Source organism: Ochotona curzoniae, unplaced genomic scaffold (assembly GCF_017591425.1).
Source record: "Ochotona curzoniae isolate NIBS_2020 unplaced genomic scaffold, NIBS_Ocur_1.0 contig_50, whole genome shotgun sequence".
NCBI classification, from domain to species: Eukaryota; Metazoa; Chordata; class Mammalia; order Lagomorpha; family Ochotonidae; genus Ochotona; species Ochotona curzoniae.
The window spans coordinates 50419-122507 of NW_024466446.1; the positions used below are offsets into that span (position 1 = coordinate 50419).

General features: G+C 41.0%; 1 protein-coding gene across 1 annotated transcript; it reads right to left on the reverse strand.

The window, feature by feature from the left end:
* Positions 1-15449: 15449 nt before the first annotated feature.
* ALDH1A1 (aldehyde dehydrogenase 1 family member A1) lies at positions 15450-56921 on the reverse strand. The gene is made up of 13 exons (XM_040988762.1): positions 56806-56921; positions 45508-45612; positions 37229-37369; positions 35552-35681; positions 33639-33700; positions 31988-32116; positions 30889-31002; positions 26213-26315; positions 24641-24825; positions 21859-22023; positions 19105-19262; positions 18392-18466; positions 15450-16034 (listed from the first exon to the last, which is right to left on the reverse strand). Exons 1-13 carry the CDS (start codon positions 56854-56856, stop codon positions 15962-15964), a joined length of 1491 nt encoding a protein of 496 aa, XP_040844696.1. The 5' UTR covers positions 56857-56921; the 3' UTR covers positions 15450-15961.
* Between the last annotated feature and the right edge of the window lie 15168 nt (positions 56922-72089).

Consider the following 72089-nt stretch of genomic DNA (forward strand, 5'->3'; position numbering starts at 1 on the left):
AAACACATCTTCAGAGAACCCAGAAAAAAAAAATCCCAGAGTAAACTGCTAAGTGGGAGTCTGATGGGCAGTTTGTGTTTCATGTGAAACTGTAGCCTGGGTAATTCCGTGCACACTGAGAAAGTCGCCAGGAGGTACAGCTTTTGTTGATGTGCCACTTGCACATGGCAATTCCAAAAGTCAAGTGACATTAGACACTTAAAAACCAGCGCTCTGCCCAAGGAAGGGACGTTGGAGTCCATCGTTCCCTTCTGAATAACGTGAAGAAAGGGCTGAACCTGCTGCGAACCTTAGAATTGGCTTTGGGATTATCACACAAGCTTTATTTTTTTTTTTTTATCAGCTATTCGTGTTTAGCTATTTCAAAATCAAGTCAGAAGCAGAGCTCTGCCAATTTGTATTTCTGCATGATGGATTTTGAGACAAAACTGCATTTGTGCCTCTAAAATGGATTTCTTCATGATAGAATTCCTTATGGAATTTCCTGTAGCATGTGGAGGAAGAAAATGCCTTTTAACTTTTCAAGGTTTTAAGAATTATTGCAAGCATGGCTTTCATACAAATAATGGAATACAAATAATGTCTAAAAGTTCAGGACAAGCCAATATAAAACAGATATTTTCTGTTTAATCCTGTAATGTCTTATTTATACAGTGAAGATTTAATTTTTAAATCTTTAAGCTTGCTTCTGGCTTTCGTCTTCTTTTGTGTCCGGTCCTCTTCCTTATACATTAAAAACTGTTCTGCTGGGTTGGTGCAAAGCTATTAAAACATTAACTTGTCTACCTATTAATTTATTTACACATGGCTTTATATACATCTTTTAGAAATGTGGACACCGTCTGGTTTTAGGAAAAGGCAATCTTCTATATTGAGATAATTTTTCCCTTCTTAGTATCAAAAAAAGTTTTTAGTACTTCTCAACACTTTGGCCATTGCAATTTTCTAAATAATAATTATTCCTCCAATCTCACAAGCTACTCCAAATTATATATCTTATAGGCCCACACAAGTCGGAGAAACCTTGCTTTCACGTCTAAGAAGCTCATGGGATTCACTCGCATGGTCGCAATTGTCTGTGGCAGTTATGGTGTCCTAACAACAGTGTTGCTGAGATATCTGGTAATGTAACTTAGAAAAAAATCTGAATCTGAGGTTACTGTTACTATTTTAGGTAGCTGCCCCGAGGACATTCTGGGACCTGCACATCTACTTGATTTTACTTGAGTCGAAGTCAGCTCAACAGGAGTGCATGATAGCAGGCAGCATCGCCAGTGATGCCCTTGTGAGGATGTGAGTGTGACAGTGTGAACACGGGGACTGTTCCCCGGCGGTTCCCTTCTCGGCCACAGACCTCTCCTCCAAGGAACAGGAAGTTCTCCCTTGCTGCATCAAGCAGCAGCAAGTTTTAAAAAATGTGATTTGACAATTAGATGAGGCTAGGGAAAAGGCCAGGACTCTGCTGAAATGAATGTAAAGTATAATAAAGATGTTTTAAAACTAAATGGGGTACAGGATTTTTAAACCCTTAAAATATTCAGCTGATGTGCAATTTGGAACTCAGAGAATAATATATAGAGTATTTCCTGAGAGATTGTTGTAAAATCTTTGTCCTTTGTTTCAGATCAGATTAATTGATCTGGTCAACGCCCCATGTGGGATCACTCTCAGCAGCTGTCATATTCCATCTTTCTATCTTGGACACGTCTCTGCACGTACAAGGTTTCTAGAATCTTCATTTCTGTCTTACCTTGCTCCAATGTATTTTTCTAGTTTTCTAGTTCTTTTTTTTTTTTTGATGGGGGTGGTGATTTAGTGAGGCATCTTTATTCTCCCCTAAATTATAGTTTCCTTGACATAACAGAACATATGTTCATCTGTCTTCTAGCAGTGTCTGGGATTTAGTAGAAATTGAATGCTTATGGAAGAACTGATGTCATTTATCTCAAATGTGTGCTGTTGATTTCAAGATTAAGAAAATGCTTTGTAACCCTTTGAAAATTAATAGTGATACTTTTATTTGCATGACAGAGAGAACACCCACATATTGTTGCACTCCCTGAATGACCCCGACGCTGGAGGCTGGATCAACACTGGACCCAGGAGCTGGAATGCACAGGAACAGGTCTCCCACATGTGTACCAGGAACTAAACCACTTGAGTCATTACTACCACGTTAGCAGGTAAGTCAGAAAATACACTCTAGAACACCAGTGTGGAACAGGGGTACCTTTTATTTTGTATTGGAAGGGTAGAGCAATAGAGATAGGGAGGTACAATCTGCTTCTTTATCCCACATGCTCACAAAAGCCACAGGTCAGCTTGGTCATCGCAGGAGCCATGGCCTCCATCTTGGGGCCTCCTGTGTGCGTGCACAGACCCAGCTCTTGAGATTACCTGCTGGTTCCCAAGGTCTGATTTAGTGGGAGTCTGGATTGGAAATGGAAGTGAAACTCAATCTCAGACACTTGGGTAAGGATTGTGGGCATCTCAAGGGAAGGTTAACCTTTCAGACCACATGTCCACTTATCCCCCCGATGCCTGAGAGAGAGACACACACTGAGAGAAGGTGAGAGAGAGAGGAGAAAAAGAAAGACACACACATAGAGTCAGAGAGAGTGACAGGGAGAAAGAGGAGACAGAAAAAGAGAAAGAAAGAGACACAGGGAAAAAGAAAAATAGAGACAGACAGACAAAGAGAGCCGGAAAGAGACACAGAGAAAGGGACAGAGTGAGAGAAAGAAGACAGGAGAAATAGAAAGACAAAGATACAGAGAAAGAGACTGACAGAAAGAGAAATAGACACAGAGTGACACACACACACATTGAAGGTGAGAGAGGAGAGACAGAGAAAAGGAGACAAAGACAGAGATGAAATAGAGACAGTGACATCCAGAGAGACACACAGAGAGAAAGATGGAAAGACAGAGAAGAAAAAGAGACACAAGGGTGGATGAATACAGAGAAAGACACAAAGAGACACTGAGACAAATAGATACACACACAGAGAGAACTAATGTGACAGAAAGAGAAAAAGAGAATGAGAGAAAAAAGATAGGAGAAATGAGACAGAGAAATAGTAACAGAGATAGAACAAGAGAGACCAGAGAGAAAAAAGGAAAGAGACAGAGACAGAGAGAGATATAAAGAGAAAGAAAGATATAGAAATAGAAAGACACAGAGAAAGAAAAATAGAGTGACAGATACCCAGAGAGACAAAGAGAAAGAGAGAAATAGGCACAAAGAGAGAGAGACATAGAGAAGTGGGGAGAGAGGAGAGACAGAGAGACCATCAGAGACAGGGAGAAAGAGACAAAAAAAAGAGATGGAGAGAGACACAATGAAACAGAGACACAGAGAAAGAGAAGGAAAGAGAATCAGAAAGAGATAGGAGGAGAAAGAAAGGAGAGATGGATACATAGAGACAGATGAATACAGAGAAAGACAGAGAGAAAGAGAAATAGAGACAGTGACACCCACAGAGACACACAGAGATAGAGAAAGAAAAAGATGGAATGAGACAGAAAGAGAGCAAGAGAGTCAGAGGCAGTCTGAGACAGAGTGACAAAGGAAGAGAGACACAGAGATAAAAACAGAGACACACAGAGAAAGAGAGTGACAGAGTGACGCAGAAAGACACAATGAAATAAAGACAGATACAGAAAGAAAGGGGGGGGGGGAGAGACAGAGGCAGAGAAAGGAGACAGATGGATACAGAGAGAGAAACACAGACATGGAGACAAAGAGAAACAGATTGTGAAAGAGAATTGAGGAGAGAGAGAATGACAAAGATAGCAGACATGAGACAGAGAAAGAGAACTAGAGAGTCAGAGATACCCAGAGATACAGAGAAACAGACAGAGGAAGAGATAGACACAGAAACTGAGAAAGAGACAAAGAGGTAAAAATAGAAAGACACGGAGAGTGACAGACACAGAGAGCCAGGGAGCAACAAAGAAGGAAAGAGATAGAGACTCAGAGATAGTCAGAGACAGAGAAAGATACACAGAGATAAAAATAGAGAAGGAAAGAGATAGAGTGACAGAGCCAGAGAAAAATAGACAGAGACACAGAGACAGAGAAAGACAGAAACTGAATCAGAAAAGGAGAGGAGAAAGACAGAAAGAGACACGGAGAAAGAGAGACACACAGAGGAAGAGACATACAGAAAGAAGGAAAGAGGAGAGAGAAGGAGGGAGAGAGACAGAGCAAGAAAGGGTCAGAGTCTTAGAGTGAAAGTGACAGAGAAAGCAAGGGAAAATAGAGACAGAGGGAGAAAGGGAGAAAAACAGACACAGAAAAAGAAAAAGAGAATGACGCAGTGATCCAGAGAGACACACTGAGAAAGAGAGAGACACACACACACACAGAGTCAGACAGTCCGAGATAGCAGGAGAGTGAAAGAAGGAAAAGACACAGAGATGCAAAGAGACACACAGAGAGAAAGGAAAAGGGAGATACAGAGAAAGAGACAGAAAAATAGAGTGACAGAGAGATAAAAAAAGAGAAAGAGGGAGAGAGACACACACACAGAAGGTGAGAGTGAGGAGAGAGAAAAAGAGATGGAAAGAGGAGATAGATACACAGAGTGACAGAAAGGAAGGAAGACAGACACAGAAAGAGAATAAGAGTGAGACAAAAAGAGAAAAGAGAAACAGAGGCACAGTGAAAGAGACCGAAAAATAGAGAAACCAAGAGACAGAGACAGAAAGGAGACAGATGAAGACAAAAAGAAAGAGTGTCAGAGAAAGAAAAATAGAGTGACAGAGACACCCAGATTCCCAGAAAGATTGAGAAAGGAGGGAGAAAAATAGAGAAAGAGACACACAGAGAGACACACACATTGAACGTGAGAGAGGGAAGGTGGAAGAAAGGAGAGACAGCGAGAGAGACAGATGCAGAGAGAGAGAAAGTGAGACAGAAAGAAACAGAAAAAAATGTAGACAGACACAAAGAGAAACACAGAGAAAGAGACAGAAACAGAGAAGAAAGGAGAAACAGAGACACAGGAGACAAAATACAGATAAAGAGTTAGAGGCACCCAGAAAGAGGAGAGAAACCGAGAAACAGAGTGACAGAGACACCCAGGGAAACAAAGACAGAGAAATAGTGACAGAGAGCAATAGAGACATAGAGAAAAACAGAAACAGAGAAAAAGAGGTAGAGAAAGAACAGAGACAGATGAATACAGAGACAGAGCAAGTGACAGAAAGAGAATGAGAGAGATAGTGAAAATGAGACAGAGCCAGAGAGAGAAGGAGATATAGACACAGAGAGAACAAAAAAGAAAGAAAGAAAGGCAGAGAGACAGAAGAAAGAGACCACAGAGAAAGAGAACTAGAGACACAGAGAAATAGAGTGATAGAGAGGAGAGAGACAACACAGAAAAAATAGTGACAGAAAGATAGAATGAAAAAGAGACAGAGATAAAAATAGACACAGAGAAAGTGACAGAAGCAGAGAAAGAGACAAAGATAGAGACAGAGAAAGATACATTGACACAGAGAAAGAAACACACACAGAGAGAGACAGAGAGAAGGAACTAGAGACCCAGAAAGAGAGAGAGAGATAAAAGTAGACAGAGAAAGAAAGAGTGACAGAGACCCAGAGAATGAGACAGAGAGAGACACAGAGGGAAAGAGAGACACAGAGAGACAGACAAAGATAAAGAGAAAAGAGAGATACAAAGAGATAAAAATGGAAAGATAGAGACAGGTAGAAAGAAATAGTGACAGAGAGACCTAGAGAGAGACAAAGAGTGAGCCAGAGAAGGAAGAAAAGAGACAGAAGGAGAAAGAGACAGAGAGAAAGAGTAAAAGAGAAAGAAAGAGAGACAGAGATACCAGACACCCAGAGAAAGATAGAGACAACACACACATTGAAGATGAGAGAGAGGAGCGACAGACAGAGATGCAAAGAGACACAGAAAAAGCAAAATAGAGTGACAGAGTGTCCCAGAGAGACACAGAGAGAGGCAGAGACAAAGACACAGATACACACAGAGAGAAACAGATGGCGTGGAAGAGAAGGAAAGAGAAAAAAGGAAAGAGAAAGAGGAGAAAGACACACAGAGAAAGAGAAAGGCAGAGAGACAGATACTGAGAGAAAAGAGACAGGAGAAAGATAGATAGCGACAGAGAGACCCAGAGAGATGCAAAGAGACAGAAACAGAGATGCAGAGAAAGACAGAAAGAGAGAAACTCAGAGAATGAGACAGGAGAGAGAGAGACAAAGACAGAAAAATAGTGAGAGACCCAAAGAGACAGAGAGAAGAGACAGAGAAAGAAAGAGTGACAGAGAGACCCAGAGAAATAGAGAAACACAGAGGAAGAGATATACAGAAAGAAGGAAAGAGAAGGAGGGAGAGAGACAGAGATACAGAGAGACAGAGCAAGAAAGGATCAGAGTCTTAGAGTGAGAGTGACAGAGAAAGCAAAGGAAAATAGAGACAGAAAGAGGGAGAGACACAAAGAAAAATAGAGAGACACAGAGAAAAATACAGAATGACACAGTGATCCAGAGAGACACACTGAGAGAGAGCTAGAGAAAGAGACACACAGAGAGAAGGTGAGAGATGGAGACAGAAAGAAAAAGACAGAGATGCAGAGATGCAAAGAGACACACAGAGAAAGAAAGAGAAAGGAAGAGGGAGATACAGAGAAAGAGAAAAATAGAGTGACAGAAACACAAAGAGCTAGAGAGAGAGAGAAAGAAGGAAAGAGACACAGAGACAAAGTCAGACAAAGAGAGAGGGAGATAGACACACACAGAGAGAAGGTGAGAGAGAGAAAGAGAAAAGGAGAAAGATTCAAAGAGACAGAGTCACAAAGATACAGATAAATGCAGAGAGACAGATAGAAAAAGGAGAGAAGGTGAGAGAAAGAGATGGAGAAAGAGATAAAGAGAAGGGATAGAGAGAGACAGAGACACACACACAGAGAGAAAAAAGAGAAATAGAGTGACAGAGATCCAGAGACAGAAAAAGAGATGGAAAAAGGAGAGATACAAAGAGTGACAGAAAGGAAGAAAGACAGAGAGACAGAAAGAGAAAAGAGAAACAAAGGCACAGTGAAAGAGACAGGAAAATAGAAAGAGAAACTAAGAGACAGAGACATGACAAATAGAAAGTAACAGAGACAGAGAGTCAGAGATAAAAAGAGAGAGTGACAGATTGAGAGAAGACAGAATTAGACAAAGAAAGAGACACACACAGGGAAAGAGAAATAGATCCAGAGACAGAGGCACAGAGAGACAGAAAAACAGAAGAGAAAGAGAGTGAGACAGAAAAAAGTCAAAGAGAGAAAGAGACACGGAAACGGAGAAAGAGAACGAGTGAGACAGAAAAAAGTGAGACAGACTGAGTGTGAGAGGAAGAGACACAGAGTGAGAGATGGTAAGAGAGAGAACGAGAGAGAAATAGTGAGAGAGATGGAGAGAGACAGAGACACAGAGGTGAGAAATAGACACAGAAAGAGTGACACAAAGAAAAGAGAAAGACAAAGAGTGACAGAGACAGAGACTCACAGAGAGATCCAGAGACCCAGAAAGACTGAGAAAGGAGAGAGAGAGAGAAAGACACACACAGACACACATTGAAGGTGAAAGAGAGAAGGTGGGAGAAAGGAGAGACAAGGAGAGAGACAGAGAAAAGGAGAAAGAGAAAGACATGGAGAAAGAGAAGGAGAGCCAGAAAGAGACAGTTGTAGACAAAGAGAAAGAGACAGTCTCAGAGACAGAGAAAAGAGACACAGAAAGAGGAGACAGAGAAAAACAGACAAAGATAAAAATAGTGACAGAGTGACACAATGAAACACAGAGAAAGATGAAGAAAAAGATAAGAGATAGAGACACAGGAAAGAGAATACAGAGAAAGAGAAGAAAGAGTGAGAGAAAGAAAGAGGAGAAATGTGAGACAGAGACAGAGAGACACAGAGTGGCAGAGAGCAATAGAGAGTGACAGAGACAGAGACACACAGAGATAGATGAATACAGAGAGAAAGACATAAAAATAGATACAGAGAAATAGAGTGACAGAGACATGCAGAGACACACACGTTCACAGTGAAGCTGGGAGAGAGGAGAGAGCGACACAGAGAAAGAGTCAAAGAGGGAGAAAGAGAGAGCCAGAGAGACAGAAGCAGAGAGATGGTCAGAGACACAGAGAAAGAAAAAGAATCAGACAGAAAAGAGATGGAGAAAGAGAAACACAGAGACAGAGAAAGAGACAACCACAGTGAATGAGGGAGATACAAAGAGACACAGAGAAAATTACACAGAAAAAGGGTGACAGAGTGATCCAGAGAGAGAGAATGAACAGACACACAGAGAAAGAGAAGGAAAGAGAAAGAGAATCAGAGAGAAAGAGAAGAGACAGACACAAAGAGAAAGAGACACTCAAAGACAGAAAAAGTGATAGAGACAGGGAAAGAAAAAGAGTGACAGAGCCAGAGACAGATTGAGACACAGAGATAGAGACAGAGATGAGAGAAAAAAGAAACAGAGAAATGAGAGAGACTGAGTGAGAAAGAGGAGAAAGAGAAGAGATAGACACAGAAAAACAGAGTAAAAGAGACACAGAAAGAAAAGGAGACAGAGAAAGAGACACACAGAGAGAAATAGTGACAGAGACACCCAGAGAGACAGAGAAACAGATACAGCGATGCAGAGACAGAGTGAACAAGACAGAGAAACCCAGAGAGATGCAAAGAGACAGAGAGACAAAGACAGAAAAAGGGAAAGAAACAGAGACAGACACACAGAGACATAGAAAGAGACTCACAGAGACAGTGGCAGAGAAAGACATTGACACAGAGAAAGAAACACACACAGAGAAAGATGGAGAAATAGAGTGGCAGAGACAGAACGAGAGAGACAGAGACAAGGAACTAGAGACCCAGAAAGAGAGAGAGGGGGATAAAAGTAGACAGAAAAAAAAAAAAGAGTGACAGAGACCCAGAGAATGAGACAGAGACACAGAGAAAGAGTGACAGAGAGACCTAGAGAGACACAGAGAAAGAGAGACAGAGTGAGCCAGAGAGAGACACAGAGAAAGAAAGGAGAGAAAGAAAGACACACACACACATTGAAGGTGAGAGAGAGAAAAGGTGGGAGACAGATTCAGAGACAAAGAGAGACACAGAGATAAAAATAGACACACAGAGAAAGAAAAATAGAGTGACACAGTGTTCCAGAGAGACACAGAGACAGACACACAGAGAGTAACAGAGATGGAGTGAAACAGAAGGAGAAATGAGACAGAGATAGAGAGAGGAGAAAGATAGACACAGACAAAGATGTTGAGACACAAACGCAGAGAGAGAAAGAAAAAGACAGAATGAGACAGAAGAGAGGGAGAGAGATAAACTACAGAGAAAGAGAGAAGAGCCATAGAGAGAGAGACAGAGAGACACAGAGTAAGAGAAAGAAAAAGTGAGAGACCCAGAGACACCCAGAGAGAAAGAGATAGAGAGACACACACACAGAGAAATAGAGACACACAGAGGAAGAGACATACAGAAAGAAGGAAAGAGGAGAGAGAGGAGGGAGAGAGATACAGTGTGACAGAGACAGAGACACAGAGATGCAGAGAGAGAGAAAGCAAGAAAGGGTCAGAGTCTTAGAGTGAGAATGACAGAGAAAGCAAGGGAAAATAGAGACAGAGAGAGAAAAATAGACACAGAGAAAGAAAAATAGAGAATGACACAGTGATGCAGAGAGACACTGAGAAAGAGACACACACACACACAGAAGGTGAGATGGAGACAGTCTGAGATAGCTGGAGAGTGACAGGAAGAAAAAGAGATGCAGAGAGACAGAGCAAGAGAGTCAGACACAATCTGAGAGAGAAAGAGGGAGATACAGAGAAAGAGACAGAGAAAAATAGAGTAACAGACACACAGAGACAAAGAGAGCTAGAGATAGAGAAAGAGAGGGAGATAGACACACAGGGAAAGAGACGCACACAAAGAGAAGGTGAGAGAAAGAGAAAAGGAGAAAGAGTCAGAGAGTCACAAAGATAAAGACAGATAAACGCAGAAAGAGATGCAGAGAAATAGAAAAAGGGGAAAGAGAAAGAAAGAGAAAAAACCTCAGAGAACGAGAGAGGGAGAAAGACAGAATACAGACACACACACACAGAGAAAAAAAGAGAAATAGAGTGACTGAGATCCAGAGACAGAGAAAGAGACACAAGAACAGAGAGAAAAAGAGATGGAAAGAGGAGATAGTCAGATACAGAGAATGACAGGAAGGAAGGGAGACAGACGGAGATAGACACAGAGAGAAAGAGAATAAGAGTGAGACAGAAAGCAAAAAGGAAAAGAGTCAGAAAGGAGGTGGCAGAAAGAGACAGACACAAACACACAGAGAAATAGAGTGACAGTGACAGACAGAAAGACAAAGAGAAGAGAATGAGAGTGAGACAGACAGAAAAAAGAGAAAGAATGAGAGATGGACAGAGAAAGAGAGAGACAAAGAGAACAAGAGTGAGACAGAAAAAAGTGAGACTGTGAGAGGAAGAGACACAGAGTGAGGGATGGTAAGAGAGAGAGCAAGAGAGAAATAGTGACAGAGACCCAGAGAGAAAGAGAGACCCAGAGACAGAGATGAGAAATAAAGAGAAACAAAGAAAAATAGAGTAAGGGAGACACCCAGAGAGACCCAGAAAGACTGAGAGAAAGAGAGAGAGACACACACACATTGAAGGTGAGAGAGAAAAGAAGAGAGAGATGCAGAGAGAGAGAGACAGAAACAGAAAGAGACAGTCTTAGACAAAGAGCGATACAGAGAAACAGAGACTCAGAGACAGAGAAACAAAAACAAAGATAAAAATAGAGGAAAAAAATAGTGACAGAGTGACACAATGAAACACAGAGAGATAGGAGACAGAGAGAGAGGAGAGATAGAGAGAATACAGAGAAAGAGACAGAGACTGAGTCAGAGACCAAGAGAGAATGAGAGAAAAAAGAGATAGAGACAGAGTGAGGAAGGAGAGACAGACACACAGAGATAGATGAATATGGAGAAAGAGATAGAAAGACAGAGAAATAGAGTGACAGAGATATCCAGACACAAATGTTCACAGAGAAGGTGGGAGAGAGGAGAGAGAGACAGAGAAAGAGAACTAGAGAGTGACAGAGATCCAGAGAAACAGACAAAGAAATAGTGACAATGAGACCCAAAGAGACAGAGACAGAAGAGAGGGAGAGAGATACAGAGAGAGACAAAGACAGAGATAAAATACAGATAAAAATACAGAGAAAGAGAAGCGCCATAGAGAGAGACACACAAACAGAGAAATAGAGAAACACAGAGGAAGAGACATACAGAAAGAAGGAAAGAGGAGAGAGAAGGAGGGAGAGACACAGTGTGACAGAGACAGAGATAGAGATGCAGAGAGAGAGAAAGCAAGAAAGGGTCAGAGTCTTAGAGTGAGAATGATAGAGAAAGCAAGGGAAAATAGAGACATAGAAAAATAGAGAATGACACAGTGAGAAAGAGCGACACACACAGAGAGAGAAGATGAGAGATGCAGAGATGCAGAGACACACAGAGACAGAGCAAGAGAGAGTCAGACACAGTCTGAGACAGAATGAGAGAGAAAGAGGGAGATACTCTATTTTTCTCTGTCTCTTTCTCTGTAACAGAGACAAAGAGACACAGACAGAGCTAGAGATAGAAAGAGAAAGAGAGAGGGAGATAGACACACAGGGAAAGAGAAATAGTGACAGAGACCCAGAGACAGAGAGTGAGACACAGAGAAAGGGAAAGAGTCAGAAAGGGGGTGACAGAAAGAGACAGACACAAACACAGAGAAATAAAGAGTGACAGACAGTAAGAGACAGAGAGACAGAAAGATAAAGAGAAGAGAATGAGAGTGAGAGAGAAAAAAGAGAATCAGAGACGGACAGAGAGAGACAAAGAGAACAAGAGTGAGACAGACTGAGTGTGAGAGGAAGAGACACAGAGTGAGAGATGGTAAGAGAGCAAGAGAGAAATAGTGACAGAGACCCAGAAGAGAGAAAGAGAGATCCAGAGACAGAGATGAGAGAGAAATAGTGAGACAGAGAAAGAGAAACAAATAGAGTAAGGGAGACATCCAGAGAGAGACACACACAGAGACACACACACATTGAAGGTGAGAGAGAAAAGGAGAAAAAGAGAGAGATGCAGAGAGAGAGACAGAAACAGAAAAGATGGAGAAAGAGACAGTCATAGACAAAGAGACAGAGAGACAGAGACTCAGACAGAGAAAGAGACACAGAAAGAGAAACACAAAGAGGAGACAGAGAAACAAAATCAAAGAAAAATAGACACATAGAGGAAAAAAAAGTGACAGAGTGACACAATGAGACACAGAGAGAAAGATGATAAGAAAGAGAAGAAAAAGATAACAGACAGAGAGAGGAGAGATAGAGACACTGGAGAGAGAATACAGAGAAAGAGACAGAGACTGAGTCAGAGACCAAGAGAGAATGAGAGAAAAGAGATAGGAGAAATGTGAGAGACAGAGATAGACACAGAGTGACAGAGACACAGACAGTGAGAAAGAGACAGATTGAGAAAGGAGAGACAGACACATAGAGATAGATGAATATGGAGAAAGAGATAGAAAGACAGAGAAATAGAGTGACAGAGATATCCAGAGACACACATGTTCACAGAGAAGGTGGGAGAGAGGAGAGAGAGACAGGGAGAGACAGAGAAAGTGGGCCGAGACAGAGAGACAGAAGCAGAGAGATAAAGAGACACAGAGACAACCACAGAGAAACATACACAGAGAAAGATGGAGAAATAGAGTGGGAGAGACAGAATGAGAGAGAGAGATAAAAGTAGACAGAGAAAGACACAGAGGGAAAGAGGAGAGACTGACAAAGACAGAGAAAGAGAAAAAAAGAGACACAAAGAGATAAAAATGGAAAGATAGAGACATGGAGAAAGAAATAGTGAGAGAGACCTAGAGAGAGACAGAGAAAGAGACAGAAGGAGAAAGAGTGAGCCAGAGAAAGAAGAAGAGACAGAAGGAAAAAGAGACAGAAATAGAGACAGGGAGAAAGAGTAAAAGAGAAAGAAAGAGAAATAGAGAGTGACAGAGATACCCAGACACCCAGAGAAAGATAGAAAGAGAGACAACACACACATTGAAGATGAGAGAGAGAAAAGGTGGGAGAGAGGAGAGACAGAGTCAGACAAAGAGACAGACAGAGATGCAAAGAGACACAGAGAAAGAGACAGGGAGAGGGACAGATTCAGAGACAGAAAGAAAAAGAGAGACACAGAGAAAGCAAAATAGAGTGACAGAGTGTCCCAGAGAGACACAGAGACAGGCAGAGACAAAGACACAGATACACACAGAGAGAAACAGATGGTGTGAAAGAGAAGGAAAGAGAAAGAGGAGAAAAAGAAGGAGAAAGACACAGAGAAAGAGAAAGGCAGAGAAACAGACTGAGTCAGAAGAAGAGAATGAGAGAAAAGAGATAGGAGAAAGATAAAGAGATAGACACAGAGAAACAGAGAATGAGACAGAAGAGAGGGAGAGAGATAGACACAAAGACAGAGAAATAGTGACAGAGACCCAAAGAGACAGAGATAGAAACAAAGAGAGGCACACAAAGAGTAAGAGACACACACACAGACAGAAATAGAGAAACACAGAGAAAGGGGGAGAGAGGAGAGTGAGAGACAGACAGACAGACAGACACACAGATGCAGGGAGAGTCAGCAAGAGAGGGTCAGAGAGTCTGAGACAGTGACAGAGAGAAAGCAAGAGAAATAGAGACAAACAGAGACAGAGGGAGAAAGAGATAAAAATAGAGAAAGAGAATGACAGAGTGACACACAGAGAAAGAGATAGGCAAAGAAACACAGAGAAAGAGAGAAGCAGAGAGTCAGACAGTCAGAGATAGTGACAGAAATAGACAGATGCAGAGATGCAAAAAGACACAGAGAAAGAACGAGAGAGACAAAGAGACAGAGAAAAATAGAGAGTGACAAAGAAACACCCAGCCAGAGAGAGTGAAAAAGAAGGAAAGGGACAGAGAGACAGATGAAGTCAGATAAAGAGAAAGGGAGAAAGAGAGAGACACACGCAGAGAAGGGGAGAGAAAGAAACAGAGACAGATAAATACATAGAGAGATGCAGAGAGAGAGAGACAGAGACAGAATAGAGAGACACACAGAGAAGGTGAGAGAAGGTGAGAGAAAGAAAAGGAGAGAGAAAGAGACAGTCATAAACAGAGACAGATAAATACATAGAGAGATGCAGAGAGAGAGACAGAAAAAGAGAGATGGGGAGAGAAAGAGATGGAGAGAGACAAAGGAAAAAGAAACTCAGAATGAGACAGAAGAGAGAGAGGGAAAGAATAGGGAGACACACAGACAGACACACAAAGAATAGAGACACAGAGAAAGAAATAGAGTGACAGTTACCCAGAAATACAATGAGACAGAGACACACAAATAGTGTGACAGAGATCCAGAAAGAGACACAGAGAGAAAGACAGAAAAAGAGATAGTGGAAGAGACAGAGATGTAAAGAGGAGATAGAATGACACAGAGAAAGGAAGACGGAGACAAAGAGATAAAGAAACAGACAGTGAGACAAACACAGAGGAGACAGAAAGAAAAAAAGAATGACAGAAAGACACAAAGAGACAAACGGAGACAAATAGAAAGAGGCAGAGACAGAGAAACAGACATAAAAATAGAGAAATAGTGACAGAAAGAGAAAGGAGGAGACAGAGATAGTGAGACAGAGACACAGAGAAAGGGAGAGAAAGAGTGACAGAAAGAGAGACAGACACACAGAGAAAGAGAAATAGTGACAGAAAGTAGAAAGAGGCACAGAGAGAAAGACATACAGTGACAAAGACAGAGAATGAGACAGAGATAGGGAGACAAGACAGAAAGATGTGAGAAAGAAAAGAAACAGAGAAAGACAAACACAAAGACAAAAAGAACGAGAGACAAAGACACACAGAGTGTGTGAGAGGACGAGACCGTGACAGAGTGAGAGACACAGAGAAATAGAAAGAGGCAGACGTGGTAAGAGACAGAACGAGAGAAACAGTGACAGAGACCTAGAGAGAGATCGAGAAGGAGACAGAGAAAGACAGAGACACAGAAGAGAGAAAAAGAGACCCAAAGACAGAGATAAGAGAGAGAAAGAGTGAGAATGGGAGACACAGAGAGAGACAGACAGACAAAAGAGAAAGAGATAGAAAGAAAAATAGAGACAGAGACAGAGACAAAGAGAACAAGACAAAAGAGAGAGAGCGGAAGTTTCACGATGGTCATTTGCTGTTTTTACTGCTAGGCCAAATGACCACCGCGAAACGCCCAATTTGCATGTCTACATGTATGTGTATGCGCAGTTTAATGCTATTTTTGAGTGTTGAGTGTATCAATCTAATCCAAAATTTCTGTTTCAACAAATTCACACTGAGTAACAGTCATGCTAGGTTGTTTTTATTAAAATTTCTACTCAGATTATAGCCACGTAATGCAAGCATAACTTCATTTGCCAAGCAAGCAAGCATTCTAGCAGCTATGGGGACGCACTGAGGACTTGGCAGCTGTTGGAAGGAGTACCTGGCTTACAGTTATGTTCTGTACCTCAAGAGGCCATTACAGGAAGGACACTAAATGTCTACTGGTGTCTCTGCACAGCCACTTTCCTGGACAAGCAGCTACAAAGAAACGCACATGGCTAGCACAGCTACAGAAAACTTGTGTCTAAACTTGCGCTATTACCGTCAATGGGGCGGAGCAGGTTCACATGGCACAAGGCAAATGATTCTTCCAGGATAAGCCACTTCTAATGCTTTTAATGTGTAGCACTAATCCTAATACAACTACCTTACATTAAAGAAAATCAGTAACAGAGGAATTGAATGCCTAGAACACAGAGTGCAGCAGACGCATAGCCAAGGCCGAGTCTTCGCTTTCCTTTTGGAAGGTTCCTTTACGAATTCTTCTGGGAGATCTTCACCATGACGGTCTTGACCTCTGTGTATTGCTGGAGACCGTATTCTCCGCTAGGGAGAGATCAGAGACACCAGTTAGCACAGCAGCGCAAGTGTACTGTTTCATGATTTGACACAACTTTGGTCTTGCTTATCCGGCTAAGGATGATGAGAACCTTTCACATGCATGGAACCCCTCGTTACAGATGTCCTCTTAAAAGGAAATTTTAAAAAATATATTATTTTAAAAAGTCATGTAATTTCAGTTGAATTTCATAGCAACTGGCCATTTTGGATAGTATTCTATGTGACTCTTAAAATTCTAAACTACTCACAAAATGAAGGTGGAGAAGGGTCATTCTTGCATTTCAGATACTCCTGTATTTTTCTGTTACGGCTTTCTAGTTCTTGACAAAACAAAAACATAAGCTTACTGCCAGTTTTGTTTTGTTTTATTTTTAGGGGAGTAGGCCATTGATTGGTTTCTTTTTTACAAGATTTGCTTCTCTGTAGTTGCCTCAACACATCCTTATTTATAATTTTTAAGTTCACCCCCAAATAACCAGAAATTACCCTCACATCAAGTAGTGGGGATCTTAGTACCTTGTCAAGTTGATGGAAACCTTTCATTGGTTTTGGAAATTGACAGATTTTTTTTTTTTCCTTTTTGGTGAGGAAACTGAAAGAGGTTATTCTTGTATGGAAGAGTACTCATGAAGTTGTAACACCATGCACATGGGCACTTATGCAGAGAAACACGACCTGGCTCCTTTTTCTCTCCTCCCTTCTTGGGAGGGGGGCAGGTAAGTGGTTGACATTTTTTTTCTCCTGGGTAACCCTAATCCCCTTACACTGATTATTTTCTTGGGCAATCAAGCTTCTGCAAATACCTCTTAAAAGCTTCAGTGAGCATGTTCTTCGAAGTAATTAAAGGGTTTAAGTTGTCCTGAAGTCCATTAGAAGCTAATATTTTAATAAGCATTTTGTCTCACACAGGATAAATTAACCCATGATTTTCACCAAAGGGCTTCCCATTGTGTTTTGAGTTACACAGGCACTTGACACTCCCAGGAGAGAAGTTAAGTGGGGTGATTGTCACACGCAGGCTGAAAATGGCTCTATCCTCCCTGTTTCTGGGGCTTGTACTAATAATACACGAAAATTAAGGATGGTTGATTACTGTCTTCAATCCTTCTATTTCCTTATACCTCAACTTGAACGTTCAACCAAATGGACATATTTGGTCGACTTGGTTTATCCTTTCTGATTCTCTCATCTTAACTGCTCTTCACAGTAGTCCAACCTTTAATTTATGTATATAAAATCTCTGCCACGTGGCTATCTGGTAAATTGAATTATAAACTTTTCCACTCACCTGGTCTATTCCCTTTATAAGTGAGTAGAGGCTGAACATGCAATGTGTTGAATTCTTACAAACATCTTTAGAATGGAGAGAAAGATAGCCATGTCCGTTCTAAAGATGAGGATGGATCCCTCAAAGTTTGACATCTTGAACTAGGAGTAGTCTTTAGCAAGCAATTGTGTTAACACTAAAATAAAGTTCTAAAGATCTAGTATTTTTTTAAAAAATATTTTTATTGGAAAGTCTTATACAGAGAAAAAGGTCTTTCATCTGTTGATTCACTCCCCAAGTGGGTGCAATGGCCAGAACTGAGCCGATCTGAGGTCAGGAGCCCAGAGCCTCTTCTAGGTCTTCCATGTGGGTTTAGGGTCCCAAGGCTTCGGGCCATCCTCGATGGCTTTCCCAGGCTACAAGCAGGGAGCTGGATGGGTAGTGGGGCTGCTGGGATTAGAACCAGTGCCCATATGGGATTCTGGTGCATGCAAAGCAAGGACTTTCCCATCCAGCTCCCTGCTTGTGGCCTGGGAAAGCAGTGAGGGATGGCCAAAAGCCTTGGGGACCTGCACCTGAGTGGGAGAACTGGAAGAGCTCCTGGCTTCTGGCTTCGGATCAGCTTAGCACCTGTCGTTGCTGCTACTTGGGGAGTGAACCATCGGATGGAAGATCTTCCTGTCTCTTCTCTCTGTAATTCTGACTTTCCAATCAAAATAAAGAAGTATATCCAAGTAACTAGAATGTTTTGTTTTCATACTTCTTACAATCACCAATTTAGAATTCTCACCTTACCTGTGGCAACAAGCCCCAAATCTATTATAGTCACGTGCAAGGCAAACAACTTTGAGAGCTTAATACAATCCCTTGTTGACAGTAGGAGCCTAATAAGGATTTTTTTTTTTTTACTATCACCTTGTTATACCTATGAGAGACATCTAACACTCAATCTGTTTGCTTTTGTTCTTTCCTGGAGATTTGTAAAACCAGATTTTTGTTTAAGGTGGTGACTGTGGACTCATTCCTCAGTAGTGACAACCATTTGCAGCAAGATGAATATCTATAAAATTCTTACAGTTCTCGTCCATTCCCAGACATCTTGAATCCACCAAAGGGACACTGGGCAGATACCACACCATAGCAATTCACCCTGGAAAGAGAACAGTACATTAGACATAATAATAGTCTCTGCAATAACTAAAGTTTGGAATTACATAAATTCACACTGTGTTTTAGGACTTCCACCTCCATTAATTCCAACATACTGTACTCGCTGAGAGTTTGAAAAAGCAGCCCTAAGGTAAGAATGAAGAAGCTACTGGATACAGATGCAGGCACTTCAAACAGGAAATGGAAACTTAGAATTAGCGTTTATATGTCAACTTCTTACTCCAAGGCTCAGAGATGACTGAAGAATTAAATAATTGCATACTTAGGGAACCAGATAAATATGGCATTTTCTGATAAACTTGATGAAAAAATTTTGTCTCCTTTGTATGTATCGTGTCACATGCCTAGACATTACTTAGCGAAAACTATTGTATTAAACAAATACCAACTCAATTTTCTGGGCAACTGATTTCAGGAAGCTAGACAGAATTAAAGAAAACATCCTTTTAAAGTTCTTTCAAAATGCCAATCACTTTTTTTTTTTTTTTTTTTTAAGGCTGCACCTGCTTTTCCAGCAAGACATGTGATTTCAAATGAGAAATTCCGGTCTGGACAGGCTCGAGGTAGCCGATCCATTGGCCTACTGTCGAAGATGTGGCATTGTTTGGTTTCACTCACCACACAGTGCCAGCCTGCAGCGCTGCTGACACCGTGACAGCTTTGTCCAAGTCCCTGGTGAAGATGCCCGCTGACAGCCCATATGTAGTATTGTTGGCTCTCTTGATGACGTCATCCAGAGATTTAAACTTCATGATTTGCTGTACCGGTCCAAATATCTGTGTCACAAGAAGTGGAAGACATAAACCCACAGCATAAATATTAATATTGTACATTATTTTCCTATAAACTGTCTTACATCTCAAACCTGTGTGTAAGTCCAGGTAGCTACAAAATGAAAGGTGGAAACAAACTGGTCATGGTCATAGGCAACATAGGCTCTAAGTAAATTTCTAGACTATAACATTGAAGAATTTATAATTGTACAAATGATTCACTTTAGACTTTTTGAAAACATTTTAAATTCCACAATTTTCATTTTTCAAGTAACAATGCTTGATTTCCTGCTCAGTGAAAAGATAATGATTAAAAATTATGTTTTAAATGCTAGTGTACCATTTGCTGAAGTACAACCTGTTTTACTGTTCCTGCTTTTTACAGAGCTGTTCAAGTCAGGAGAAACAACCCAAATTTCTATTTGCAGTGTACTCTGTAGTCAAGTCTTTTGAAACTCACATAGACCAAGAAAATGTTTTTTTACTGTGTGGCTGTGACTCCCCAACCACCCTGTCCTAAGGAAGCAGAGGTTCACCTGCAGTAGCTATGGAATCACAGGACAGGAAACAAAAGCCACAGTGTGCTTACTCCAGCGTAGACTCTAGAGAGTGCAACCCGCATGCAATGCTTCCCATGTTTCAGCTGGAGCTCCTAAACACCAAGCTCTCCTTTTCAATAATAATTAAAAACAAAACAAACATTAAAATGAAGTAAAAGAGGGCACTTGGGTGTCACTAGATCTTTCTGGGAAACGTGAAGAAGGGAAACAAATCAGAAGTGGCAAATGGTTTTCTGATGTTCAGCATTGATTTAAATGTTTGTAAGCTGGAGGTTACCATGCAATAGAGTCTGAGTGGAAGACTATAAATTGGCTCCTGGTACTGTAGCTGAGGAGCCAGAAAACAGCTACTGCAATAAATGTGTCTGGAGTTGACATAGTTTTAGTTGTCATAGTTTTAGTTGACCGTAGTTGATGGCTCGGGCTTGCACTTGCCTTTGAAGTTTTGCATTTGACATGTAATAACAAGCTACCTACTTACCACAGGTACTGCAGGGACACCGTAAATGCTTTAACTGAAGAACTCTCTCCCCTATCTTTTCCACGTGGTTTAAACCAAGCTACACCACAGCAGCAGTGTTGGCAAACATGGGCCAAGTGTTTGCCAACTCATGCCAGAATCGTCATTCACATGCATGAATCAACGTAGAGAAACTGCGTCTGGTAGTGTTGGTGCATTTTGTAAAAATTACTGTTTGCAATTCTGATTATATACTTTTCCTGTTGCATGATATTTTTTGGCATAAAGAAAATAATGCATTTTGTCATATCACATGGATGTGCAATGCAAATTTGTTTAATAAAGGATTTTGTTTTCATAACTTCATTGCCAATGCTTTTTCATAGTATGCCACATTATCTAACATTTTTGTAGTCCAAAGCCACTTATCTCTACACTTAAACATTATAATGTTCATGAGCTAGATTATTTACAATATATACATGGAAACTTTTCCTCATTTTATGTCAGATTGCTAGATAACCTTCCTCTGGATGTTAGTCTTGCTCACCAAAGTTTTAATATACAACGTTCTGTAATTATGTGTTTTCTGTTAAATACAGGTTATAAATATATTGTGTGAATATTTTAAGTAATCATTTTCTTACATTTTTCAGCTGTTAGACTTTCTAATTTTGTATATTACTGTTAAATATAAGCATATGCATTTCTATATGCACACATGTTTAAAATGGTAACTTTTAAATGTTTAGTAAGCATATCCATTTTGCAAAAATATATTCAAAATATGTATATACATATATATGCAACATGCTAACCAAATATAGACACACAAGCTTAACAGCTGAAAAGTCTAGGGTCATGGATGCACAAAGGGTTGGCAAAGAAAGAAGGGAGAATACGGATTTCAAACCTATAAGTGACTCTTGGCGAGAAATATCACAGATCAAACATAGGACCAGCAAGTAGAGCTCCAGAACTTATTCTTCTGTGTATGTAGATAAAAACACTTAAAATCTATTTCCCAGTAACTTTCAAGAATACAGTATGCTATTAAGAATTTGTAACTTACTGTCCAATTAGTCTCTAATGTACATTCTCCTCCCTTCTATTGAAATTTTGGATCCTTAGACTAATGTCTTCCCAATCCCACTGCCCATCACACACATCACTAATCAAGACCTTGGCAACGACCAAATGCCCTCTGCCTTTCGTATTTCCGAAGTTTTGAATTTTGCGTGTAGATGAAATTGCTGTCTTTCTGAACCAGGCAAATGTAACTGAATGCAGTAGCCTCAGGGTCTATATGTTGTTGGAAATGATGGGACCTTTTTTCCACAAATTGAGACTTACAAAGGAAGCTTCTAAGCATTACTGTGCATCTTGTTTTGTGTTTGTCTTGGCCAACCCAGTGGATTCCTGGCAATTTTTAGTTTGGATTACAAATAAACCTTTATCAGTAGTACAAAGGAATCCTAACATTTAAGGAGAAATGTTCAGATAGCGGAAGGAACACTTTGTGCTTGCATAGGCTGACAAGACACAGCAAGGTTACAAAAGGGAGAAGGGAGCCATTTACCTCCTCTTTGGCAATGCGCATGTCATCTGTCACGTTGGAGAAGACTGTGGGCTGCACAAAGTAGCCTTTCTTCCCCCATGGGCCGCCTCCACATTCCAGCTTGGCGCCTTCCTTCTTCCCACTTTCAATGAGATCCAGTATTTTTGTGTATTGCTCCTTGTCAATCTGTTTTTTAAAAAAACAGTGCATGAGAAGATACAAAGTCACCACCAAGTAAAGATAACACATCCTAAGCCTCCGGAGTGAGTCTTTACAATGCTAGGTAGATGTTGCTGCTAAAGGATCAACCAAGGCAGCAGAGTCAGTCTTGGACATACTTAATTCTCATGAAGTTTTAGGAAAGAAACCTTGGTGACAAAAATGTGTACAATATTTGTATGGGAAAAGATGTACATTTTGCATTGCAAACACATGGAAACCTTTCAAACAACGTTTCCCCCCAAGATTGGTCTATTTTTATTTGAAAGATAGAAATCATTCATTCACAGGCAGAGAATTAGCTTGCTAGACCACTGCCCCTGCCCTGACCCCAAAATAGCTGAAGAACTGTCTGTAAACAACACATTTCCCAGGAATCCATCATCTTAGCTGAAGAAAGGAGAGAGAAGTGGAAGGACGAGCTCTGATGCAGCGTCCACCTGCAGGCCCGGCAGCTGAGACGCCGACACTCTTGGACTGGGTGTACTCACACCTGTGTCTATCACATTTTCTCTGGCCTGATGCGCTGACTCCACCCTCAGGTTATAGCACTTTGGGAAGGTCAGAGAAACACTCAGATTCCAATTTCTGGCCTGCACCAAATATCACCAACTTGTTTCATTAAATGGGCAACACTGTACATGACAAGTGTAACATTACAAAATAAACAATAGGTTTACAAGGGGAAAAAAATGGAGTACAGAATTCTGGCTGGAAAAGGCAAGAACATACACGTCGTCCTATTCCCTGGAATCATGTGGGAGCAGACAGGTTTGACTGATGATAATTTCTGCTTTGGGACATGGAGGGAGTAGTTTTTCTAGATTTGATATTACTGTTGAACACTGCCAGTTGTAACTGGATTAGAGATTAACTCACAAATCAGAGGTCCAGGAGATAAGATATGCACGGCTTATCTCCATCTGATAAAGAGGTAAGGTGAGATACAGCAGCTAAGATGGCACTACAACATCTTGGGGCCTGGCTGCAGTCCCAGTTCTGACACTTTACTTGTTTTTAAAGATTTATTTTTATTGGAAAGGCAGATTAACAGAGAGGAGGCGAGACAGAAAGATCTTCCATCCTCTGTTTCATGCTCCAAATGGCTACATTAGCTGGAGCTGAGCTGATCCACAGGCTAGGTGCTTCTTCTGGGTCTCCCATGCATGTATAAGATCCCAAGGCTTTGGGCCTTCCTTGCCCACTTTCCCAGGACATTCCCAGGGAGCTGGATGGGAGGTGGAGTAGCTGGGACATGAACTGGCATCCATATGGGCTGCCAGGTGCATGCAGGGCAAGGATTTAGCTACTAGGCTACTGTGTCCATCCCTGCTCTTCCATTTCGAATCCAGTTTCCTGCTAAAGTGCTCCCTGGGAGGCAGCCAGTGGCAAAACTGAGCTGTAGACTTCCCACTCCTGTGTGAAATCCAGACCTAGCCCTGCACCAGCTCTGGCCAAGTCAAGCTCTCGTTGTTGTGGGCGTTTGGAGAGCAAATAGACTGACGGAGATCTTAATTTGTCTCTGCCTTTCTAAGAAAATCAAGTTAAGCTAAAACAAAACAAAACAAAACAAAACAAAACCAAATAGTTTTTCTAGAGTTAGCCTCACAGTCATTTTAGAGCTTTTATGCTTCAATATTTGGTATTATTTAAATCCTAAGTTTTTTTTTTCCCCCCACTGGAATACTTTGGGACAAGCAGCCTTCAAATTCACTTAGATTGTAAATTCCACAAGGTTAGGATCCCTTTGTCCTATCTGGAGTTAGTTGAGACCATGTTCACTACATTTGGATTAACTGAATTTATTTTTTACTTAGTCAAGACTAATGCTTGATTTCAAAACAGCTGCATGAAGCAATATTGAATCTTCAGTGTGGGAGAGTGAAGCTCAGAATTTCACTTCAACAGTACAGAGCAGGAATTCTCAGCAGTGGCTCTATGAGCATTGAGGGTCCCCCAGTCCTTCATGGTGGGCCTCCCCACTGCATTGTATTGAGTGTTTAGCTGTATCTTGGCCTCTATTAGATGTCAGTGTACTCAGCCCTTCTTCCCAGGAAACAACAGATGTTTCTGTTCAGTGCACATAGACAGGAAGTGGAGGGAGGAAGACTTGCCCTGGGACCACTGCTCCAGGGTAAGGCTTCCAGAGAACAGGAGCAAATTCAGGACCCAAGTTCGAAGGATCAACAATCACCCAACCATCCCAGGAAGGAGAGAGAGGATCAGAGACATTCTGATTGAAAATGGTTTTACGTACATGGAACACTTGGGGGATTTTAAGAACTTAAAAAAAAAAAATAGCCTCATTTAGAAATAAGTGGCATACAGATCGAGTAAAGCAACAAGCCTATAGAATTTGTCAGTTCTCTTATTATTAATTCCTAGCATAAGTTTTAAACTGTCTTTTGGCATAAGAAATGAGTAATACAAAAACAGATTTGTACTGGAAGTTTGATTTTAAGTCACCAAATTGGTGTAATAATTTCCCCTAAGAAGATATACGGATGGAAAGTATAGTAGTTTGTCCTGAAAAGACACATTATTCTTGACTTCTGCAACTGTTACCCCCTCTGCTGAAACTCACCTGTGGGCCTTGATTCACTTCTGGGGCCAGAGGATTCCCAAGAACATACTTCTTAGCCCGCTCAACACTCCTTCGAACAAACTCATCGTAAATGGATTCTTCCACAAAAAGCCTGGAGGCGGCGATGCAGCACTGGCCTTGATGGTAGAACAAGCCTTGGTGTGCGAACTCCACAGCCATGTCCACTGCGACGAAGAGAGTCACGTTAGAAAGAGCCATTGTCTACGGAGTTCATGGTAACGGCAATGCAGTGAGACAGAAAAGCGCAAACATGAACATCTTTTCAATCCTTTACCATGAAAATAAAAGCACCAGATAGTACAGTCAATAAAATAACTATGATAATTTTACTACAGACATTTCCAAGAAAGTTGTATGCTTTTGTAAACAAGTTCCATAACCATCTTCATTTCCAAGTATTTTATGGCTGTGGATATTTCTTTCAGACTTCAGGTTTTAATGAGATAACAGGGAAAATCTGAAATGTCCAGGGCATAAAACACTTTCCAAAACATTCTTAGGTCCCCTTTCTCCAGGGAACAGGGATATTTCTGTGAACAAAACATGGCAACAAAACTAACAGCCATGCTCCCGCCTCATATGCCCTTGTTTGAAAATAGATTTTCATAATCAATCTAACATATGCTGTATCATTTCATATATCTCCATAAACTTATCCATTTTTTGTTTGGCATAGAATTCTTTAAAATGGGGACATAAACGATTTGCTTAGTAGCTAATGAACAATCAAGTTTGCATTTTCGTTTTCCAAAGCCTGAAAATGTAGTTCAACATGAAAATAACCTGGCTGATACTTTTACTTATCACACTCAATGAAGTGGCAGCAAAAGCGATTTTACCCAGGCTTGTCACATCATCATGTCTACAAATTGTTTAATAAGGTAAGATGTTGTAAAACACTGCACATAACCACAGCAACATAGGTTTCTTCCAAGGAAATTTCTGTTTATACACTCATACCAAAAATCCAGCAGTTAAAATGTTACAGGAATGCTTGACTGTGTGTTTCTGCAAATCGATGTCTATTAACTTAGGTTTTCATTTGGTAATATAACCAGAATGAGCCTGTAATACTATATAGTGGAGCCGCATCATAATTGTAAAGTTAGGACATGTAAGCTCAATCACACCTCCTAGGAAACAAAGATGTCTAAACATGTTTAATTTTCTTCTGGCTTTTTCACTTAATTAAGGTATGTTGGAGAGCTATAGGAATTGGAGGACAAGCAACCAACTCTCCCTCCGTTGGTCTGTGTGTCTGGGGTATTTCATTACACTAAAGACAACACTAAGAATGAAATGTAAAAAGTGCATCGCAGATCCTAAAGACAACGTGTTATGCTGGAGACGACACAGCCATCTCTTTCTAACCAGGATGAAATTGTGCGTCTGTCAACTTATCCGTGTGTTAGGGTTTCAGGGCAAGGGAAGGGATTTTCAAGAGTAATTGTGGGCCCGGATATGAACAGCAAACCCTTTTGTGAAGTTCACGTTCACACTCTGGCACTAAGGAGGACGAGTGGGGAGAGCTGGCCAAGAGCCGCCACTCACAGTCAGCGTCAGCAAACACAATGCAGGGGCTCTTCCCGCCCAGCTCCAGGGTCACCCTCTTGAGGTTGCTTTTCCCGGCAGCTTCTTTGATCAACTTGCCAACCTGAAACGGGGTGTGACAAAGGAGCTGGTTTATGCTGCTCTCGTGAGGTTCTAAGATGCTGGGGCCCCTCATCAAGTTTCATTTCATAGAAACATTCAGCAGTCATGAAGAGCAGGCATCTTCAGATACGAAAATGTCCTCCCCATCCAAGCACACAGAGACAAGCAGCCTTGGCAGCCAGAGAGGAAGATACCTCAAGTTTATGGGACAAAATCAAATGAAAGGATGTTGTTTTAACGTAAAAACTTCTAGAATCCAGGCCAAGCTTTCCAACAATGTTCTTTTCACGAGCTTTCTTGAAGTATTGTTATAGAACATGATAGCTGATCTGGCCGCGCATGGCTAGGTAAGATGTCATTTTTTTCACTTTAATCAGTATTTCATCTCATGATCCAGTTACAACTTAACTACTTAATGTTTACTCCTCTGTTGACATCCAGAAAACCATGGAGCCATGCTGACACACAGCCTTCCGAGTTTCATCTCTCTCCACTGTGCGCCTGCGCCAACCTGGGGTCTAAGCATCTCCTTCTTGGGGACCTCCCCCGCACTCAGTTCTCCCTTGCATCCTTTTCTGAGGGCTCTACGTATGCATAGCCCTTGCTTTTCCTCGCTTCTGAAATAAACTTCATGAAACCTTCTTAACCTTGCCTCATATTGTTTTCTTCCATCCACTCCCTTAGTAACCATGACTTTTATACCTAGCCCCCAATGGGTTATGTCATCGTGGGCTAAACCCATTTCTCCTCCCTTCCGATGCAAGCATTTTCTGAACAATGAAATTGGAAAGATTGCACCTGTGTCCTGTACTATGACTTCAGTATGTCGGAATCCTTCAGTCCTGGCTTCAATGTCCTCTGCCCATTTTCAGAGAAAGACACAGCTTACGGTTCTCTCTCTGGGGTCACTTCCAATCAAGATTATTTCCTATAGCTGTTTTTATTTCTCCATCTCTGAAAACTGACCTATCTTTTTCATCTCTTTAATTTTGAATATTTATTTTTTATATTTTATTGCATATTATGTACATATTTATAGGTTTTTATTATTTAACTATTTCATATATCTTAAAATTCAAAAATTTATTTAAAATTTTTGTTTCTTAATTCTTTATGATTTTTAATGGTGTTGTAATCCACAAAATTCATCTTCACTTATCTTTCTAGATTTATTTATTTACTTGCAAAGTCAGATATACAGACAAGAGGAGAGACAGAGAGAGGAAGGCATTTTGTCTACTGATTCATTCCTTAAGCGCCTGCAATGGCCAGAGTAGTGCCACTCTGAAGCCAGGAGCCCAGAGCTTCTTCTGGGTCTCCAGTGCATGTGCAGGGTCCCAAGGCTTTGGGCCATCCTCCACTGCTTTCCCAGGACACAAGCAGAGAGCTGGATGGGAAGCGGGGCTGCCAGGATTAGAACTGGCGCTCATATGGTGCATGTAAGGTGAGAACTTTAGCTGCTAGGCTACTGCCCCAGGCCCTGCTTTTTATCTTTTTACAAAACATTTTGCTTTTGATTCTTTGGTTTTCCTAATCTATCAAGTTTTCATGGAGTATTTGCATCAAGCCAACCGAAAGCAGATGCTTTCTGAGTACGCACCTCACCCTGTGGTCGTCGAACTGCTACTGCGCAGCATGGATTTGAACGTCAAGTTATCTCTTAATTTTTTCATTTTGTATAAACATTTCACAGATTAAAGCAATTTCATAAAATTTAACTAAAAGTGCTTGCATTAGGGAAACACAGTATGGAATTTCTTCTGTTTCTTAATTTCTTCACATAGCCTATTTGTGACGACCACTTCAAAAACTGAATTTTCATTTAAAATGATTACAAGTTATTATTTTCTGAATAATGTTCTTTGCCTTCCTCAACTAGTCACCCAAATTCTCTCTTCACCATTTTCTCCTCCATTAAAAAAAAATAGATTTATTGAAGGAACTCAAAGTAGAAAACTTTTGTCTCGGGGAAAGGAGAGGAGAGTATGGCAGAAGAACAAGCATAAAGAATGGTTGGACATGTGGGTCAGGAGGAACGGTCACAGCCTTGCCAACTTCAGATAATAGCTAATAAAAAGCTCATTCGAGTCTTCCCAACCCCAGCTAAAACCAGAGCAAGAACACATATATGTTTGTCTCTATTTTATCATTGGATTCCCTTACTTGGAAAAAAGTTAACGTTCATCATTTTTTCTCAAAGTAATCTGCAAAAAAGAAAAGACAGGGTCTATGAAGTTATTGGTAGATAGGGTTTTCCATGAAATCTGGACGTTCCTATGTGGGAATGAATTAACAAAAGGCCAGAGAAATGTTTTACCATACCTCCTCTTACACATTGGAGATAGGGTTCTGTCTCAAACAAGTCTAAGTGGGGACATAAAATTTCTCACTTTATCAGAAGTTTTATTAGGATAGGTCTCCTGGCTCTCATGGCTATAAAGGATGCAATGTGTGGTTTGCCTCTTTGGTGGCACTGCCAAGTTCCTTCACAGAAGCCAGGCAACATACCTGAAGAGAACTGAACAAGAGGTTCCTAGGAACTAATTGCACGCATGTACACATGCATCTTTTCAAACTGTGTTATTCAAAGTTAATGCCTTAGTTCTTACTCAGAAGTAGCGTACTGGCCCATAGAGATAGCAATGAACAAGGCATTCTCTGAGCATAGTCGAGCAAGTGAGATATGCACCAAGGCCAAGGGTGTGTGCCCTCGTGCCTACGTATCATGGACAATACAGATGGGAGGGCTTCACATTCAAGATGCTTCTAGGGCTCTGGAGATAAGCTGGAAGCCAGAGGAAGAGCAATAGTAGAGCAGGTTATGGCCACACATGAACATCATATGGGAGGGAAACTTTTCTCATCTACTTTTAATACTCATGTGAGAAATTCATGGGTGGGGAAGAGAAACCCACAACGAGTCCAGAACCTGCGTGCCAGCCAGGCCACTGCCTGATTGCTCCTTAGGGTCCAAAATGTGTCACTGCTCTGGCTCATGCCATTGTGCCCACACACAGCTTAGTAAGATAGATACTCATCTCCCTGTTTCACAAAGGAAGAAGCCCAAATTAAGTAAGGATGCATAAGTTTTCGAGGAAACACAACAGGGAAATGTAGTTAGTGTCTGAACTCGGAGGTTGCCTGGGCTTTGGCAGAGTGTGTCCCAGTTCACTGCCGAGCTAAGATGCTGGGATCAAGAACTGCCAGCCCCGGCTGCCAACAAACTGGAGAAATGAGCAGGGATGGGATCCAACTGGAGGATGGACGTAGTGTCCCTACAGGGCAAGGCCAGAATGCAGGCCAAAGAGTGTGTAGGCTGCTTCATTTACATCCTCTGCAAGGATTTTAACTTGTGGTCATTTTTTAATTCCTTCCCATATGTGAGACAATCCTAGTCATTTTGTCTGTAGTAAATTCTAAATGTAAGGCGGATTTTCCCTCCCTATTAACTCCCTACAGATTAGTAAAATGCAAACTTTTTCTACTGTGTGTCTATGAAAAATGAAGAGAACATACATATTCGTATATTTAGTTTTATTAAAACCTGATAAACTTTGATTTTTTTTGACCATTTTAATTGTTTACTATAAATGTTTCTTTACATTGCAGTGGTTTACTAGGATTTTAAAGTAATCCTAAAATTGACTCACTCTCTCTCACTTTCACTCGCTTCTCAGTCCCTCAGGAGTTAGGAAAGCAACCAATTTTCAAAATTCAGAGAGAATTCTAGCACCCAGACAGTACCATCCCTTTCTATGAACCCCCTGGCAACCCTCCACACTCATCTTGGTAACTTTTCACATTCTGCTGTATTTCCTCCTTGACAGCAGCTTTTAAGGGGGGCTTAGCTTATTCACTCTATCCCACACAACAATAGGATCACATTTTTTTTACAAGGTATCTAATAAATTCACATAATAGAATAGAATGACACAACAGTTATGTTTGCCTGATACAGTATGAGCTCACTTCCTTTGCTTAGGACAAAAAGTTCTCTCAAGAAAACAGGACTCCATTCTTGCAAATTCTATCTTCCACCTTCTGTCTTGTTTCTGCTTACAGTGCTAAGACCCTGTTCTCCAGGCCTTGGAATGACCACTCAGTATCCAGACAAGCAGAAAAGTTAGGCCAGTTCAAAGGACACAGCGAGGAAAGCCTAAACTCTGGCTCCCTTCCAGAAGGCCCTGAGAGAGTGGCCCACATAAGGAGCTAAGGCTGAGGTTCTGTAATTGGATTTTCATCATCTGCAGGATGAAATTACAGGAATTCATACAGATCACTATGGTTTGATATATATTTTCTATCAGAAACCTTACTAATCTACAGCAAGGTCAACATGACCCTATTTCTCATCAGTAAAGATAATGAACACCTTAGCATTCACTCCTGTCCCTCTGAGTTTGTAGTAAGTATTTCACCCAAAATACGTCTGCTTACGTGCTGAAAACATACTTGAAGAATTGAAGAAGGACCCAACCCTTTAAAAGAAGGCTCCTAAATAGTTACATCAGACATGCTTCTGATGCCTGGAGACTCACACAATCCGGACTAGCGGCTCAAGCCATTGGCATTACCTCTGTGGATCCGGTGAAGGCAACCTTGTCGACATCCATGTGGTTGGAGATGGCGGCTCCTGCAGTTGGCCCATACCCAGGGACAATGTTTACCACGCCGGGAGGAAACCCTGCCTAAGAGGTCAAAAGCAAAATCAGTTACATTAGAGGAATTTAAAATGAAGAGGATATGGGATTAACGCTGCTGCTTTTAGCTAATCCTGGAGCTCTTCTACTAAGAAATACCCACGTATATTTATTAACCCTGTTAGTACAGTAAGAGAGGAGACAATCTTCCATGTTTAGTTCTCTATTGGCCAGAGCATAACAGGTCAGTTGCAAATTCCCATTAGCCTATTTAGTCAATAAAACGATCGATAAATGTCATCATTGCATCAATGGTTATACACAGTGGAAGGATTTAGGGGGAAAGCCCTTTGGTCCCTGAATTAGGCAAACAAATCAAGTTATTGGCACCGAAAGACCTCATTTTGACATCTCTTTTGCCTTTTTAAAATTTGAAGCAAAGACTATTTTTAAGCCATGGGTTTAAATTTCCTAATTTCAGTTTTCTAGAAACTAATGTTTCTTATTAAAGTTTTGTTAAGATAGGAATGCCAGAGGACAATGAATGGTTTGTAGGAAATCTGTATTAACAGGATCTAGATAGTTGAAAGTTTCATATATTCTCCCACTGTTTTAGGAAGATAAACGCAGAGGAAGCCAAAATAAAAAAGCAAATGCACTCATTAGAAATGCTTAGACAGCATGAAGCACAGTGTTAAAACCCATCACATTGGCAAACAATGGCCTTAGCTTCAGGTGGGCTTAAGCTTAAAAAAAAAAAGTTTAAGGCTAAATTAATCTGCAGAAGCCACCAGGCTATTCATAGCACTCATGAAGTAACACAGCATTTTAACATTTGGTTGTGGCTGGCTTCCTCTCTGTATTTGGGCAGAAACACATGAGTTGGTGGCTGGAATCTCCGCCAGTGGTTTGTACTATGTCTCCACCGCTGGACGAGGAGTTGTGAATAACCCTAAGGGCAGGGCATGGCAGACCTGCCTGTTGGAATCTGGGCTCCCGAGTGGAGGTACGCCTCTTCATTCAGGAGACCCACCTCTTTCACTAGAGACGCCACGTGCAGGGCCGTGAGGGGCGTCTGCTCCGCAGGCTTCACCACCACTGTGTTCCCACAGCTCAGCGCAGGCCCGATCTTCCAGATGAGCATGACCAGAGGGAAGTTCCACTGAACGGCAAGAACAACAATCAGCCTTTTGTTTCAATGAGAGGCATATTTGCTGATACAGCTTCCACGTTACACACTCGGCAGATGTTAAAATAATTCTGGAAAGCCCTAACTAAACCAAGTGTGCAAGAGGGGGTGGGATGGGCAGAAGAGCCAAACAAAATGGAACCAAGTGTTGTCACCACAATCTTTGGTTTATTATCAAGCACAATATAAGCTATTTATTGAAGAAGTATGATTATTCCCCCTCCTCCCATACATCACTTATTACAACTATTTACTCAGTATTATTTAGTAGAATTTATATTCAGGACAAACATTTTGTTAAGAACAAATGGCCTAGGGTCCTTAGGCCAAGTGTTAAGATTCAGATCTCAGCATATTGCGCACCAGCTGTGTGAACTCCAGCAAAGTTACTTGCTTTCAAGCTGCTTTCATCATCTCTAACTGCCCCAGAAGTTTATCCTGAAGATTAAAAGAAAATGTGGATCAGGGGCCAGTGCTGTGGTATAGTGCGCTAAGCTTCCACCTACAAGACCAGCATGCTATATGGGTATTGGTCTGAGCTCACACTGCTCCACTTCTAATTCAGCTCCTGCTTATAGCTTTGGAATGCGGCAGAGGATGACCCAAATCCCAAAGCCCTAACCCACATGGGAGATCAAGATAAAGATCCAGGCTCCTGGCTTTGGACTGGCCCAGCGTTGGCCCTTGTGGCCATTTAAGGAGTGAACCAGTGGGCACAACATCTCTCTCTCTTTATAAAACTCTGCCTTTTCAATTAAACCATAAAAATATGGGCCACTTGCTTAAACATATTAGCTCTTATTGCCGTTCAGGATTTTGTGATTTTTAAATACATTCTGCAGCAATTTTTGAATAAATAAGCAATTTCATTAAACACGATGTTGATAATGGTCACATTTGAATCTTACTGGAGAAAAAGCATCTTCTACTGCTCTCCTAGGCACACCAGCAGGGAGCTGCATTGGAAGTGGAGCAGCTGGGATTTGAACCAGTAATTAGCTAGGATGCTAGTGTCACTGGTGGCAGGTTAATCTGCCACAGGGCCAGCCCTCATTTCTTCCATTATAATTTAAAAATGTCCTTCAGAATCTGGACATGTATTATTCCACATGCCACTCTTCTCCGTGGAGAGCGCCTCAAGGAGGAGACTGGAGTGTGAGGAGTGTGAGTGGGCGGGGGGCCTACCACGCGTCTCTAAGGATATCTGCAACTGTGGCTCTTCGAGTAATGCAACATTTTAAAAACTGCCCGTGCAGTAGCAGGCTAACATCTGTTGATGATATAATATTAAAATATGCTCAACAAAGAGTCTTCTTGATTCCTCACTTACATCTATGATGTTCAGTCATGTTGATATCAGGCTCAGTAAGTCCTACCATTATCCTATACTGACCAAATACCTAAGCATCCACTTGGGTTGGATCAAGCTTAATTCTTAAGTATACTTTGAATTCTACTTTTAAAAAATGTGTTGATTCTATAGAGACCAACTTACAGGAATGATTTGGCCACAGACACCAACAGGCTCATGTCTTGTGTAACAAAAGAAGTCTCCATCTGGGGAAGGAAACACAGAATAACATATAGACCAGTGTGTTGTGCACTTACTAAGGTGGCTTGGAAATGATTTTGCAAAATGAAAAATTAAGGCCTTAAATAATAATTCAGAACCATGTCCATGAATCAGGTAATGGAAGCAGTGCAAAACTGGATAAAATCTGAAAGGTAATCAACTCTCCCAACACCCAGCAGCCCTAGCTTCAAAATCATTTTTATTCTTAAAATTTCATAGAATGGAAACTGTATCACATAATACAATGTTAATAACAATTAAAAAAATAAAGAAAAAAAGAAAAAAAATTCATAGAATGGAATGAGAAAGAAGGTTGGAAGTTTCTAAGACAAAAACCGTGTTGAAATGAGATTCTGGCTGCTGAAAATCCTATCTTCAGTAGAATTTTTAAAAATTATACATGAGAACCTTCAAAACGTTACAAAAAGTGTATGTTAAAAAATGTGCATGCACTTGAAGTTTTGACACAAACTAGACTTATATTTTACCACCACAAACTGCTTAAAGTACCCTGATGTAGAACAGAACAATAAACAGGTGCCTTCCCGTGCATTGGCAGCATCGCCCACTGCTTGCTCTGAAGTGGGTTTACTTTGCCTACCAAACAATAAAGCAGATTGCTGTATTTATTTTCAGCTAGAGCTGCTTGATTTCTGGTGCTCCAGGGAAGGGCCTGCCTGTCCTCAGGGCTTTGTTGGCCTTCGTGTCTCGTCCAGTCTCAGTTCTCACAGGAACCTGATGGCTGCCACCCAGACAAGGCTCCTTATCAAGTCCTACTTGTACTTTAAGCATTTTCCCCCTCATTTTGTTCCAGAGACAAGTAAGACAGTTTCTAAATTAGTCACATTGCGTGATACTGCCATGGCCATCTCCCCTTTGAATTTCCTGGCTATCACCTCAACACATCATGATCTTCCAGTACGCCAGGGCCAGTTATGTTCCCAAGGTCAGTACATTTTCATAAGGGTTAAATTCTGCCTGTGCGTCTCAGCTTCTTTTGTAGGAGGTATTTTTCATTTATGTATCCTTCCTCAAATACCACCTTCAAGGGTACTTCAAAATGTCCATGGAAATAAAAGTTCAAAGCTGTGTTGATCTGGGTGCAACAACAACAACAATACAGATATCTATCCATGTGAGAAGTCTTAAAAATGTCCATGGAAAAACGCGTGTTTTGAAAAAATGATGCATGTGTGTCAAATTTTTCTTCAAAATGATTTACCTTTTCATTGCTTTTTTCCATGAATGTTTTAAAGTACCGTCATATACACACATATTCACACACACAGATTTCTGGTTCAGGTTATAAATACAGTCTCATCTTGCTTTGAAACTATTTGAAACAAATCAATGTGAATTTGTTTAATTAGTCTGGTCTCTTCTGAGTTTGACCAGGCACAGATGAACATAACTGACTCATGCAGGAACAAGCAAAGAGGCTTAAATAATTACATTATGGAAAGGATATAAATGTCACTAGGGAATAAAACCCAAGTAAGTAATTCCACAGAGACCAGCTTTGTAAAGCTTGGGTCCCTAGAGAGAAAGTGGTCTCAAATCATTTTGTCCATAACAATTTTATTTTAATATTTTCTAAATTACTCATAGGATTATATTCTATGTAGTATGTGATTCTGCTAACACCACTTTAAAAATCATTGGATGAATCCTAATATATCTCCCAGGTTCAGAACTGCATTATCTCAAAGTCAGAGGGAAAACAATTTTACCTTATTTGGCTGACATCTTTAAAAGGAAGAGTTTGAAATTGTTCAGCTCTGTAGAGATGCGTGCACCCTCTGCCCGACCCCGACTGGCTCCCCAGCGCTGCTCACCAACTGGCATGGTGCGGCCCTGGGTCTTGTCAGCCCATCCTGCACAGTAGCGTAAGGTTTTTATGCAGCCTCCTAGATCCATCAGATACGCATTGGGAAACAATTTTCCAGCATTGATCGACTCCATCGTCTGAAAAATAGATCAAATCCTAAATCTAAATCCCAGAAAAATTTTAAATGAAAAAGATACATATAAGCAGGATTTTAAATAGTCATAGGGTGGAGAATTTTGGAAATGCAAGAAATATGAAGTCATCTGACTAACCTCTTCTTTAAAAGAGATTCAAAGGAAGAGCTGGAGTAGCTTGCTAAGGTCACGCTAGGGTCCAGATCGAAGGCATATGGCTCTGCTCTGCCCCTTCCTGCATTTCTGAGTCCTTGGGCTGGTTGGCGATCCAGAAACTGGGCACAACTGGCTACCTAACAGACCTCGTAAGAATGATGTCTGATCTCCGAGGGTCAGAGTGCCAACAGGATTTTATTGATCATCTCCCGCTATGGTGATGCTCAGGGTTAATGACGAATTGACCAGCCCAATAGTCAGCATTTTTGACTTTTGTATTCTATCTGAATAGGGCTAATTTAGTCACATAAAATTTAGTAAAACACAACTCTTCTACCCAAGAGGTTTCTTCAACATAATTTTCAAAGGTGAAACTTCCGGTTTCAGCACTATTATCTGAGTGCTCAGGCTGTAAAGTTCAGGATCCCAGGCATAAAGGGCTGGGGCAGGTTTTCTTCAGATCACAAATTTAGGCAGAACGTTCCACAGATCAGATAAATGAGGGAAGCCAAATTTTGCAAATTTGTTTTACCTCTCATAGAACACATTGGTTAATACAGTTTTATTGTACACAGTCTTCTGGGTCAGTTTTTTGTATATTTTAAATGACACTGAATCTTTAAGTAATAAATGATTACTTAAATTGCTAATGCTAATATCTTTTAAGGTGTAGCCCTCTGTTATTGCTACTTAAAGACTGCAGCGGTAACAAAATTTACTTTCAAATTTAATCTTGATATTAACTGATATTAAATCGACTTCACTCTAATTTTCATAAGAAATAACAAAAGCAAGGACACATCCACCTTCCCTGGTAAGGTCTGCACACTGATTTAACGGTCACAATGTATTTGAAGAAAAAAGTCAGTTCACAGAAAAATAATGTTTGTTCAAATACTAATGATTGTAGGATTTATTTTTGCCTTTTTATAAACAGTATCATTCAGAGGTCAACAGGTGTAAGAAGGGAATGGGAGCCATTTGTAAAATATTTTTCCTAAGGGGAAAAAAATCACTAATAAATTTGATCATTTTTTTTCTACTAGAAACTGACTGACTGAGACATCTAGGGTATTATTCTAGCATATTCAACACTGGAATGTGACTTGCTGAAGTTCTAGAGTGAGAGCGTTTCTTCCTCAATCTGACTCATGCGTTGCCAGTTTAGCCTGTATAATTCGTTATGGGAACAGGAGTTCGCACCGTGCAGCTGTGAAGTAGAGTGCCAAGTGACCGGAAGTTCAGTGGTTCACCGTTGTATCCAAGAGCTGGGATGCAGCTTTCCAGTTAGTGGAAGATACGTAACGGCACGTGGGCTGCTCAAAGCACCTGCTCATTCCAACAGTGAAAGCTTTGGGGACCACTTGATCTCTCCCCATTTGGTGAGTACTCACCGCCAGCAGCAGACGGTCTCTTTCGATTAAGTCAGCCAACTTGTACAACAGCCGTCCCCTCTCAGAAGCATCCATGGTACGCCACGGGGAGCCAATCTGAAAAGCCTGTCTTGCTGCCTTCACAGCTTTGTCAATATCCGCCTAACAGTTAAAGGGAATTTAAATTAGTACACTGATGTATTGTGTAACCAAACTCAAAGGCAATAAACCTAGCCATCAATGAACCCTTCATAAGCAATCATTGTGTCCTGAGTGATCCCAAACGTAACATGTTGCACATGCCTGCCAAAGGTTTAGAATGATGAGCTCCACCTACCCGACAGAGGCCCGATTTCCTGAAAGATACAGATCTTATCTTAACAGAGTGACAAGCATATGCAACACACGTGTATCTGTTGCTGCCTTTGCTAAGAAAGGCACTGAGAAGTGCAGTCCACATGTTGGACATTCAGTCAAGTTGATTGCCTACATTTAGGCTTTGTATTAAGATAAAAGGTAAGCCATAAGAATCTGAGATTGTGGCTACTAAAAGTCATGCTGCTTTGGATTGAAACAGCTCTGTATGTCACGCTCTCGACTGGGACCTTCTGCTCCATGTCCCGTTGCTTCAGATTTAGAGAAATAAGGGCCACCACTGCCATCCTATCTCCCAAAAGATATGGAGATGTTGGCTTTGAGATAACAGTCCCACCATAGGGAAACACAGCCCTAGAGAATGCTGCTTTGGACAGAAACATTCTTATCTAACATGCTCAAAGCAGCCAAGAGTAGCAGTAGTTAATATGGAGTTTGGGACCAAGTCAACTCATATTTGCATTTCAAACCCTTATTTTACTACATAAATTTTGATCTCCAAAATATCCTTTTATCTAAAGCTATGTTAAACGTCATTCTTTATGGAGTTCATATCAGCCTGGGAATGACAACAGTAAAGTCAGGAGATGGCCTTTTGAAATCCAATCTCACAAAATCATCACTCTAGTACATTAGGATATGCTGTAATGAATTTACTTGATATTTGACGGAGATTCACTCTACAGCCCCCGTTAGGCACCAACATCCACAGATGTTTAAATCAGTATTTGCTTATAACTTACACATAGCATTTTGCATACTGTGAATCGTCTTTAGATAGCACAGGTATTTTTTTTTTTTTTAGGAAATAATAACATAAAATCTCATCACCTCCAGGACAAATGCAGCTCTTGGTCACAGGTTCCATGCCATGCAGTACACACCAATGCAGAAGCAAGGATGCTAAGGTCTGGCCATCCTAAGGTAAACTATTTTGTGTCATAACTTTCTTAATCTTCTTGTTTCTAAAGTTGAGGTGAGTCTGGTACCAAGCCTAGTGGTTAAGATGCACATATTCTACAACACAGGACTTGGGTTTGACATGTGGCTGACGCGCTGACCAGCCTCCTGCTTGGGTATACTCCAGGATGTACCGAATGATGGTGCGAGTGACTGGGTCCCGACACCCTCACTGGAGACAGGACTTGCAACCCCGACTCCTGTTGTTGGGCCAGCTCAGCCCCCAGTCAGGGAGTGCATTTAGAGAGGGAACCTGAGCGTGGGGGCTCCGTTTATAGATCTGCTTCCCTCGCAGATAAGTGAAAAATACAGAAAGCAATCAAGGTTATTTACCTCTCAGGTTTGTGTTGAAAACTAAATAAGGGAATATTCGAAGCGTATTATCCACGTAACATACGGTAAGCATTCATGAACAGGTGGAGCTGTCTAGTCCTACAGTCAGCAACTTAAGTCTCAGAAATTGAATACCTATTTCTTTCCAGTTTCCTCTTATTATTTCATATTTCAAGATTACTCTGTCCTACTCTAAGCTCCCTCGTTTATTGCTATCAAGTTAATTTTCCTCAACTAATTTATCACTTTCCCTTTTGCAACTTGGAAACTGTTCTTTCTTATCTACAGACTCAAAGCCAACCTCCCATGGCTTGGTTTCGAAGACCCAACATTCCTGGGTATCACCTTACTACCAAAACTTAGAATTCCTTTTGTTTTTCAAAAGTTAAGACCCAGATCAGGGTCCAGGCTGTAGTGCGGAGTATAAAGCCACCACCTGTGGCACCTATATCCCATGTGGGCACTGGTTCAGGTCTCAGATATTCACCATCCGAGCCCTACCGACGGGAAGAGCAATGCAGCAGAGGATGGCCCCGGGGGGTTGAGCCTCTGCGTTCATGTGGGGCACCGATAGAAGCTCTCCACTCCTGAGGAGCCCCGCTTAGGCTGCAGCAACAAATGGGGAGTGAAGCAGCAGATGAAAATTACTCTCTCCCACTCTTTCCCTCAGAGTTTCAAACAATTATTCTTTTAAAGCCCCGGCTAAAGTGTCACAACCTGCCTTATCCCCAAACTAATCCCCCTGAAAATGGATACTTGTGAGGGTTCTGCTGAGATTCAGGCACAAGGATCATTCCTTTACAGTCCCACAGTTACCGTGGCTTTAATATTCCTTATCCAAGATCCTTAGACTCAAAAATGTTTTGGATTCTAGATATTTTACATTTAGAAAGTTTCACATACTTGAGTTTATAAGAGGATAACATGTGCATGGGATCTGGGTCTAAACATGAAAACCATTTATGTTTCATTTACACCTTATCTACATAGCCTGACAATTTTATACAATAATTAAAAAATATTTTTTATTGGAAAGGCAGATTTACAGAGAGAAGGAAAAAGAGATTTTTAGTCCACAATGGCCAGAGCTGATCCAACCTGAAACTAGCAGCCCCTTCCAGATTTCACATGCAAGTGCAGGGTCCCAAGGCTTTGGGGCATCCTTGACTGCTTTCCCAGGCCACAAGTAGGGAACTAGGTGGAAAGTGAAATATTTGTGATACTGACCGGTACCCATATGGGATCCTGGCACCTGCAAGGAGAGGTTTAGCCACTAGGCTACCATGCCTGGCTTTTCTGCAATATTTTGCTATGTCTTTGAGTGAGATTCATCACATGAGGTCAGGTGTAGAATTGTTTACTTATGGCATCATGCTGTTCACGGTTTAAGATTTTAACTTTGGAATTAGAGGTATATATTCTATGTTACAGTTATGTATCATGGCTCTTGGTGTACAGGTGTCCTTGACTCATGAAGTGGACAGTAGAATCAGAATCTGATGGAGATATGACCGATATCTAGTTTTATCATTTCATAAGACTTCATTAATAATATCCTTGCAATGGGTATTTACTGCTGCCTATTATAAGCTAAACAATTTCTTACTCTTCTGGGCCCATAAAAGGTGGCCAACTTATAATGATTTTAATATCCTACAAGCTTGCTATGTTACATTAATTTTGTACAAGGGAATATATTACATAATCAATTTACTGATACTGGCATAATATAAATCATAATTTAATTGATTCCATTATGTCAAAGCACTGTTGCAATATTCCAAACTTCTAAACAGAAGGGCTTTTTTTGTTGTTGTTGCTTCAAATTGCAGGACTACCATTTATTAGATGTTTAATTCCAAGACCAGCATTTCCTGAATTTCATTTTTGCATTAGCTAGAAAACAGTTTGCCATCATCACGACACTTCATCCTATCACAGTGAAAATGCTCCTGGTTTGTAGGCAGAGCTTTTAGAAGGCAGCTGAACGTACGTTCACTTTCCAGGTGATGTCCAGCCATGGCCTGCTTCTCAAGCGTGGCTGAGGAAGGACTGCATTCTTTAATTACTTCCTGATTCTACATTTCCATATTCGGTCCAGATGGAGGAAACAGAACGGCTTTGCTTTTACCCCTGTCACCGACCCTTCTTAGTGGATGTTTACCTTTGTCTCCACCAGTTATTTGTCAGGTCATACTGTAGCATTAAAAGCAGGATTAGTCAGTAGAGTCTGAAAGAGCCACTGAAGTGGAAAGAAAACAGTTCCCACCCACATCTGGGCTTTGCTTTGTAACTTCCGTTTGTTCAGGCCTCCCTTCTTTATAAAACCACTGAAGGGCAGTCCAATTCCATTGTTAGCTCCAGTCTACTCATAAATTAAGTCTCTAAAGTCTTTTGACTCATTATCTGAAAAGTCAGTTCCAGAATATTAGGTTGCCAAGTCTGTAACTTACTAGGTTCGTGCCTTTCCCAGAATAAGGCTGTTAGAGTTTGCTGTACGTCTGAAGGCAAACTTATAAGAAAAAAAAAGTTTTAATTTGAAGGCATTTAAATAATTAAAAATTCATCTAAGAATGCTAAATATTAATCAGTTACTTCCTACAAATAATTTGAGTAATCGAATGTCCAGCCAATTCCATTACTATTATGACCTTATTTAGAATTTTACTGGATATTAATTCTTGTCTTTTATCTGAGGACCAGTCATTGCCAATGAGTACAAGAGATAAAAAATCAGACATTCTAAAGCTTTGGCTATAAACATGACCTCTCCCTTACCATGCCTAAGAAGGTAAATTTTGCAAATGGTGCCAAGAGAAATTCTTGGGCTACTTGACAAGGCTGCCCCTGGAGTTTCAGGTGTGGAGATGTGTTCCCCTGATGGAACTAACAGCAGCTCGGAAGCCAAAGGAAAACTATGTTCTAGGCTCCAGAACTGAAGCATCAAGACTGCTTTTCTTCCTACTCATTGTAAAGAAACCATCTCACAGTGTCCTTCCTTAGAATTTATACTGCTAGAGGGAGAGGGTGGGTGCATTTCCAGTCCAGTTAGCTCTGTTGATTTTCACTTCTATCCAAACTCATTAGTGGGAGTAGGGAATATCCTGCCAGTGCAATATAAAAGGACTACGAAACCATGGGGTCTAGTTCTGCCAAGACAACTCTAGGTGCAATTTGAAATTCAATAAATCTCTGCGTCATGATAATTTTTTAAATGATGATTTTTATGGTTCATAAATGAGGTTATAAATACACAAATGGTCTTTGGAAAGAAAAAAGGTTCCCCATCTGGAGCCACTCAAGTACTTAGAGACATTGGAAGTAATGTGTGACCTTCTGAGTTTCTTTTGATTTTTGTTTTAAAGATCTATTCATTTTTATTGGAAAGGTATATTTAGAGAGACAGAGAGAAAGGTCTTCCATCCGCTGGTTCACTCCCCAGATGGCTGCAATGGCCAGAGCTCAGCCAATGTGAAGCCAGGAACCTGGAATTTCTAGGTCTCCTACATGGGTATGGTCCCAAGGTGTTGGGAGCTGAATGGGGAGTAGAGCAGCCAGGACATGAACTGGTACCCATATGGGATCCGGGTGTTTGCAAGGAGAGGATTAGCTAATTGAGTCATTGTCCTGAGCCAAGACTGTCTGAATTCACTTAAAAGCTGTTCAGTCACCCCACAACAGGGACCCTGGGATGACATTGGGTACTGGGGAGGCTGGGCGTGGTCTCGTCCATCATATTCCCCCCTCCCCCAGATACTGAAGGAAAAACAAAGTGTGTAAACAGTGGTCTTCCCATTTTTCAATAACCCTTAATCCCTCCCACACTGATTAACTACGTAAACATCAAGATAATTTTTCCAAAAAGCTGTTCATTCATGTTTGTTGAATGTGAGAAAACACCTTGGATTTCTGGGTATGGCTCATACAGCACAGGCAAAAGCCTGGGCCTTCTGGGCCTTCTCTAGCACCCTGCCAGGGATCATCACCATTTCTCCATTCAAGTTGGAACTTGCAGCATTTCTTAGAAGTACAAAGCGACCTTCACCCTGCCAATCACTGATTATTGTGTCAAAACACAACCCCTACTAACCGTTAATGTTTGAGAGGCAGTATTACTTATGAGTTAATATTTTATGTTTTATAAAGCACCTGTGTATGTTCATTTTATCTGACATAAAGAGAATTAAAGAGAGAGATCTTTCATGTGTTGGTTCATTCCTCAACAGCCTGCAGAAACAAGAGTTGGGTCAGGATTCAACCAGGATACCAGAGGCTCTTAAAATGTGTTTACCAATCACCATGTGAAACAGCAATGTCAATATCACCTGAGAATTTGGCAGGAATGCATATTCTAGGCTCTGCTCTGGGGTTATCTAAATACACTTGGGGAGCAAGTGGAATTCAACCAGTTGCACTTTAAGAAGACTTGCAGGGAGTTCTGACACATGCTCAGTTTTGAGCATCCTGCCTTAGGCAATGGTAAATCTAATACAAAGTTCCTAGGAGGAGATGCATGGGGAAACCTGGAAACTCAAAGCTGGAGAGAAAACAATGTTTCGTGGACATATTATCGACAGTGTACCAGAAACATGAGGTTGGGTGCTGTGCCTTACACAAACTAACAATAGCTCTGTAAATGCTGTTAACACAAGCAAGTACCGAGTACCATAATGACACTGAAGAGAGCAAGCCACCCAGAAGGTTTGAAACGGGGAAAGCCTGCAGTTACTGAGGCTTTACTCTGCAGCTGGCACTGTCAACAACCTGCATATGTTTTAATTCCATTTCCGCCTTCCACATGAAAAGGTGCAGGAGCTCAAGCAAGGTGAAGCACACCAGCACAGTCGCTCTGTTCTTGCTGCAGACAGACTGGCACCGGGTGCTCTGGACTGTACAGTGGACACACACACGCGAGCGACCAGCAAGCCAAGTCTGAGGGGAGGCACGGGGTCTGGTGAGGGCGAAACAGGTAGAGGAGTTGGCCCGGGACATAGGTCGCTAAGAAAAAGGGGTTGGATACTATCAGGTGTTGGGTGTTGACTTTTCCCTGAGGCAGTGCCCAGTTGGAGCACTGGTCACACTCCTGGGTGTATAGAGGAAGTGAAATCTGAAAGGGGGTCATCTAGGGGTCTAGTCTGCTGCCTTGATTTCTCAAATTATCGACCCCTTTGCTTTAAGCTCTGCTCTCCTGCCTTTCAAGGCCTGAGCCTTGCTTTCTTCTGACAACACTACGATCTGAATCCAGGGTCTTTCTCTAAATCCAGAAGAGTCTGCTGTATCTATAATTAGCTGAAGATGTGTCTGCATGGCTCAGTGCAATGAGCTGTGTCATTTCAGAGAAGGAGACTGGATGATGGCTACACTTAGCTGACCACAGCATTGTGCCCAGTATGTGGTGTCACCCTTGCACTGGCTGCCTCCATCTTCCAGCAATCTTTTCGGAGAAACAAGCATTTTACACATTCTTATTTTGCAGAGTATGGCAATATTGGGACAAGTGAAAATCAGGCAATTTTCATATTAGATGTTGAAATTTAATATTTAATAATAATGAGGAAGATAGATGCAGAGATTGCACAGGCGTCTGCAGCTGCTGGTTCATTTCTCTAACACTTCCTGCAGCTGCTCTGGACCACACAGAGCCAAGAGCCCGGATTTCAACTCCTATGCTCTCGGGTGAGTGATCAGGAACCAATGAGTGAACACTGCTTTTTACTTCCCATTCTTAAGAAGCCAGGACTTGAACCAGGCATTTTAATAATGGGATGTGGCATCCCTGCTGACATCTTAACTGCTAGGCCAAATTCCCACCCCAGAAATACATAAACTTAGTATATTCTGGAGGTTTTCCCTCTCCTCACATTCCAAGCTTTTTAATGTCACCGTGTAGCACTTCTCTAACCATTACAGGGTACAACAGCAGCACTGCCCGTCACAGGCTGTGGTCAGAAGCATGGCATTACAACATAGATTTTATTCTTTGCTAGCAGTGTCACCTTGGTGGATTAATCAACTCTGCTGTTTTGCCATCGTGAATCAGCTGTAAAAGCGGCTGAAGTGGGTTACCATCAATATTAAAATAATTTAGGGTTAGAAAAACTTACTGGGTTCTGGCTTTAATGTTATGAGCTAGAGTTTTAATTTTTTTTTTCAGTTTAAATTACCTTAAAACTCCATTTTAAAAGCATCGATGCCTTAATTTACTTGAACAAAATAATTTGGTATTATGTCAGTCTGGAAGCTCTATGTCGTCTGTTGTCTTAGCTGCTGTCCTAGTTTCATCTGACAACTGTCAAATTCTCTGCAAATGAAAGATTTGTCTCCTTTACAATTTGTGATCAAGTCATTCTTATACAATCTGTGTATTTAACCAATCTACACACTATTCCAACTGAGAAGGGGAAGGTAGTAGAGGTAGTAGGACCAATTATCCTCAAAACCAGGACATCAGCCCACCGTTGTTCTGTGATGCTTTGAAGGCCATTCATGAGCTACAGAACTTAGGAAATTCTCACATTGTCCTAGAAGTCTTATTTCATGTTCTGTCTTCTTGACCTTGCAATAGAGTGTGGGAACACAATACGGTGAGAGAGACACCGGGCATAAAATGAAGTTCGCTATTGCACACTCACCTTATCTCCTTCTTCAACCAGGCATATTTGCTCTTCTGTGGCAGGATTAAGGACAGGGAATTTCTTGCCACTCACGGAATCATGCCATTCGTTGTTTATGAAGATCTGTAGGAGCAGAGAGACGGATTAAAACACAGGCAACAATTTTTGACATTTTGATAAGCTTAAACTTTAGCATGATGCGGCACTAAAATGACACCTATCCCTTCCTCTTTGAACATTTTAGTTGTTTCTGGCATTTTTCAGAAAGATGCAGAGTACATAAATGTACCTACATACTAGAATACAGTAGTATTTTTTAAAAGATTTATTATTTTATTGGAAAGACAGATATACAGAGAAGAGGAGACGACAGAGAGGAAGATCTTGCATCCACTGATTCACTCCCCAAGTGGCCGCAATGGCTGGAGCTGAGCTGATGAGAAGCTGGGAGCCAGGAACCTCTTCCAGGTCTCCCACATGGGTGCAAGGTGCCAAGGCTTTGGGCCGTCCTTGACTGCTTTCCCAGGTGACAAGCAGGGAGCTGGATACGAACTAGGGCTGCTGGGGCATGAACTGGCACCTGTATAGGATCCTGGCATGTACAAGGGGAGGACTTTAGCCACTAGGCTACCACCGCAGGCCTTAAAATATAATAGTACTTCTAAGCTTGATGAAGATATACAGTCATTTCAACACTTAGAAATACAGACTGGAGGCCATGCCACGACATAGCAATTTGAGTCTCTGGCTGTGGTGCCAGTATTCCATATGGGTGCCATTTCATGTCCTGTCTGCTCCACTTCCAATCTAGCTCACTGCCAATGCCCTGGGAGGGCAGGGGAGGATGGTACATATCGCTGGGCCCCTGCACTCATCTGAGAGACCCAGAAGAAGCTCCTGGCTTTGAACTGGCCCAGCTAGGATTGTGGACATTTGAAGATGAAAGTTTTCTCTCGCTGTCTCCCCCTCCTTGTAAATCTGCCTTTCAAATAATTTTTAAAAATTAAATATATGTGTGTGTGTGTATATATATATATATATTTAAAGAAACACTGACTGGAGAAAGTAACCCTGAAAATGATGCTTGTATCTGAAATAACAACGGTTTTCAGGCAACAGTGAAAGCTTTGCTGTGTGCGATATCATCTCAACTATGAAAGGATGCTCATTTCAACAGAAAAGTTAAATAAGTGAAAATTTAATCAAAGGACCTTCAGTAACTAGTCGTTCATGGATAAGATTATAACATTCAAATATGAATATACTATTTGTGATTTACTACAGAATGGGGTAGAGGATAAACTTCACCCTGTTCATACCAACACAATTATTCTTACAAGACACTGTTCAGAGTTATAAAGAACTGTTTTAGCCTGAAATTGACAAGAAGGAAATGTGAGACATCGAAGTTTATCCTATGTCTTTGCCTAATTTGTTTTCCAAACAGTATGCTCTCCTTTTTTAGCACAACTTTATTCACAATGCTTTTCACACTTGAATCACACTTTCTTTCCTTACATTTCAAACTTGATCTTAACACAAGGCTACGTCAGCAAAATGCATGTTGTTTAAAATGCTGTTTCTCATCCTTTCATTAGATCTTCACTAGTTGTTCCTCTTTCCCAATATGCTAATATCCTACTATTAAATCACTATTTTTTCCTGTAAGTTAAATGTCCTTTTTATACTGTTCTATAAAACTCCAGACAAAACCCAGCCTGGTGCCTTTCCTGGGCCTTTAATTCAGGCTTGTGAGACTTGCATCAGATTTACTCACACCTGCTAAGTTTATCTTCGTTCTGCTGCAAAGATTGTATTAGCTGCTCAGGCTTTGTATCTAAACAGCGAGAATATAGCCCAAGGAGCTTCCAAAGTCTCCCCTTCATTGCACTGTAGTGCAGTTTCATTCAAAGTAGCAAACATAAAGATTAGAACATTAATCACATTTTGTTAGGCCTATCATAGAATTCAAGCATGTGACCAAGTCTTTGTGTCTCTTAGTCTATGTGTAACACGCCTTTCAAAGTTCTCAGTAATATATTCCAATATATAACTTCAGAATCTCTTTCTCCACCCCCTAAGATCAAATGTGTTTCACTATCTGAATTTTGTGTCTAAGTCGCTCTTACAAGTTACCCTTTGGGTCAAAGTCATTGAGCAGTCTGTGAAGGAGCACGGACCAAAACAACAGTACAAGGTTATCTGTTAGTCTTCAGGCCACGAACAAAGCATCTGTCGATGACGCTTCATGACCAGCAATGGCTGGTAATTTATTATCATTTTTAACTTTTAATATTAGAGAACACTGACTCCTACTTGCTTTTCAATTTGGGACTTTATGTAAACCTGAATTAACACATTTATTTTACTAGAAATGTATGATTCAAATAAAACACAAATGTTCTGGAAGATACTATGGGAAACTGTCGAGTGAGCTGTGGTTTCTGTTCAAGGGTTTACAATCTAAGAGGAGAATATTTATACTAAGAAGAACAAGCGAAGAACTCAAGGTCCTAAGCTTGGGTGTGGGAGCTTTGTTCTGCCAAATGCCATCTGAACATTTATCACATCATTTGCAAGCCACATACAATTATCAACTTGAAACTCAGCCTGTTTGAAGGTTGAGTCGCACTGCAGGGCCGGGTCACGTGACTGGCCCCACTCCTGGTTGTAGGGCAAAGCTGCTAAAGTATAGCTGTAATGATTACATTGTGCAGTGAGACTCCAGGCAGAGGGAGGCGGAGGCCTAGAATGTGGTGTCAAGACGGAACACAAGAACAGCCTCCAAAAAGAACAGCCTTGAGAGACTTGCACTGCAGTCAAGAGACCCATCCTGTACAGCAGTTCCGGTAGGAGCAAGCTGCAGATCAAGTTTGATGTCAATTTGTGGAGAGGGAAGGTGAGGGAAGTTTGGCCTATCCTGGAGCACATGGGTGTTTTAAGAATAGTGATTTTTAAAGAATTCAATTAATTTGAAGTAGACTAACCAGGATATAGGAGATTAGTTTAAATGTAACTTTCAAAGTCAAGTACAAGTTCTGGAGAGTCTAGCACAGCATTGCCTGTAAAGTATGAACTGCAAATATAATGCCACACAAAAAGAATTCAGCATATAAAATGTAGCAACTGAGACTGGTCTAAGGGCCCCACTTCCTCCCCTATGCTATGTGAAATTTATTTGCAGAAAATACCTTAATTCTATTTTCTTCCATCTTAATTCTGTTAGCTATACTTTTGGCATTTCTCTTCTAGTTAGCTGTGGGATTAAATGCTCTTTTGAATAACCACTCTTCCTGTAGCTATATTAAGTGGTTACAAGGCCAAGTCTAGGCTAATGGATGTATATCATAATAGTTGTAAAAACTATTTTTAGGCCTGCTAAAATCATCTATCATGGCAAAAGTTGAATTTTCCATTTGTTGTTTGCCTTTAACTACACGAAGGAGAAAAGCATGACATTATATAAATAAAAGGTTCATAAACCCTATTGAACCATAATATTAATTATTCCCATTTTGGATTGGGAACTCAGGCTACTTCTGGATTATATGTATAGCAGACCTCAAATGGAGATCACAATATTGATTGGGAATTAAAGTTTAAGCATGCACCCATAACTGTAAGTGCTTTTCAAATGTGACAAAACAATCAATGGGAAACTTGAGGCAACTGAACATTGATTGCTTCTCTTTCAGATATGTGAGATTTTAAGGGAAATATCATATTACTTTTTAAAAATAGCCGGCCATTTCCTGGATGCTGTTTAGAGTCCAAGTCACAATATTGAAAGATGAAATGCCTTTACAGAGTACAGTTTGATCAGTAAATGCGTCACTTAAATGTGATACACACCATCTTAAAAAAATACTTTTCTCAAAATATTTCTGATTTGGGTCCAACTGGATTTGACTATTGGACAAAATAACCTAGCAGGCTTGAAGAGGGATGTGGGGCTTTGGTGCAGACTACTTATAGCAGAGAGCACCGAGGTCCCTTTAGAAGGCTTCCCAATTAATTTCCTGTAAGGAAAGCCAGTTCTTTCCCGGTGGCACAGAAGTTTTAGAAGTGCACATTTTCAATGCAGGAAGACCCCAAGTACTGCAGCTAATGAGGATCTACACGGGGCAAAGGTACATGCTGTGAATATGCAGTCTGCTCTGCAGCCCAAAGAGGCCAAAGTCGCCCTAAAGACTGTGGGGATGGTGTACGAAGAGAGATGAACAGGTAGAGTGCAAGGCAACACCTCAACTAGTCACAGAACTGGATCAAGAAGTTTCAAGAGCTATGACATTTGCGTCAAACAAAATTTTCATCAACAATTCCAACATTACCAAAAAATTGGGTAGGGATGGGATATCAAAAACCCAAATGTCAGGAATAGACAATTCCAGTGCAATGCTTCTAATTTTGTGTGAAATTTTGATATATATGCAGGCACACATAAACACTCAAAGCATTACAGGTCATGATATTCAGGTATATGCAACAAGGCGTTCCCCTTATTCCATGGGGGATATGCACCAAGAACCCCAGTCAATGCCTGAAACAATGGATAGTCCTGAGGCTTTATTTCCCTTCTCTCTCTCTCTCTCCACACACACACACACACACACACACACACACACACACACACACACACACACCCTCTATGGTAAAGTTCAGTGTATAGATTAGACACCATGAGATAATTGACAGTAACAGAGCAATCACACTGTCATAAAAGTTTCATGCATATGATCTTTCTGTACCAATGACTTACTGCACTTTCACCTTTACAGTTAAAGGAGGCGTACTCAGACTTCTCCTTGCTATCTTTAAACCACCAGCCTCACTAGTATTGATCTTTAGGGCCATTATTAAATGAGGCCTGCTTGAACTCAAGCACTTTGAAACTGTCATAGTCCAACCGATAACTAAGAGGTTACTGCATACCAGGCAGGCAGGCAGGTAGGCAGTGCAGGCACCATTGGATACATTGGACAAACTGCTGACTCATTTACTAGGTGCCATGGAGCAAGGTAATGCAAGGTTTCATCATAATACCAGAATTGCTTTTTATTTAGTATCTCTATTGCAATAGACTATAATAAGCTGCAGACAGTAAGTTCATGGGTAAGAGGAGACTAAACTCACTTTCCTTATATATTAAATTGACTTAATTTAGAGACTGTGCAGCAACCATTACTCAAGTCCTTTTGAAGGTTCTAAGTTGTCTCGCACCTGATCAATACATCATATACTCCCTGGCCAAGGTAATAGCATCAGGAAAATCTAAACCACCATCTAAAATTTAAAACTCACAGTCTCAAATTTCTTTAAAGACAAATACACACTTTTTTCAATATCTGAACCTAGGAGTATTTTTTCTGATCTACTCTATATGATCCACATTTCCTGATTGTCATATTTGGGTTTCTTGTCTAACGAACTGTTTTTTTTCAAATTTTTCAAGAGTATATGTTCTAGTTTTCTCATTCTGGAAAACAGTTCCAAATCTAATGGGCTAAGTCAATATTTTTATAAGTCATGAGAAAACTTATAGGACTGACGTCCTTTTCAAATGAGAAGAATGTCTTTTCTTGGGATATATACTATTTACATTAGGATTTTCATGTTTTGACGTCGTTCAGGACTCAAAGGGTCAAACAGAATAAAACAGGAGGCGAACACGGGCTTCTAAGTGGACAGTCATCTCCCACGAGGACAATGGATCCTAAGATCCTTCACAGGCTGTGGCCTGACCTGGCGGCTTCCTCCTGGGTTCTGGCCCTTCCTCAAGGAGGAGAAACAGTTTTGACTTGCCTAGATGTGAGTGAATTTCTGGGAGGAGCCAAAAGGCAGCAACCTAAGAGAGGCTGCTCGCACTAAGGTCGCAAGGCTGACCCAAACTTGGAGATCATCGCTACAGGTCACATTGTTAGAAACGCGGAATTGCAGAGTTGGTACAGCCCTGTTCTTACACTCACAGTAAGCACTGCATCATTCAAAAGTAAGAATCAATGTGAAAGCAGTTGCTAGAGAAAAATTTAAAATAGAGACTGCCTCCCCATGGATTTTGACTAATTAGGTTTTCTTGAGATTGAAGTACTGCTGGTTTCAGAATTTAGAGGACTAAAGTAGAAAGACTCAGAAATCAGCTGTGTGATCTTCCACAAATCAGACATAGTTTGAGTGCGGGTTCCTCCAGTTTAAAATAGAACTCCAGCAGCATCTATGGTTCTTCCTAGAATTTAATTGTAAGTCTCAGATAAGATAAATAGATGAAGTCATCTTGAAATTGTAAAAGGAAGTACAAATATAAATTCCACCTACATGAGGAACCAAATAAATTTATCTTTAAAAAAAGTATTTGCTTACTAGATAGGGGAGAAGGGGAGACCTAAGGACCTAAGAGGAAGAGAGAATGGGGGAAAACAATCTTCCATTTTGCTGATTCATTCCCCTGCTGCCTGCAATAGCCAGGGTTGCTGTAGGTGGCAGCCAGGAGCCCAGACCCCATTCTGCTGCTCAGAAGTGTGTGTGGGTGAGCTCCAGTGTGTCAGCAGCCCTGCTGGCTGCCTCCTAGCTGAGCAGTAAAGCCAGAACTCAGAAAGAAGCCAGCTGTGGGCTCTTGCACCCCAGCATGGGGCAAAAGCACCCCCAAACCACCCTGCCTGCCTTGGGGACTGAATTATCTTAGAATTGAGTCTTTTGGGGGGGGGGGTGTTAAAGAGGAGGAGCCAAAACAGTTACTAAGTGCCGGGCTCTTTATCCAACCAACGTTATTAAATTCTTACATTCACAAGAAAATTAGCATATTAGCCAAAGTCACATCATTAAATCAGTAGAAAAAAAAAAAAAACCCGATATTGAAGCCATGTTTATCAAACAACTATACCTTATAGCCATGGAGCTATTTGTCCTACAGCTTCCAAATCCAGAGCAAACAAAGCATTACTTTGGTCATAAGGAGGTTCAGAAACTTACCAAGGAAAGCAGGGCCATAGCTAAAGCACTTCTGCCATGAAAACCAAGTCCTGCATTGTTTCAACCACCCCTTCCTGATTTCTTCCAAATAAGACTCGTTAGCCAATCTGGGCCCTGCTTGTATTGCCAAGCTCACCCATTCTCTCCTAACTTGCTTTATCCTAGCCATGCTAGTAGTGCTCTGACCCCAACAGGCTCTTGCCGACGTGGCATTGGCATATGCTATATGGTTAGATCTTGGCTTTTCCTTATGCTACAGGGCTGTCTTATTCTCTATATCCTGTAGGCATACGTCAATGTCCCTCCGTGAAAGGCCCTGTTCCTAATAACCTCACACACAAAATGTAATCCTTCCCTTCTGTTTCCACGTTTTGTCCTGTAAGCATTTATCCTAACTTGGGATTCTATTCTCTGGCATGTTGCCTGCCACATACAACCTTACCTGGAGACAGGAGCACCACAAGAATTATATTAGTGTTTTTGTATCGTAATGCCCAACAGAGCAGTCATTCAGACTCATTAAATAAAGGAAAGAGAGAAATCAGAGACAAGGAGAAAGAAATGGGGGAGAAGGTAGGTGTGGTTTTGGAAATGCATGTGGCCTGAACTGGTCTCCGCTGTGAAGATGTTTTATTGAAAGGTAACTGCTAGGAAAAAGAAACTGAAATGCCGGAAACTGTGCCCAGCATTGTATTTGATGACTTGCCTATCAAATATTTAATCCAGTCGGATTAAACAAATCAGAAATGTAGCAACATTATCTCACTCAAACCAGCGTTTATTCCCAGGAGTTGAACGCTAGCTTGCTTAGGATCACACCCCTCTGCCTGTATCGACTCTTCTAAACCAGCTCCACCTTCCCAGCCTCAGCCGGTTTCTGTCCAGCCCTCCACCTTTTCCTCTAGATTGGTGGCAGGCTTCCTCCTCCCCGCCAGGAACAGCGGAGCAGCAGCTGGGTGGTCTCAAGGCCCTGGCGTCCTCCAGGAAGAAGGAATGGACAGATCAAAGAATAAAGACAGGCTAAGCAGAACTCCTGCAAAGGCCAGGTCTTTGGGGTCACCTTTAACTGAGTCACTTGTTAGTGCGGGAACTCTAACTCCCAGCACCTGAACTCTAGCTGTGTTCCTTTAAGCAAGTTGCACAGCCACTGTGACCCTCCGCAGTATATTGTAAACAGCAGTCTCATAGGGTGATTGTGAAAAATTGAAATCATTGTAAGAAGTATCAACAGTGGTGGGCAAACTGAATCTGAGCTACAATTATTGTGTGTGTGTGTGTGTGTGTGTGTGTGTGTGTGTGTGTGTGTGTGCGCGTGTGTGATGTCACTGGCTGATGGCAAGTCTCTTCTAGCATGAACAAAATCGTGTTTAAGAATTAAGCTAGCGCTTTTAGATGTGAACTCAGAGAAAAATAGGAGATTCCAGAAGTTATCTTTTTGTTGTTTTAAAAGTAGAAACCAGTCTTTGTGAGGGAAGAGTGGAAAACCAAGTTACCAAATCCTGTAAGAGAAAATTCTCGATCCTTGGAGTCCTGGATAAACCTTTGGACGCTCCAATGCATCTTTGTCAGGTGGGACATGATTGTGCAAGACAGTGACAGAGAAACTTGAAGAAAATGAGACGAACACTTGTGGGAAACAGATCTAGGAAATGTTGGGTAAAAGAAAATTCTAGAAAAACTGGAAAGAATTCAGAAAAATAAACAGGACCAGCAAAGCTAATTTGCCAGTTATTATTTCAAGTATTTTCTATGCAAATATATTATTTCATGTAACAAAGGTCACCAGTACCTTTACCATCTTGTTTATACAAAGGAGACAGAGGCAGAGGGAGGTGATGTAGTACCCCCAGTGACTGCAAAACTTAGAAATAAGCGCCTCACTGACAGGCTGGATAAAATGGGTGGGTTGTTGAACATGAGACTGAGAATGGCGAGGCAGAATCATAAGGGACTGGAACTCAGCTCATGTGTATCTATAATGTTATTTGAGGCTTCACATTACAAAAGCTCTCACAAAATTTCAGAAAGTTTTCCTTACAACTCTGATCTGTTTCACCTACCCCAAAGAAATAATTGAACAGCATTGAAAATAGGACATAACAATTCTTTTTGACATAAGACAATGAATGCTTTTGGTTTGCGTGGCTTCTAGTGATTTTTTCTGCTTTGATTCTATAGCTGTAATAAAATTAGTTTTGCCCACCTGCCTGTCCTTTCGCTCCGTCTTGCCCCAATAGCCAATAAAGTTCCAGCAATTATGAAGAGACATTCAGGTGCCTAGGGACTGGTCACAGAAGTTAATTCCACAGACATTAAAACACTTTTCAACTCATTCTACAAGCAGAAATTATAGTTTAAAAACCATCATTTTTTAAAGATTAAAACTATCATTGTTTCTCCCAACTCCTTTTTCAAGTGCAAATCCAATACCATTCTTCAGTGGAACATGGTTAAAAAACAAAGTGCAAAGGCATTTGAGAAAGTTCACCCACTTAGATTTAATTACATACATAACTGCTGTCCTTCCAAGTGTGAAATGTTATAACCAGTAAGACAAACAATAAAATAAAACAATCTGAGCAGAACCTAACCGGATGGAAGATGCACAGAACACAACACTCGCAGCCTGCCACTGCATCTCTCTGTTCAGGAACGTGCTTAGAGCAAGTGCCTGCTCCTGGAATTTTGGCTTCCTTTGAACACTTCCCTTAGCCCTTTGGCCCCGAAAGAGTGCTCTTACATAATGATTGCAAGGTGAACAGGAGAGCTCAGTCTCGGAAACATCTCTGCGTTAAAACGGTCTGCTTGTTAGCTTTTAAGGAACCTCTCATTTTTCCAGTATTATTAAACTTTTAACTCAGCACAAAACATTCACATTAGAATTTCCTCTAGATTCAGCATGCTAGGAAGACTTTGCAATCTTCTGCAAAACAAAAGTTAGACGGCGAGGGATGGAGGACATCCAAACACAGAGATATTTTATAGAGACTTCTGATTGTAAAAGAAAAACGAACTCGTAATGATAGCAATAGAGGACTGTATGCGTCAGCAAGCAGTTTATAATTTCAAAACTTACATGTAAATGCATGTGCTTCAAACTTTTTTTCTGAATGACAAACTTAATCTGAGAGCCTCTAGCGAGCGTCTCGGGCTGAGCATACCTTTCCTGGTGTACACCGTTGGAGGGTGTGAGCTCTTGATGTTCCTGTTTGCAATACACTGAAGTGGGATTTTTTCCCCCCCTTTTAATAACGCTCTGAAAATAACACCTGCTAAGCTCTGTGAGTGCTGGCCAATTGTGGTAGAGGCGCACTCTGCACTCTCCTAAAAGAAGCCCATCAGCTGAGCCACTTCCTCTCTCATGGTGCTGGTGAAAATGAAAATGCAACAGATCTTAGAATTTTTTCAGAAAGCATACCTGGGCACAAAAAAAGAAAATAGATCTACAGTAACGGGGCTTTTACTCGAGCATGGAAATACACTTGTGTTTTTCATTGGCTCATATAGGAAGCAAAATGGCTCTCCCCTCAGCTACAGATCATCGCTCACCTGACTAGATGCAACACACCTGCTGGCTAACGCCAAGTAAGCTCAGGCTGCTTTTGCACACTTTCTTGACGGTTCTGTTTTGGAGCTCTGGCCTCTCACTGGAAAGCAGGCATGCAACAGTGCAACAGGCCGAGTTCGGGAAGATTCTTAGAACTGCTTAGGCAGGATCCACTTCCTAGTTCTGGCTCAGCATTATGCAGTCAGTCTGGGTTTGGCGGCTGCTCTGCTTTCTCTAAATATTTATCAGTGAACAATTACACATCAGCTCCCAGGGCAACAAACTTGGATGAAGAGATCAACAAGCATGCCTTGTCTTCCCAAACATGAATGCCCGTTAGAAGGTTGCCACAACAGCTTCCCTCTGATGATGAACTGTGTCTTTAACAGGTTATTCCAGTAAGTTCCATTTCTACTTTAGAAATTTCTTTCCCATTGGAGACCTCGCTGTTTCTCCAGGAGGCAGCTGTCTTTCAATCCCACACACTAGTTACAAGAACGCTAACAGAACTGCTTAGGAGAGCCCCCCAAATCCTGTCCCAAGGTGGTCTTACACAGAAAGATGCCTTCCATTTAAAATTATGGGAAGGACAACAACTCGGGAAAAGTTGTTGGATAGGATTTAGAATTCGCTGTTTGATCTGGCTGCTAAACCCAGGCAGGCATTTTCCAAGCCTTATTATTTTTACACAGCTACTTGCAAGGGGCTCTTGGCTCAAGTTTACTTAAATTGACCTTTTCTGCTCTGAAAGCATATAGTTTCTACAAACCCGAGGTAAAATAGCAAATGCAAGTCCCACTAACCTTGGTGTACTGGATCTTCAGGTTGGTGAGTGGGGTGGGCAGCTCGGCCATGCCTCCGGATTCTGGTTCGGCTTCACAGATCACAGGTGACAGGCGCAGCAGCAATTTGGTTCTGATAGAGCACTTGGCTTTTATTTGTTCCCTTTTATCTGCACGGGCTAAGGTTTATTTGCATACTGGGATGTGATTGGATGAATAAACTCGGAGCAAAAAAAAAAAAAAAAAAAAGAAAAGAAAATGACATTACTTGTTTGTAACACCTAGGGCAGAAGCCTTTGACTTTAAAGTTAAATCCTTAAGAAACCAGCTTGCCAGCATGGAAGTGGCATCTGGAGACGGTGCACTATTTGCAGATGAATTAATTGACAAAGCCATAACCTGTGGTAAAGGTGTACAGCCCGGCTGCTCTAGCCACGAAGGCCAGTTGTTATTTCTTGTGATTTTTTTTCAGGCTTTTCCCCTGCTGCTGCAATGTAACTTTCTGTTCTCTGGCGGATTTGGCATAAGAGCCTTTGAAGATTGAAAACTAGTCAAAAAGGGCACGGGTTTTTAAGAGACTTGGAAAGACAGAATCCTTGCCAGGTGTTTTCAGGGTCAGGCCGTCAGCAAAGCAGCAGCAGGTGAAAATCCCCGTGCTGTGAAGGCAGGCGAGGCCCGTGTCTAGACAACCACCCCAGGTCAGCTGTGAGCAATGAGCTCAGTCAAGGCTGTCTCCAGCGCAAGGTGAGGAGACCGCCTGTGATTCCAGAAGCCCCAAGTGATCTTTATTTTCTAGGCAGGGATAGAAAATCAGCAAGGTTTTGCGGGAACTCTGAGCACACCAGGATCCAAGGCCACTACAGGCAGCAACAGGGCAACGCTGCCTGTTACAAGGTTTAAAATGAAAGTAAGCCCTGGCTTTGGCAGCTGTCTGCATCAGCAGTACGTGGGCAGTTTTACAAAGAAAGAATCTAAGCAGGACCCTCAAACAATTCAAATTCTTAATGTTTCTAGTTGGGAACATTCAAAAGGGACATGTTCTAACTGTGCTACTCCCAGATTAAGGACAATATGTTATTGTATCGAAGCTCTGGTGAAAGTTACAACAGCAACAAGATAGCATATTTTGAATGCTTTGATTTGAAGAAATAACATTTTTCTTCCTAGTGACAATGCCCTGTTCCCTGAAAAATATGGCATTTAAACAGAGAAACTAAGAAGCACGGAGGAGTTTTCTCTAGTCAGGTGCAGAATCTGTTTCTTTGTCCAACCTTGCTTAGTGTCCCTGCTGTATAGAGTGTAACACTGAGCATAGCTTGTCTCCGAGCTGTATGTGCAAGACCAGAGCACTGGAGGCCACACTGATTCCCACCCAGGCTTTTCCTATCTTTCTCCCTCTCCTAGCTCTCAGGATCCCCAGCTGTGTCCATGAAGCCACTATGTTGAAGACTCCTCACATTACCCACTCTTAAACTGTGGGTTTTCTTTTTTTCTCTTTTTTAAATTGAAGGCAGGCAGGAGTTGACAAACATTTTTCCTGTAAAGGTACAGAAAATATTATTTTTTGTATTCTGGACCAAATGGTTTATGATATCACTCACTTTGTTTACAAGAAACTACAGACAATATACAAACGACTGGGCGCTGCTGTTTTGCAATCACATTTTATTTACAAAAACAGGAGGCAGGCCAGGTTCTGCCTGTGGGTCAGCACCCCTGACGTTCTAAAGCCATGCCATTCTCCAGGTGCCCATGGCCCTCCAACATGAGAACCAGGTAGAAACTTCTGTGCTACTTCAACATTTCTCTTGGTCTCCAGGTCCCTTTGTTTTTTTGGGGGGAAAAAAACCCACCTAATTGTTTTCTCATTCAAAAATGTGTTTTGAGTTAAATGCGCAATTACACAACAGCTGTTACATAACTTGTGCAGCAATGATCCAGCCGTGCCCAAGCAGCTGTGTTTCGCCGCTGTCTTCTGCTCCCAGCTTCACAGTTGTTTGTGGATTCAAACACTGCTTTATTTGATGTCCGGGCAGTGAAAGCTCAAGGGTTTATAACATACTTGGCATATTGTATCATTCCTTGGACGAGCACATCCTTCATGGCTTTTTATGGAAAAATTATGTAAGAAAAGTCCCTTTATGTCAGACATTAACAAATGCAAGCAAAATAACAGATTCAGAGATGGTTACCACACCTTCCCGCTTTAGTCCAACAAATATTGACTAAGCATCGTTTATACATCAGTGATTATCCAACACTAAGTCCACTTACAGGGCAGGTCTTTTCTTTCTGGAAACCACAGGGGCTGCATCTGTATTTTTGAGGTAAGCCTTGCCCTCAACCGAGAGTTTATCTTTAAGATTAATGTGCTGTTGGAGCTGGTTGGTTCCTCTGGTCAAAGGCTTTCCATGGCCATTCCTATCCCTGAAGGAGGGGTGAGAACAGCAGGGCCAATGACACCCATGACGAGCAGGTGCAGCTTTGTGCATTTTTCTCGTGTGAGGTGACTTCAAATAGCTCATGAGAACTTAAAGGGTAAAAGGCTCATTTGGGCAAAACACTTTTTGGAAACCCGTGCTTTTTTTTTTGTCATGTGCATTTTCTATGGAGTTAGTGATGATTCCTTTTGTGTTAGGAGTAAGCAGCAGGGGAGTAGCTGGGGCATCAGCTTGGGGGAGATGCCCAATATTTTATCTTCTTCCTGGGCACAAGCTAGAATGCACACTCCCACACGTGAGGGAGGGAGGGAGAGAGGATAAGCAATAGGACAGAAACAGTGTATTCATCCTTTGAATGTAACCTGTGACAGTTACCATCCTGAACTCCATTCCAGGGGTGATCAACAAAAGGACAAAAGAGTATTCGCTCAGGTAAAGGGATCTTCTAAAAAAATCAAATCAAGCATTGTCTTCAAACTTAATTTTATGGTGAGACAGAAAGCGCTGCTGAGATCACTGCTTGTGAACCTCAACTCGCATCTGTTGAAACTTGAAGTCGCAGGATGGCAGCGTCAGGAGGTGGAGGGCGGGTAAGGGGGTTAGACCATGGCGATGCAGCCCTGGTGAATGGCAGCAGTGCCCTTCTTGGGTTTGGATCGTTTGCCTGTGCTCAATTGGGAAGTTGGTGCTAAAAATGAAAGTGGAAGGCACAAGTTGAGTATGTGGACGCATGTGCTCTTGGGCTACTTTTTGTTCATTTGTTCGTCTTCTGAAATTAGCAAGGCTTCCTCAGTTCAAATTTCTCCTGTCCACCTCACATACTCTGTCATTGCTTTCTTTTTCATGTACTACAGAGAGATGGCAGATGAGCCTTTTGGTTCATGCAATGAGAATACAACTTATTAGGGACGTCATGAAGAGAAATAGCAGATCCTAGTTTCAATCAACTGGTTTTGCTAAACCGTCTAGGTCAGGGCCATTGTTTGGTAACTGGGTCTGCGGCTTGAAATTCGGAGTCATTGCAGTCAGGGTGCTGACGGCAGCTCCCAGCAGGTTACCTTAGCAGGAAGAGAGAAATTAAAGGTGCTAACACATCAGTGAGGCAGTCCGGATGGAGACTGCTCTGAGATGCTAACCACTTCTTCCTACTTTTTAATTTTTATTAATTTTTTCGACGATACAGTTCTGTAGGCTTAGAGGTTCCTCTCTCCCCCTCCTCCATCCTTTGCTTTTTCCTGTACCCTGGTTGCCCTCATGTTATCACCAGAGCATAGTCCCTTAGTGCAAATATCGACTTTAACTGTCTGATAGTTAAATGCATCATCACATGGTCAATGTAAGCTTAGTGTCATAATATAAATGTATATTTATAATGTATTAGTTTTCCGTAACCATCTCAGGTACTGGTTTTCCAACAAAGTATTTAATAACTCAAAAATATTGAGCGATTACAATGCATTCAGCTTAATATTTGTCATAGCTCTTCTTTCTCCTTCATAAATCAGTACTCTAGATAATATTTAATTACATAATCAAAGTAGCAGGTTCAATTGAATAGTTAGGTTTTGCCAAACAGAGATTTGACTATTGTTATGAACATTCACGCAATAGGTATTGTTACTATGTTGTTGGGATTTTCACTTTTTGTGTATTTTATTGGTGGGGGGAGGTTCTTTAGTCAAATATAGAAAACTGTAAAGATCTAAGTTACATCTGAAATGAGCAAACCTATGTCATAATTACTTAAGACACAGACACTGTAATTATTCTGTGGCCCCCTTGGTATGGACTTCTGTTCACCGTGGTCTTTCTCCTCCTCCTGATTTCTTCTGCCTCTTTCTGATTTTTATCAAGGAAATTCAGAGGTCTAAGTTAACTTGGAAAGCTAAAGTGTACACGCAGTTAAAGTTTCTCAGGGAGTCCTCCCAACTGTAACACACCCAGTCAGATGATCTTTCATGCGCCTCTGAACATACACCCATGAATGGAAAATGAGAAGCAGCGAGTGTTTTTGTTATAGAAGGATAATGTATGATCTCCATCATGATATATGTAACATGGCAGAAAAACAGTTCTTTTTCCTATAGTATCTTTCAGAGATTGATAACAGCATTTACAAGATGTATCCTGATATAAAACATATTCAAATCCTTAATGCTGCTATTGTACTTGTGAAAATTTAGTTATTTATTTTTATTGCTAATGTATTTGAAAAACAGAAAGAAAGGAAAAAAGAAAGACAAAAAGCAATTTCATGGGAAGAGCCGAGAATTCGGCCCAGGGCTCCTTTTGGGACCAAGAGCTCTGCCCAACTGAGAGATCACCCCCAAACTCCCGGGGCACAGAGGCCCGAAGCTGGGACTGTGGTCAGACAGCAGCCGGAGGGGCCCTCTGCTAGGAGACGTGAGAGTATGAACGGCTCTACTGAAGGCCCACCTCCATCATGCAAAAGAGAAATGCAACCAATAAGTATGTTTATGAAACTAATTTCTAAATCATACATTTTACTTGAATAACATCAAACTTCTGGCTTACGTTTGCTTGCCCTGATTACCGCCTTTTGAGGCTGTGCACTCATCCTTTGAGCCGAGATCACAAACCCAGTCATACAGCTCGGTTTGCAAATGTGAAAGCCTCTTCATGTTTTGTCTTCTGTGGATTGGGCCGTGTTACATGAAGTTGAAAACAATTACATAGAAATCCAAATTTTAACTTTTTAAAGCAGAACAGAACAAAAAAGTGCTTTTTCTCAGATTACCTGCTGGAATCACTTGGAGAATTCCATGTACAACAATGGGTTCTGACTCAGCAGGAGAGGTTTGAGTCCAGAGATGGCTGTTTAAGGTTCATGGTGTTATAGAGAGAATCGAGTGAACAGTTGTTGGCTCCATTCCTTATGGTGCAACTACGGAGGCCACAGGCTCCCAGAGCTGGGGCAACATCTACATCGCATCCTCTAGAAACACGCAATCAGACCCATGTGAGACTTCCTGGTGACAGGTGACAGACTGTGCTGAGCCTGGCTACCTGTGCTGCAGTGAGGCTCACGGGGGATTATGGTCCATGCGCTAGTGTGAGGACCACTGCACTCCAACCCGCTCTTACTCTTTTACAATTCATCTCTTTTGTTAAGAGCCTGCTAGAGATGAACTGTTTGTGTGTGTGTGTGTGTGTGTGTGTGTGTGTGTGTGTGTGTATGAGAGAGAGAGAGAGAAAGAGAGAGTGTGTGTGTGCCTGCTGGGCTTAAGATGCCTGTTTTAACCGGAATTATTTTAGCTGGATCAGTGTTTCTAGCTTGGCAGTTATTTTAGTTCATGGTAAATAGAATTGGGCCATCACTGGGCCATCTTGCTTTGAACATCCGTTATGCCATCAACTATGTATGCTATGATTGTTTCTTTAAAGGAAATTGTTCTTTTTGGTAATTGCTGTTCTTACGAACAGTGTCTTCTTTTTATTCCACTGCTGGACCAAGAGTTCCCTGGGTCAGATTTCTCTTGATTTGTCCAGCATCGTGTTTGTGACTCCTCCAACGGAATCTATTTGATTCATAATTGGGAAAGTCGCAGCCTTTCTGTCCTGGTGTTCTCCTCATTTTCTCTGGAATGCCAGACATTTGATCCTAGCATGTCATTTTATACTCTAGTTCTTCATTCCATCATCATTTTTGTCTCTTTAATGTTGCATTATGGAGGTTTTCCTGACTAATTTGTTAGATTTTTGGGGGGGGGGCGCGGAGTGTTTATATGCATCAAATTCCTATGACGTATCCAATGAACACTTAGTTTAGCATAACTTTTAACTGAATAATTATTTACCTGTTCTTTTTTTTTCCAGTTTCCTGGCCTCTTATGAAATTTGTAATTCTGATATTTAAGCATATTTTAAAGTCTGTGTGTGACCATATATTTATGCCCAAGTAGTAAAGAAGAAAGTCTAACCTTCCACCCAGAATTGGTAATGACATTTGAAAATAACAAATGAATTGAAATAGCAACACATGTACAGGTTTGTCTGGAGGAGGCCACCTATCATAACACAGCAATGATCTCCCCAGTCTCAATGTTCGGCTTCGATGACACTTCGAAGTAGGTTGTTAGGGAATGGTGTTGGATTATATACTTTTATAAACATCTTCAGCTGGGAAAAACTTATATTGCGATGACTTTGCAAATGTGCTCCATTTACCATCTTATCAGAACTCAAGGTATGAAATGACATCTGTCTCTTTATTACTGTAGGTGAAGGGAGGACATTTTATTCTTATCTCTCTGATATTCCTTTCATTGGGATTTGGAAGGGACAGCAGCTTCAAGTATAACTTCTGAAACACTGACAATGAGTATTAACCTCTGTTTATGAAATCTCCAAGAGGGAAGATTTTCTTTTTTCCATCTGGAGTCATGATATGGAGTCACAATCACACAGGTTTCCAGGTTGGCTGATCAGAGGGCAGAGTGTTTTTTATTCTGTTCTTTGTGAGTGCATTCCATTCATCAGGAGAGTTTTACCAGGCCCTGATTTTCACCCAACCTTGATTGTTCTTTCTTGGCTTCAAGACTCTGGCTATCAAGACTCAAAATTCTCAAGAAAAGAAGCAGTCTGTTTACTTTCCAATTCTTACTTTCCTTGTTGGTATTCTGACTTCTGAAGATTTCCTTTCCTTTCTAATTAGACCAAATGTGCATTGGGTAGCTACTTGTTTTGTTTTTATCTTGCATTTTCAGTTCTGCCATAGAAAGATAATTTTCTCATATTTTAGCTGCTGTACTAAGTGAAATTCAATTTTTTTCCATCAGAAAGAGCCTGCACATTCAAAGAAAACCAAAACTGAAATGTCTATGAAGAAGTCACAGGATGCAGTTGAGAACCTGCATTTTCCTATTAACATATTGGTTAATCAATACCATGTCAATTAACGCCATAATGTTGTAAATTGTTGTTGATGTTATGTTGGGGCTTTTAATCGATTGGACGATACTTTGTTGGCTTTACCTTCAGACCAGAGATGGTCATACCAAGAAATCGTTGAACTCACTAGGATAATAAGACGCTGGACTTTATGCTTGGTAAATACTTCCAATGAAAGACCTTCAACTGAATTTGAACTGTGGTAATGCAACAAAGTGGAGAAATCCACCATGGGGAGAGGGTTTGGGGAGGGGTGGGGGGGAATCCCAGTGCCTATAACACTGTGTCACATAATGCAATACAAAAAAAAAAAAAGAGCGCTGCTATTACAATGAAGAGCCAGGGTGCCCACCCATTACACCTGATCCCAAAACATCTTTACAAACTGATTAAGGCTATGGTTTTCCAATGCTGAAATTCTGGCTAACATGCTTAACAAAACAAGAGATTCCTTGTTTCTTTCTGTTCAGTTTATAAGACTGCTTTCCATGAAACTTTATGTTGCTTTAGCCTTTGAAGTAGGGAAACCATGGTGCATGTTATCTTGCCAGGATTTGTAATTTGTAGGAGTTTCACATTGGTACTTTTTTGTTTTTTGATTGAAGTTAATTTAGACTGCAAGCACATTGTCGTTGATTCAAATTTGTTTCATGATTCTGGAGACTTTCGTAATTAGGAACACTATCACAGTTCCTGCTCTTATCCTCTAGTGGAAATGAAAATATGATCTCTGGCCATTCCTCATAATTTGATTTAACAGCAGGAAGCCCTGAGGAATTCCAGGAAAATGTCATTAATATGTTACTTTATCATCTCCAAATTGGAATGATCATTTTTTCCCATTCTTTTCAAAAGGAAGAAAGAGAAGCAGAAGTGCCCGTGAAGACAGACCGTCTCTCTACTAGCTCACTGTCCAATGCCTGCAGCGGCCGAGAGTAGGACAGGCCAAGTTCAGGAATTGAGTCACAGCTTCCCCCTGCAGTATACGTGAGCTGCTGCATACTACCTTCACAGTGTGAGCATGAGCGGGAAGCTGGGTCTGAAGCAGAGCTGAGACTCAATTCAAGCGCTCTAGCATCATAGTCTTTCCAATCTGTTGAATGTGTGTTGGTCTGGTTTTCTTCTGTTAGAAGGAAGAGAGGTAGGGAATGCTATTTTTACATCAAAAGCCATCACCCATTCTTCTAGATCAACAGCATTGAGGTAGACAGGTGCTGTCTTTGCTTCCTGAAGCTTACTTGCTGCTTCTTGGTCTGGGACCTCACTCAGTGAGTGTGAATCTTCCATGTTCTCTCACCTTTCTGGCTGACAGAAGGTGGATGAGCTGAAGATTTGCCTTTCATCGCATTAAGAGTGACAGTGCTCCAAGTGCTGGCATGACTATGATGGCCTGCGACTGACTCCTAGTTCACTTTTTCTATGGATTTAGAGTGACTACTTAGGAAGTTTTCTTCACAGGAGAAAGACATGGGCTAATCTTATCATTAGGCCACTGGGTTCTAAATGTTTTATTTTGAAGATTTATTTATTTTTATTGGAAAGGCAGGTCAGATATGGAGAGAAGCAAAGACAGAGAGAAAGATCTTCCAACTGCTGACCCACTCCTCAAATGGCTGCAACAGCTGAAGATGGAGCATAGCTGAGCCGATCCAAAGCCAGCAACCAGGAGCCAGGAGCCAGGAGCCAAGATCTTCTTCTGGGTCTCCCATATTAGTACAGAGTCACATCGCTTTGGGCCATTCTCTACTGCTTTTCCAAGCCACAAACAGGGATCTGAGTGGGAAGTGGAGCATCTGGGACATAAACTGGTACCTATATTGGATTCGGCACTTGCAGGATGAGGATTTAGCCATTGAGTCATTATGGCAGAACCTGAATTTTGAAATTTTTAGCCAGACAAATCTACCTGACCTGTGAGTAGGCACTCCTGTAGTGTGCCATTGTCACTACTGGAATCATTAAGAGCAATTAAATGACTTGGAATTTGAACCTAACCTCCTTTTATGTTTTAAAAGTTGGTTTTTTTTGTGTGTGTATGTCCATATAGAGTAGGGCTTTTTCAATTCACAGGATGTGTTTTGCCTCCTATTCAAATTTTCCATCAAGTGTACTGGTGATAAAACCTGTGCTGTAGGCAGTCATATCTTGATATTAACTTGCTAACTCACTGGCATTACTGCACTTTGGACCATGGTGTTTTCCAGTTTAGTTCCTACTTAGACAACATGAGTTCCATATTCCCTCTATAATGATAATCTTCTTTTCATTCCTTCATCGAAATATATGTACTTTACTAAGAATTTAAGCTTTTTTTTTTTTTTTTTTTACTTTCCCATTAAGGAAAGGTATTGACAAACTTGCTGGAGAGGTGAACCATCTATGTTCCAGGTTTTGGAGAGTCTATGGCCTCTGTTTCAGCTGCCTAACTCCATATGAAAGAGTTGAAGCAGCCATGGGTTATGTACAAACCAATGAATGTGACTGTGCCCTGATGGAATATTCCTATAAAAGAAGCTGCTGCATTGATTTGAGCTGTAGATTTCAGATTTTGATCCATGCCTTAGCTGACACACTACTATAGATACAATGAGCACTTCTTTCAGGTCATTTTCGTATACACCTTCAATGTTCTGGTTCCCTTCCACATTAACCCGTACATCAGATATGATCCTGTGTGGGTCACTCCCTCTCTCTCTATCCCTCTGTCTTTCTCATCTTTCCTTGCAAACCTAAAATTATGGTGATGAGTGCTATTTCACATTTTATTTTGAATATTACTGGTCACATAACACTGCTTATTTTTGCATTCATAACTGGTCAACATTCTTTCCCCTTCCTCTTCTCAACCTACCATTTAGAGTAGATAATGACAAACTCTTCTTCCTGCTGATTGTGCCAATTTATGCTTTAGCAAACAGTCACTGAGATTCTCACTGCTTCACATCATTTCCCTTCATCCCTATCCTTTCCTCTTTCATTTCTTCCTTCTTTGTTTCCTTCCCTTCCCTTCCCTTCCCTTCCCTTCCCTTCCCTTCCCTTCCCTTCCCTTCCCTTCCCTTCCCTTCCCTTCCCTTCCCTTCCTTCTCAAAAAGGCAGGTCAAATTTACACACAGAAGGAGACATAGAGGAAAATCTTCTATTCTCTGATTTCAAACCTTAAATGGCCACAACAACCAGGAATTGAGCTGATTTGAAGCCAGGATCCACAGCTTCCTCTGGGTCTCCCACACAGATGCAGGGTCCCAAGGATTTGGGCTGTCCTCTACTGCTTTCCCATGACACAGTCAGGAAGCTGGATGGAAAGTGGTGCAGCCAGGACATGAACTGGCACCCATATGGGATCCCAGAGCTTGCAAGGTGAGGATTTAGTCATTGAGCAATTGCGCCAAACCTTCCACTCCCATTCTTACCTGACGTTTTACTCTCTACCTTAGAATAACATTTTCAACTAAAAATTCAGAATCAGCCCAAACTGTGTTAACAAACCCAAATAAGTCAACAAATAAATGAATAAATAAAATGGTAACTCTAGCATTAATCATAGGATATTCAGACTCAAACAAGCACAGCAGGGACTTTGACTCTCTCCTCCATCTCATCTTCGTCTCTATTTTCTTCAGCATTGGGCTGATAATCTTGCCTGTGGTCTTCATTGTACTGGCTCATAAGTCCAATGACATATCTGTTTTCATTCCTAGACTTTGGATGGATGGATGACAGGCACCATTTCTTAACTGCTTTTACTGCTTCCACTATGCTGTGCTCTATACCTGTTATCTAACACCCGAACAAACACAGTTGAAGAGTGAATGGCTGCACAAAATAAGATCTCAGGTATTTGTGTGAAAAGGTTAATGAAAATCTGATGTTTCCAATCAAATGATTCTAGCTCCTCAAAGAAAATAGTTGTGCTAAGAGCATTCATTCAATAATGGGGCTCCACAGGGTGGCAGAAACATGTTGGCACAGCAATTTATTTGCAATGCTGAAGACATGCTGTGGTTTGGAAGCATTTTCAAAGAGTGGAGTGAGATGTTATATAACAATCCAAGAGATTAAAGGCTGCATAATGCAGTATATTAGAAGTATTTTCTTCTGGGACTCAGATCCCTTGGCTCCTTCCCAGAGCTCCACATTTCTGCTCACTTACATGCAAACAGTCGCGTTAGGACTTATGCATTTTAGATCAACTAGGGGATTCTGTGTTCATGAAATGGTATGTGTGAAATGACATTCCAAATTGCCTCATGATGTTTCCATTTTATAGATATCCACAAAATGGTTACTAGAGAACAGAAGGCAGTCATGCTGCAGAAGACTGAAGCAATCAAGCACATAAGGCAATGTACAACATGTTGTTCGATGTGGTTTCATACTCAGTAAGTCTCCCGAATCCCTGACATCTTCAAGCCCTTGTCAAGGAGTTGACTATCTTCATTAACACCACACCAGGGCACAGGAGTCCCAGAATTCTACTGCCCAAACCTGGGAGGTAAAGCAATATAGTCGCATGAAACTCACTTGTGTTTAACCAGGTTTTGGTGTCTGTAACCGAACTTGGTCACAGTTTTGAGGCAAACAGTAACGTTACCGCAAAAATGCTCTTGTGGGTACAACCACAGCAACGAAATATAAACAAGACTCGATGTGTATACCTAAGGTGTATGCCTTGTTGCAAAAGAACACACACAAGGGTCATTTGAAGTGTAATGAGGTACAAGGTTATGTGAATGCCAAAGGAAAGAGCAAAGTTGTGAATTTTATTTGTGTAGGTTATATAACAGCAAGTGTGGCAATTGGCCTATATTCTTTATCAACACCAAATAATGCTGATTCAGTGTGTAGGAAATTAAGGGTCAAATTCTAATGGATTGATTTAATCCAAGATAAAGTGCGGATTTTTCTCTGATGCAAGACATGGTTTTTGTTAGCAGCTTTTGTACATAATCACACAACTGCATTCAGCTTTTATTTCACATATTAAATTGTTTATCAAGATGATAATACCTTCAGAGTCCCAAGAGACCCACCTAGTGGTGCTGTCTAGCAGAAACATCACTTTTCAGGTGTTTGCTGCTGATGGAAAAAGCACACACACACACACACACGCGCGCGCACGAGAGAGAAGTTTATCCTTTCTCAACTCTTTAGTCTATAACTTCTTAAGACCAGAGAGTGCCTTAAAGAGCATGTAGATTCGCTGTCTCATTTGGTGTGACAAAATGCTATAATGAAATATCTATGTTGTATTACAAAGGACCAAAGAGTGAAAAACCAACACGCTTATCATGTAGGCCAAGTTATTGAAAGTATTTCAGAGAAATAATTTTCAGTATGATAGGCATGCTACACTTTATAAATATTTGTTTATTATTGTTGGAAAGGAAAATTTACAGAGAAAAGAAGAGACAGAGAGGAAAGAACTTCCACAAATTTTTAAAAGAGAAGCATGACTCATTGAAATGACAAAACTTTGAGGAAGCAAGCCAAGGTTCTGTTATCAGCAGACACTGTGTCCAAGAATCTTCAACAGGGTTGCCCTGTGTGTGATTGGGTGATGAGCCGTGAATCCACCAGTGTCACCGAGAGCACTCGATGGGGTGAACACTCTTCACCACCGTGATTTTGTAGCAATAGTCCCAGGGCAGAGTCACGAGCCTTTTTGTTTTGCACAAGCCTTTTTGTTTGTATAATTCTTCATAACATGATCTGGTAGGTGTAGAGTATTCCATCACCACTTGCCCTTCCTCCCCCGATTTCTCTCCTGCCACCACAACTGCCATTTCCCCCATGTTATTACAATAGCACATTCCTTCAGCAATAGTCAAAGGACAAAGATTCTGCTATTAAGCTATTACAGCATTATACGTATTCACAGTGTTTGAAAGTCTGTATCATATTGTCAAGGTATATTTAACCATTTCATTTGGAGTCCTGCTATATATCTTCTCTTTCCAATATTCTCGTCTCCATTAAACAGCTCATCTATGAGAATATACATAGATACTTATTTACCTACGTATCTATTTGTTTTGTATTTTGCATGAAATTTGCCTTACATCAGAGAGAATATATGATATTTGCCCTTTGGGGATTGGCTTATTTCATTGAGCAAAATGGTCTCCACTTAGGACCGTTTGGTTGCAATGATAGAATTTCATTCTTTTTCATGGCTGAGTGGTGCTCCCTGGAGTCAGTGTACCAGTTTCTTTATCCACTCCTCTTTGACAGGCATCTGGATTGTTTCCATGTCTTTAGTATTGTGGATTGTGCTACTATAAATATAGGGCCACTTTCTGATATGCAAATTTCACATTTTTGGCTATATTCCCAAAAGTGGAATAACTGGGTCGCACAGTAGATGAATTTTCAGTTCTCTTAGCATTCTCATCCTGACTTCCATAGTGGCTGCAATAGTCTACACTCCCACCGACAGTGAAACAAGGTACCTTTCTCCCCACATCCACACCGGCAGGTATTGTTAGCTGGTTTCCAAATGTACACAGATCTCACTAGTTAGGTGGAACCTCAATGTGGTTTTTATTTGAATTTCCCTAGTAGCTATGGCAGTTTTTCATATGTCCATTAGCATTTGAGTTTGTTTTCAATTTATTCCCCCCGCCCTCATTTTGTAATGATGTCATAGAACATCTGTCTTTACAGATCTTTTCCTGGATTCATTTGTAGTGTTAGAAGATCTACGTTTGCTGTGTAGTATAGCAGATTTTGAAATGTAACCTTGATTTCTTGTGTATACTGTGAATCACATCAGCTTATTTAACAAAAAAAGGGTTAGGGGGCTTTGATAGGACAAAAAAAAATATTACCCCTAATATTGTGGGTTATAAAATGCCTTAACAGACCCTTCAGTTTATATGTCACATATGTCACAGGAATTACCAGTGAATCAAACAACCCATTAACAGTCACACCTAGTCAGTGATTAAGAATCAACCTCTAAACTTTCCTAAAAAGAAAACAGAGCTAACTTGAATTTATGGACGTTTTTAGGCAATGCAAAAGTGTGTGAAAAATGTGTTGTGCTGCTTTAGCTAAATACTGGCTTAGGCAAAAAAAGAGGGGGAAATAATGGAAAATCAGGGAGATCAAGGAGAGTAATAGGTGATGAAAATGTAAATTTGTTGATATTTTATTATTTGTAGTTGTTATGAATGAGATTATACAAGCACATATTTATTTAAACATAAGCCATAGGATCCTTCTATTAATTTCTCTACTTTTTTTTTTAAGGTTTCTTTCAAAGGCTCAGATTTCATTAGGAAATCATATTAATAGTATCCTACCAAAAAGCATTCAAATGGGGCAGGTCAAGTCTTTTAAAGAATAACTTTTACTTTGACTATGAACTTTAGAATCAAACTGAAGCCCAATCGTTATACAATGACAAAGCAATTCTGACATGGCCTTTCTCAATGATATATAGGAGAAAGGTTTTTTCCACAAAGCAGTGATTCCTTGCTACGATGATTTATTTATGTAATCAGTTTCCCTACCTCACTCAAAATATCGTGTTTTAATGTGATGCCTAAGTGAACAAACATTTACAGACACTTACACTCAACATGCATATTCCACATGTAAAAATCAAAAGGTTGTCCGGATTCTAAGTTTAATGCAAATATCACTGTGCAGAAAACTGAGAGCTGCTGACACCCGTTTGCTTTTAACAATAAAACTTATCATTAACCACTGTTTCTGCAGTCTGGTAGGGGGATTCTGGATCTATTTGTCTATTCATCTTATATTTAAAAAAAGCTTGGTTTATTTCTATGCATTTCCATGTTGTTAGAATAATTTAGTAGGAAAGATGCATGTTAACATTTCATTTTCTTTCTCTATATATGTAATTTAAACTGCATTTGTTAACTTCTGTGGCAGATACATGCCAAAGAAACAATTTAAGACTATGAAGTGGAATAGAAAGCTTTAAAG

Coding starts and splice junctions, on each gene's coding strand:
- ALDH1A1 (XM_040988762.1), bottom strand. CDS start 56,856: ATGGCCGAGCTGCCCACCCCACTCACCAACCTGAAGATCCAGTACACC. Junction 33,701..35,551: donor GGGCCGCACCATGCCAGTTG/GTGAGCAGCGCT, acceptor TTCCTTCCCCAG/ATGGAGACTTCTTTTGTTAC. Junction 16,035..18,391: donor TCTGGGAATGGACGAGAACT/GTAAGAATTTTA, acceptor ATCTCTCCCTAG/CGGAGAATACGGTCTCCAGC.